Source organism: Neoarius graeffei, chromosome 6, assembly GCF_027579695.1.
Source record: "Neoarius graeffei isolate fNeoGra1 chromosome 6, fNeoGra1.pri, whole genome shotgun sequence".
Lineage (NCBI taxonomy): Eukaryota > Metazoa > Chordata > Actinopteri > Siluriformes > Ariidae > Neoarius > Neoarius graeffei.
This window is the reverse complement of record NC_083574.1, coordinates 16,045,862-16,117,950: the sequence shown is the minus strand read 5'-3', so window position 1 is coordinate 16,117,950 and position 72,089 is coordinate 16,045,862. Positions and strand designations below refer to the sequence as shown.

Genomic DNA, 72,089 nt, shown 5'->3' with positions numbered 1-72,089 from the left:
GTAAAAATGATGATTATTTTGTTGCACTGTTTGAGTTGTCCTCAGTGGAAAAACCCGATAAATATGAAATTATCCGTAGACTAAAATAAGTTATGTAGGTGTGCTCACGCTTCTAGTTCCCGCCAAAATCAAACAGCCAATCAGAATCGTGAGGGGCACAGATGGACGGATGTACACGGCTGGGATCCCTGTGTGTCCATGAAAAATCAACTCGATGGGTTACCATATTTTCTTAAGTATGGAGCTCCGCTAATAACAGGATCACTTTTACTTTTGGAGATATTTGAAAATGTCCAAGTTTTTACAGACAGATGGACAGACCAACATCCAGAAAAGTGACTGCTATGTCTCACAAAACTGTTACACAGGCAAGACAAAAACAGCTGTTCTTTTAAGTAATGGTGCAGATCGGTGGAGGGTGGTCCATGGGCATAGAGAGTTCTGCTAAACTGGGATATTTTGATGCAACCTCCCAAACCCCAACAAATTCACCCTCCATTCACCAACCTCCCACTCCCCCCACCCTCCTGCATATGGCGATGTGAACAACGTCTCCAATGTCCTATTGGCAGGCTACAGTTTGACACAAAGCATGCTTGCCTGGTCAAGTTATAATTATTACTTGTAGTTCCACATCAGCATTATGCCACCGCACAGGCCTGCCATCATGTATTTATTCTGAGTCAAAACATATGTCATATTTATAACATGGCTGTCAAACTGTGTGGCAGAGAATTGCTGACAGAAAATGAAAAGTCAGCACCTGGCCTGAAGGTCATTTTTCTCCAGACATTTCTGATATCAACAGGTCCCTGAGTAGCTGAGGAAGACATGATGGTGATTGTAGAAGAGCTTTAAAGCGAGACGGCCTTTCGATTTCATAAAATCGATGAAATTTAGTTCCCTCTGAAATTTGGTCATTATGATATATGTTTATTTCTGTAATATCTCACAAAATATCAGGCCATTCTGTTGCTGGGAAGTTATTTAATTTGAGGGGATTCCCAAGCAAATAATGTGCATGAAATCGCTCACTTCATGCAGTCAAGCAGACAGAGGAAGTCCGTGTGCGCATGCGCAGGTTTACCTTTGACCGTGCACTGACAGTTATATCATTCTGTCACTAAATGAACAGCTGATCACACCAAAATGTTCGCTGGCCACCTATGTTTATTAGTTTGGTCCTGCGTTTCCCTTCCTTCGCAACATAATGTCTTTTCTTCTCGCTTTCCGTTACTGTCGTCGGTCTTTCACATTTCATTTGCATACTCACGTCCTCTATTTTTCTCTCTTGTTTCAAATTTGTATCCCACAATGCCTTCCATGAAAGGGGAAAGCCCACCACGTGATGCATGACGTAGTATCTTGAATTGGGTCATGGTGAAGCAGGAAAAAATAGTGGAGAATTTAGGGCCACATGGTTCTAAATTCATTAATAGTTCTCATCTCATTCTCATTATCTCTAGCCACTTTATCCTTCTACAGGGTCGCAGGCAAGCTGGAGCCTATCCCAGCTGACTACGGGCGAAAGGCGGGGTACACCCTGGACAAGTTGCCAGGTCATCACAGGGCTGACACATAGACACAGACAACCATTCACACTCACATTCACACCTACGGTCAATTTAGAGTCACCAGTTAACCTAACCTGCATGTCTTTGGACTGTGGGGGAAACCGGAGCACCCGGAGGAAACCCACGTGGACACGGGGACAACATGCAAACTCCGCACAGAAAGGCCCTCGCCGGCCACGGGGCTCGAACCCGGACCTTCTTGCTGTGAGGCGACAGCGCTAACCACTACACCACCGTACCGGTACGCCCTATTAATAGTTCTATTAAAATAAATTAATTAATTAATTAATTTAAAAATTGGAGGTCTGTGATTCGAATTCAGTAGCTTTAGGTCCACTAAACAAAAATAATTGTGTGTCAGGGAAATTTTTTATTTTTTTTATGACCTACACTTAAAAAATCTGAAAGTCAGTCTACCTTTAAGTACACTCGAGCCACACTCAGAGGAAAAGAAAGAAAAACGATTAACACTTACCATCTAATTCTCGTTCACTTAAAGGGGGAGGCATATTGTCACATTAATAAAAATGTTTGGATTAATCAGAGAAAACAATTAACATGCAATTAGGTAAAGAATCACTTCACTGAAACATTGTTTGAGGGCACAAGCCGAACAAGATATTGCCTGCAAAGGAAAGAGCAACAGGAGAGACTGCACGATGGAGTGATTATGCAGGCCAAAGGCAATAGATATGATGGCTGAACACATGCTCCTTCACTGAAGAAGTGTGTGTTGCTGCCAAGGCCATTAGCTCTGTGAGATGCCCCAGTGCTCAAGCAACAGGACGCAAAGTGAACTTTATGTGGCTCTGAAAAGCAATAAGGACAAAGACTGGCAGGACATGTTGTACTCAACCAATGAACAAAGTAAAACAGTTATATTTGATAGTACATGCTTGTGCATTCCCCCCCCCCCCCCCCATTTTTCCTTAACCATGAACATATCGATTTTGACTTCTCAAAATTTAGCTACTCTTATACAGAGTCAGCTTAGTCCTGAGCCTGGATTACTGTCTGTCTGGAGTTTCACATGTTCTCCCTGTGTTCTTCTGGGGAGAACATGTAGGTGATTTGTTTACGCTAAACTCTAAACAAGGTTTCCAACCAGGGGTTTATTCTGGCATGGCAAAGGTTATGGGAGGTTGTGATGGAAACATCATTGTCGAAATTAAATTAAAACACTTCATTAGTGACTTTGTATGCAAAAACATGTCCAAATTAGAAATAATTGAAATATCTGTGGAATGTTGTGGTACCTTTTAAGTTATGGTTTGATAGGTAGCTAAGCAAAAACATTCAGATGGACACACACAAATAAAAAAAAAAATCACACATCTATGACAAGACATTTTGAAACAAAATTTGCAAACATAGTCATCAAACTAGCTGTATATGTTACAGGTGATTTTTGAAATCAGGTGAATCTGGATTCATCTAGGTGATTCTAGATTTACTCAAGTGAATTAGGTCAACATTCTTAAAAGGGATTTTTTTGGGGGGGCTTATTAAAAAAGGGGGCTTGGATTTTTTTAGGGGTTCATAAAAGACTGAGAACACTTCAACAATCACTCTATTCACGTTTCCCCCTCACCCCACCCCCTTTATATCTTCTATCCTCTTATACCTCTCTACCCAGAATTATACTTATATACCTGTCTTTCTGACTAATTTAATTTGCTCCCCCACCCCACTTTTTACTGTCCTTGCTGGGAATTGAGCTCACAACCTTCTGCTTTGAAGTCCACCACCTTAGGAGTCAGCTGCAACAAATAAATTAAACATTCCACTAGATTACCAACCCTAACCCTAAATCCTAATTCACCTAGGTAAATCTAGAATCAACTCAGTGAATCCAGATTCACTTGATTTCAAAATGGTATAAATAAGGGGAAAATGACACTGTTATAGATGATTTGCAACCACGTGATCAAAATGTGCTACGTCATGAGCATCCGCCATGAGCATCCGCCATGATGGTTGATATACAAAGCAACTAGGATGGCAGCGGCTTTAAACGTTTTTGTAAACAATGCTGAATTCTCTCAGTATTACTACAATTTGAATGGTCAAGTGAAGGTTTGATACAAAGAGAAGATAGATATGTGTGGTTTTGACCCATATTATTGAAAAAGAAAATCAGATTTTTCTGAGGATAAGATGCTTCTACCAACCATCGAGTACCCAGATGTCGCATTCTATCTGGTTTGGCAGACTTCCTGGGTTGACAAATCTCAAATGAAGGCTTATAAGTCCATGGAAGACTAAAACTTCTTTGTCTCTGGATGGGTAAATACCTTATTAATTAAACCAGTCAATGATGGCAAAGCAGTTGTACTTGCAAGGGTAAGTTAGGGCTTCTTTTGTATTTAGTTTACTTCTATGTGTAAACAACAGACGAAGTGTGAAATTTTGACAAGTGTATAAAATTATAACGACCGAGTGAACCACGACAAGAGAACACTCATTTTATAGCAAAATTCTAGCAACACGAAATAAAATTCTTCCATGATATTATTGCGAGAGCTTTTGAATCTCACCTGAGATAAAATGATTACTGCAAACACGAGCTGTTTTGGTTCCTCTGTTAGATCAGCCCTGCTGATGTTGTTCAGCCGTGCTCGTCTCCTCTCCATACTAAGCCTCAGAGTTTCCTCGCCCTCTTTCCAAATCATGGCTGGAATTCTAAAAAATCGGAACGTGCCACGGTCACAAGTACTGTTGTGACCACGACCACAAACATATGGCATAGCTAAAAGAATGCTTAAAGCAGTGGAAAAATAAAGAGAGTTGAGCACGCGTGATTATGTTTTGTATGGAATGTTGCTTGACTCCTCATTTGTATATCTACCAACATGGCCGACATCCGGGTTTCTATTTTGCTTTGACGTTACATGGAAGTCAAAGGATAGGAAAATAATTAAAGACAATGCAATGTGATGCAACTCAAGGCTGCTTCAGTTACTGTTACCACCCTGAAATATTTTTCTGATTATTTTCCTGTTTCAGGAAAAAGGAAATGTGGACATATTCAGCCAACCATAAGGAAGGTTTCCAGTTAAAAAAAAAAGCTAGAGACTGTGACTAAAGTCACAGTGATTTGCGCTAGCTCTTTCAAACCAGGATGTATGGTCACCGTACCCTATAAATCTGGAATGGTAAGAGATAGAGAATGATGCTTAGTGAGGAAAAAAGCCCATTTCTCATGAATCATTCCAGTTTGGTGATCCAGAGCAGCACCAAAAGTCATAGCAACTTAATTCAGCCCAGAGGTATTCTGCATGTGAAATGTGGTGATGATTGGTTGAAAACTGAGGGAGAAATAGCATCCTAAAAAATGTTAGGAGAAGAATAGCAATCATAATAAGAATAATAAACTAGAAAGATCCTGAGTAGTGAGAGTAACAATTTGTGCTACTGCTCCTAGCGCAAATTTAAAAAAAAAAAAAAAACAGGACAGGATGAGGATCCATGCGAGAGAGACAAAGAGAGCTAAGTGGGTCATCATCCCTTACATCCAGAGATATTACATAACCCCTGTATGAACAGCATTTGGAATGCACAGGCTATACTGAAATGCTAATATGCACCTCTTTATGCTGATTTGAGATGACTTTCATGATAAACTCGAGGTGTTTGAATGTCTGCATCAAATATTCACATGAACAACATCACTCAAACTACTCTGCATGTGTATTGATTTGTGTATTACTGCATTACTTAATTAATCAACAGCGCTGTCATCTGCATTTACACTTTCTCATGAAATCTAACCTCCATCAATTTTTGAATCACAGCCAAAGAAAGCTAATCAACACCAAGGTGTATTAAACATGTCTATCAGCTTCAGTACTCTGGTTAAGATAGAGACAGATGGATTTGATCTCAGCACAAGCTTTTAATAGGATTTGATCTGAACGTTCAGAGATGATGCCGGAAACTGTGCGCAGTCCTCACTCCCTTGCCTCTTAATGAGGGACAATGCAGCAGCTGTGGCAATTACAGCTCGTTTTACAACTCTTGTAGTGCAACTGAATTAATGAATGCAACAACGATGAAGAGGGTCATCATCGGATCAGAACTTAGAACATAAAACATGCACTTTTTCACAGCCGCACACATTTTTCAGTCTTGGCACACAGAATCTACGAGACGAGGGATGGGAAAAAAAAATGGTTGAGCACACAGCTGAGCTGACACAACAAATCTGTGTCTGAATTGTGCCAAATTGAATGTTTGACCATCTGCGATTCGGTGGCATAACACACCGGAATCTGATTAGCGTGTTAATGTATTCTGCTACTGAGGCCTGTGGCGGACTTGAACTGGATAGGATATTTTGAACTTGCTTATTTAGTTCTCAGATTGCTAAAGCCAGCCAATCTGTGAGACAGTCACAGTAAACATGGAGTATTTCAAATTTAAGAGACTGATTTAGCTGTCGGTGAGGACTTGCTATTAAAATGCTTCCAAGATGATGAACTAGGATTAATATATAATCAGGAAACTATGAATCTGATGAGGATGACAGATGGATTGCACCCATATGTATAAAGCAGCTCCGGCACTCTTTACATCCAGTCGTTGAGGATCAACGTTATATCCAGATATGAATACGACATGTCCACATATTAATGAAGCTGTAAAAGCACTTGTTTAAGCAGATATAAATCAAACCACCCCAGGAGGCCTGAGCCTCTGTGTAGACTGACAATCTAATTGCATCCATCTTTCAGAAATGCATCTCTTCCCAATGCATTTATACTTATTTCCTCTCACCTCCCAAAGATATGCTAGTAGATGGATATGTGACTCTAAATTGCTACTGTGTGAATGTGTTTGCATGGTGCCCTGTGATGGACTGGCATCCCATCTATGGTGTATAATCCCACTAGATGCTCCTGGAATCCAAGGATGAAGCAGTTTATGAAGCTAAGTAAAGCATAAATCTTATCATAATACAGACACAAGATGTATAAAACAACCAGGTATAAACAGTGTTTCCAATTACACCCTACACCTCCTGGGTCAAGGACAGCTTCTTCGCTCATGCTATAACAATCCTTCACTGATGCTGGCTTTCCCTATCTCACGCCACTGAACCTTTCAATGTAGCTACAATACAGTACATATGCACATATGGCACCGTCTTTCACTTTTTGTCTTTATATATTTTTGTACTATCCTTTCATTCTACGTATTACTTAATCCATCTTTACACTATTCTGTGATGTTATTCATTAATTCATACCATATCATATTGGGTACTTTGCATGATTTGTATTGTGTACAATCTGAAACCATACAAGACCCCCCCCCCCCAAAAAAAAGGAAAAAAAATTACACACACACACACACACACAAAACTCTCTGCTTATGTTGTCTTGTACAGTATGTTGTCATGTCATATGCACTTTATGTGAGCTGTAGCAGGATACAGAGTGAAACAGTAACAGAGAAACCAGGGATCTACAACCCCAATTCCAAAAAAGTTGGGACGCTGTGTAAATTGTCAATAAAAACAGAATCTGAAGATTTACAAATCATGGAAACCCAATATTTCGTTGAAAATAGTACAAAGACAACATATCACATGTTGAAACTGATAAATTTTATTGCTTCTTGAAAAATATGCATTTTTCAAGAAAAACTTGGCACAGGGGCAACAAAAGACTGAAAAAGTTGTGTAATGCTTAAAAAAAATACACCCAAATTTGGTTAATTGGCAACGGGTTAGTAACATGATTGGGTATAAATAGAGCATCCCAGAGAGGCAGGGTCTCTCAGAAGTAAAGATGGGGAGGGGTTCATCACACTGTGAAAGACTGTGTGGGCAAACAGTGCAGCAATTTAAGAATAACGTTCCTCAATGCAAAATTGTAAAGAATTTGGGGATCACATCATTTCTGGTACATAATATCATTAAAAGATTCAGAGAATCTAGAGAAATCTCTGTATGCAAGAGACAAGGCTGAAAATTGATATTGGATGCTTGTGATCTTCAGGCCCTCAGGTGACACTGCATTAAAAGCAGACATGTGTCTGTAGTGGAAATCACTGTATGGGCTCAGGAACACTTCAGAAAAACATCGTCTGTGAAAACCGTTCATTACTGCATCCACAAATGCAAGTTTAAGCCATGTATAAACAATATCCAGAAACACCACCATCTTTTCCGGGCGCAAGCTCTTTTACGATGGACTGAGGCAAAGTGAAAATTGTCCCGAGGTCTGAAGAATCAAATGAGAAATTCTTTTTAGAAATCATGGACACCATGCCCTCCAGGCTAAAGAGGAGAGGGACCATCCAGCTTGTTATCAGCGCACAGTTAGTGTTGCCACCTGTCCCGGTTTTTCCTGATTGTCCCGGATTTTCATGGTCTGTCCCGGAAAAAAAAAAAAATCCGGGACACTGAATGTCCCGGTTTTTTGTACATAATGGGCAAAATGTGTATTTCAACTTGCGAGCCAGCTGAGAACCAGCTTGCTTTTCCGAGCTCGCCGTGCTAAGCGGAGCCACGTCATTACGTCGCTGAATACGTCATTACGTCGCTGTATACGTCACTTACGTCGCTGTATACGTCAGTTACGGCGCTACGTTTGCATAAACCTTGGCGCGAATATCAAAGCAAAAACAACGCGGAAGAATCAGCAACAACAACAGCAATAATAATGATGATGGCTGACTTCGCGTTTGTACAGCTGCTGCTTCTCGTCGCTTAAAAATGGCGATCTTTCGCGGTCTTGTTATTGTTGTTGGTCTTAACAACTCCGCCCCCCGCTGACGTAAGCGGTTCTTTCCTCTGGCCCAGCAGAGAGTTGGTGCGAGCCTGGAACCGGTTTTTCTGGCCCCAGAGCCAGTTCTTTGTCAGTGGAAACAGAAAACCTGGTTCCAAACTAAGCACTGGCCCCGAACCAGCCCTGGAACTGCTTTGGTGGAAAAGGGGCAATGGAGGATGCTTGGACTGATAAAAGAAACAGACTCTCTGTTGCAATGGTGAAGGCTGAGCTTCAAGTCAGGCTAAACTTTCAGTTGTCCTGTACTGAGTTCAAGACATTCATTGAAAATCAGCCAGGACTCATAGCAGCAGCAAAGAAAAACACCAAATATAAATGGAAGATTAGGTAAGGTTTTGGTGAATTAAATGAAATACTGTAGTGTAGTACATACTCCTGTATGTGCCCAGTTATATCAGTTACATGTCCTCCTATGTATTTGTTTAGCCAAGAGCAGCAAGCAGCAGAGGCACCGGCAAGCACAAGCAAAGCACACACCACACTCTAAGCAACCAGGTAAGCTGTTTGACACTACACCTTACATTGTTACATTCAGGTATTCTTAGAGACAATGAAAAATTAATTATTTTTATTCCACATAAGCAAACAAACAGAACTTAATTATGTATTCCCCTTTTACCTGTGCCCACTACTGCCCCCAGGTGTCCACAACCAAAAACTGTTGGAAATAAACCAAAATAATGAAGACCTGCTTTATTATGTAAAGCAATTAACTAAACAAATAACTAGCAAAAGCGTCATTTTTACTAATTAGAGCAATACAATTTCAGTGTAGAAGGGCGATTTTTTTTTTTTTTTTGTCTTGGGTTAGATGTGCGAAGGGCGCCGTTGCTTACAAGCAAAAAGGTCGATTGGATGGTCGAAATGTCCAGGATTTTTGTCAGACACAGGTGGCAACCCTACGCACAGTTCAAAAGCTAGCAGCTGTGATGGTATGAGGGCGCATTAGTGCACATGACATAGGTAGCTTGTACATCTGGGAAGGTATCATTAATGCTGAATGATATATACACGTTTCAGAGCAATATGCTGCCATCCAGACAAAATCTTTTCAGGGAAGGCCTTTCTTCTTTCAGCCAGACAATGCCAAACCGCTTTCTGCACATATTAAAACTGCATGGCTCCATAGTAAAAGAGTCCAAGTGCTAAACTGACCTGCCTGCAGTCCAGACCTGTCTCCCATTTAAAACATTTGGTGCATTATGAAGCGCAAAATATGACAAAGGAGACTCCGAACTGTTGAGCAAATGAAATTGTATATCAGGCAAGAATGGGACAACATTTCTCTTTCAAAACTACAGCAATTGGTTTCCTCAGTTCCCAAACCTTTACAGTGTTGTTAAAAGTAGATGCAACACAGTGGTAAATATGCCCCTGTCCCAACTTTTTTTGAAATGTGTTGCTGACATCAAATTCAAAATGAGCATATGTTTTTCAAAAAACAATAAAGTTTCTTAGTTTCAACATCTGATATGTTGTCTTTGTACTATTTTCAGTGAAATATAGGATTTCCATGATTTGCAAATTATCACATTCTGTTTTTTATGTACAGTTTACAAAGCATCCCAACTTTTTTGGAATTAGGGTTGTATGTGGCATTCTAATACCGTTTAAGCAGTACAAATTTGGACGGACTATCCCAGCATGCATTTTCATATTCACTGTTTAAATCCCCAAGAGACCACTGCTTACACCCTCAATTGTTAGTTTTGACTAAAATAAGGAAACTGCATTAAGAGATACAGTAGTTTCACATTTTAGCCACATCCTGAAAGGGAAAAGCAAAATGTGGAAACAGTGGGGTAGCGGAGTGACACAGACATGGTGAGTAGTGACATCATGTGGTGAAAGCCATCACTGCCTCATTGCCCCTTTAATCCACCCACATAACATTTCACTCCCTTTGGCCATAAATTATTTATGGTCTGTAAAAGCCTTTAAACAATATTCACAGGGGGTTCTAAAGAGTAAAATACCCTTTAAAATCTTTCTAATGGGACAAGGCCATTTTCAGGCAGTGAACGGATTATAAATTGGATTTTTGCATCTGGTTGTCTGACACACAGAGTCTTCAAAGCTTAATATGACCTAAAGCAATACAAAAAATATGTCTGCAATAAATGAGGCATAACAGTATGCATTTCATATGAATATTGGTAAAATGAGCTAACAACAGCGCAATAAAATGACAATTTAAACTACATTTATATGAGTTGGACTAACCCCATTACAAGAAAGATTTGGATATTTTCCAAAATGCAATAAAAACAAAAATATGTGATTTGTTAATTCACGTGAACCTTTATTTAACTGACAACAGGACAAAGAAAATAATTTCAATAGTTTTACTGACCAACTTAATTGTATTTTGGAAACATAAACGAAGTTACAATTTGATGCCTGCAACACACTCAAAAAAAAGTTGGGACAGAGTCAAAATAAGACCGAAAAGTTCATAGGATATTCAAGTAGCACCGTTTTGTATGATTCCACAATAAGCAGGTTAATTGCTATCATGATTGGGTATAAAAGGAGCAGCACCAAAGGCTCAGTCTTTGCAAGCAAGGGTGAGTCGTGGCTCACTCCTTTGTGCAAAATTTTGTGTGAGAATTGTTAATTCAAAATTAATATTTCTCAGTGCAAGATTTTAGGCCTTTCAAAATCTACAGTACATAATACTGTGAAAAGATTCAGGGAATTTGGAGACATTTCAGTGTGTAAAGGGCCAAGGTCGGAAACCACTGCTGAAGGTGCATGACCTTCGAGACCTCAAGTGGCACTGCCTGACAAATTGTCATGCCAGTGTGCAAATATAGCCCCATGGGCTCAGGAGTACTTTGAAAAACCATTGTCACTTAACAGAGCTCACTGCTGCATCCAGAAATGCAACCTGAAACTGTATTACGCAAGGAGGAAGCAATTCATCAACTCTACACAGAAATGCCTCCGATTTCTCTGGGCCTGAACTCATCTCAGATGGACTGAGAGACAGTGGAAACATGTGCTGTGGTCAGATGAATCCAAATTTCAGCTTGTGTTTGGGAAAATCAGACACTGAGTTCTCCTTGCCAAAGGAGGACATGACCATCCAGTTTGTTATCAAAGAAAGTTGCAAAAGTCAGCATCTGTGATGGGCACTGATGCCCCCCATACCATAGTATGGGTGAGTTGCATGTATGTGAAGGTACCGTTGATATATTGGAGCATATATTGGGATTTTAGAGAGACATATTCATCAAGGCGACGTCTTGAATATGATATATTCAAGATCTTAGGGAGAAAAATAACAAAACCAAAAACCATATCCTAGCAGTTATGCTCAGCAGTTATGGGCCTATTTTCCCATCTCTTTGTGTCTAAATATACACTAGGGACAAAAACAATTGAAATCGGTCCAGTATTCAGTTAGAATGAATTTCCATGTTGTCAGACACTCCTTCATATTGTCAAAATAAGCTAAATATTCAGGCATCACTTTGGAAATAGACTTTTTCACAAATTTTGTGTGATTTATCCTTTTGTAAACACCAGAAAACAGCTCCCATGCAATAATCGACTACAAGCACTGAATGGGGTCTTCATCAGAGACCAGGAGAAGAGAAAAGTAAAAAATTGACTGAAGAAACTGACATTTTCTACAGTTTCTTTATAGTTATTGAGGTAAACAGACACAGGAATATCTCTGTAGGGATCCTTTTCATGTTTTCAGACATTTATAATAATATTATGAACCTGTCAGTGGTGAAAACGAGTGGTTTACTTTGATGCAGATGATTTCCCTGTAGAATTACATTGTTTTGCCATTTTTCAGTTGCCAGTTATAGTGTTCTAACTCAATACTGGACCAATTTCAATCATTTTTGTCCTTAGTAAATATTTGGACACAAAAACATGAGAAAATAGGGCCCAGGTTAAAAAAAAAATCCTGGAATTTTCCTTGAAATGTATCAGTCAAGGTTTAGACATCATCAAAGCAGCTCTGGAGACAGTTCTGGTTAAAGTGGTAAATGACCTACTACTGGCATCTGATCAGAGTTGTGTCTTTCCTTACTTGTGTTGTTTGACCTTAGTGCAGCTTTTGACATCATTGATAATACTATTCTTCTTCATAGACTAGAAAATGATGTTGGAGTTAAGGGAACAGCCCTCTCCTAGCTCAGATCTTATTTGACTGACTGTTGTCAGTTTGTAGATATAAATGGTGACCCCTCTATTAATAAGGTAAAATTCAGTGTTCCCCAAGCTTCTCTTTTAGGCCCACTACTTTTCTTTATATGTGCTATGTCTGGGTAAAATTATTCATTAACATATTATCTTCCACTGTTATTCTGATGACACAAAGTTGTATGTATGTTTCAGGACAGCCAGATGAGAGACACCAGCTTAATAAAATTGAGGAATGTGTAAAGGACAGACACTGGATGCTTATTAACTTCGTTCTACTTAATTCTGACAAGACAGAAGTACTTGTAATAGGAGCACATTCAGCTTGAAGTAATCTTTCTGATTACATAGTAATTCTGGACAGCCTTTCAGTTTCATCATGGGCAGCAGTAAAAGAACTTGGTTGTAATTATTGACTCCAGTCCTTCATTTGCAGCTCATGTAGATAATATTACAAGTATAGTCTTCTTTCATTTGTTATCTCTTGGTTGGATTATTGTAACACCTTACTGTCTGGATGTTCCAGTAGGTGCACAAACAAGCTCCAGTTAGTCCAGAATGCAGCAGTAAGAGTCCTGACTAGAACCAGAAGATACAACCACGTCACCCTTAACTTAACTACATTGCATTGGTTCCCACTGAAATTTAACACTGATCATAAAATACTACTGTTGACCGACAAAGCACTGGATGTCTCACACCACAGCACCTGAGGGAACTTCTGGTCTTTTATGAGCTACTATGCCTACTTAGATCAAAAGGTGCAGGCTATTTGTTAGTACCTTAAATAATGAAGGTACTACAGCAGGGGGCAGAGCCTTCTCTTACAAAGCCCCACAGTTATGGAACAGCCTTCCTATTAGTGCTCTGGACTTAGACACAGTCACAGTGTGAAAACATTTTTTCATCAAACTTTTTAATTAATAGCTTTTTATTAGGTAAAAGAGTAGATCTGGGGGATTCATGGGCATAGTGCTTTGGTAAATTGGGATGTTTTGATGCTTTGGATACTGTTGTAAAAAGCACCATACAAATAAAACTGAATTGAAGTGAATTTGAACTTACCTATTGAGGTTAGTTTCACAAATTTGTTAACAATAATTGCATGTACGGCATTTAAGGTAGCATGTTAAGGCAGCTAATATCAAGTTAGACTAGCATCAATTTCAGTAGCTAACATAAATTGGCTAAAGTATCAAGTCAAATTCTAGACAATGGTGAGTATTGGATCTTTACAGAAAATTTCACTTCTAAATAATACATTATCAACCTACATACCATTTCACATGAAAACATGACATAACGAAATCCGTCATGTACATTTTACTTTTTTAATAATTGAGTACATTTTAAAGTAGCAGCTTTTTCAGCTTTATTATTTATACTTTCACTTGAGTATAATTTTGCCATACTCCATACTTTTCCCAAACCTGATAATTTGCCAGACATATACAAATTATTTTATTGAAAAAGAACTTTTATCGTATATAAAGAGAGACAGGGAAAAAACGTTCACACATTTAGAAGAAAAATACTTTATTTCTTTATAAACCCACATGTATTATCTATGAAAGCATAAAATTCCATCCGAGGACTTTATTATTTTCATTTGTAATTCAAATCAGAGATGGCTGAAGGATTACCTCACATACAAATACATACACAGGTAATTGGAGGGGGGGGGGGAACAAAAAAAGGAACAGTATTTATTTCATCAGGCAGCCTTTCAGAGCGACCTGTTTTGTATTGGACATGGTTTTTAATGTCTGTGAAGGTCAGCGTGTGGGCTCTTAAATTTATTTATTTTTCCTTTTGATATATGTGAAATAAACGTATCAGTGCATGGTGACTAAGAAAACTGTCTTTTCTTTCTTTCTTTTTTTAAAACGAATCTCCGATGCACACATACAACCATGCCTGATTACCAGATGAATATATGTCCAATGTTCACTTCCCTTTAAAAGGGAGAAAAGTCAGTGATTGAGAGAGAATAGAAGAGTGGAATATCATAAAGTGCCCCAAAAGTACACCAAAATGGATACTTCTATCAGTATGTCTGTACTTCAATGGCCTGTGCGAATATTGAATTTCCATGGAGCGTTATGCATCAAATTGGAACATTTTCACATTCCATTCAGAAATGTGACATATTTCAGAACATTCCTTTGATTTTGCATTTGCTGTCACCTGGACATCCTATAGTGACTGAATAGCATGAATGAATCATGGTGTCCATTTAAGTTTCCACAGGTTTGCAAAAGGGTCGCGACAGATTCCATTAGTGATGTGTTCGCTTGTCTGGTCCAGTAGTGATGGTCATGTTTTCACATTATTTACTCTAAGAGTGATGGCCTTGATGTAGGACAAAATTTTGCACATATGCTCCAAACAGGCTCATTAATATCCAATGTTTGTTAAGAAGCTTGCATAAGGGACAGAAAACAGTTACTGGCTTCCACCCACCTCTCCTCCCAGGAGTGTATTGGCTCCAATTCCAGGCAAATTAATTTTCCCTCATGACTGAGTTTGCCTATGAGGACAAGAAGTAAAGGTGTTAGAGACAGCTGTCTCCTGAAAACAACATGAATCATTACACATTTTGTGGTTTGACAACTCTGAAATTTAAACAGTGGTAGTCACAAGTGCATGCCTTTATCAGGAAAACAATAAATGTGTCCAGAAAATCTACCTCATGATTTCTTATTTAGCATTTACATCACATCCTACATCCTTAGTCTTTCTAACATGCAGTTGGTCAGCGAGTCGAAAATATAATACATTATTTACAACATTTGACTGTCCTCTTTTATCCTTGTAGTTACCCAGAGTTTTTGCTGAAGCTTTTCATGAATATGCATGATTCAACAGATCCTTGAATGAGCAGCATATGGAAGGTAAATTCAGCATGTTAAAAACCTTGAGCCTCATTTATCAACTTGGAAATCATTCAGAGGAGCATGGACACAAGCAGTGTTCATGAAAATCCAGTTAGTTTGGAAAAATGTGTGTCCGACAATACCTGGGTTTGTACAAAGGTATGTATAAGGAGCCTCATCAGTATCACTTTATATCAATTTATTTCAATCACACACAAATTTAATAAAACACAGCAGTTTCATATTAATGAATTGAAAGAAAACAATCCAGAACAGGGCAGCATGGTGGTGCAGTGGTTAGCACGGTCATCTCACAGCAAGAAGGTTCTAGGTTCGGACCTGCTGACAGACTTGGCCCTTTCTGTACAGAGTCTATGTGTTTTCCCCATGTGTCTCTCCCTTTGTGGGTTTCCTCCAGGTGTTTTGGTTACCTCACAGTCTACGGACATGTGGATTAGGTCAAATGGCTACTCTAACTTTCCCACAGGCATGAATGTGAGTGTGAATAGTTATCTGTCTATGTGTTAGCCCTGTGATAGTTTGGCAATTTGCCCAGGGTTTATCCTGCTGCTGCTTGCCCAAAGATAGCTGGGATTAGCTCCAGCTTCCCCCGCCACTCTGACAGAAAAGTAGTATAGAGGATGGATGGATAGACTTGCAATTCAGTTATGACAAAAGAAATGCTCCTATATATGAAGAAAAGAAGTGAGTGTCGGTCTATTGTAGCCGACACACTGCAATGGCTGAGCTGCATTACTAGAAGATTTAGTGCACACCATGCTGAGGAGGTGCTCTCATTGATCATTTTATAGAATTTTGCATGATTTATCAACATATGGGTCATTCTAGAATTCGGGAACATTTCACGTCTCTAAGATAACCCTTTTGTTATTTACCACAAAAATCTTTATTGAATCAGTTTTGAACAATAATGCAAATTATGACAAACTTTCACCAGTAGTAATGCTTGATGTATGTTTTAGACCCAATTTATCCATAAAAGATTAACTAAATGACTCCCACGCCCCGCATTATTGGCCATCTTTGACTACTGATTCATAGATTCAACTTGGGCGGCACGGTGGTGTAGTGGTTAGCGCTGTCGCCTCACAGCAAGAAGGTCCTGGGTTCGAGCCCCGGGGCCGGCGAGGGCCTTTCTGTGTGGAGTTTGCATGTTCTCCCCGTGTCCGTGTGGGTTTCCTCTGGGTGCTCCGGTTTCCCCCACAGTCCAAAGACATGCAGGTTAGGTTAACTGGTGACTCTAAATTGACCGTAGGTGTGAATGTGAGTGTGAATGGTTGTCTGTGTCTATGTGTCAGCCCTGTGATGACCTGGCGACTTGTCCAGGGTGTACCCCGCCTTTCGCCCGTAGTCAGCTGGGATAGGCTCCAGCTTGCCTGCGACCCTGTAGAAGGATAAAGCGGCTAGAGATAATGAGATGAGATGAGATTCAACTTGAATAAACATGAAGTGATTCAGTCTAACAATCTGTTTTTTGGGGGGGTCTTATTCTATTAAATGTTCGAAAATCAATTGCACAGAAAGTCTATTTTCTGTATTATTTGAAATTTCAGTAATTTTATATATATATATATATATATATATATATATATATATATATATATATATTTATTATTTATTTTTTTTATCCATCCCAATGTTCTTGTCAACTCTGTTATAAAGCACATAAAATCCACAAAGACTTTTAATAAAACACATGACGCCTGCACCGAGAGATGTCACTTACTCTGGCAGGAAACTTCAGAAAGGCAGTGAGGTATGTTATGTTTTTTTCTCTCCTTAATTTGAGCAAAATGTTGAGGATACATCAACAGTAGGATAATTATTTGTCAAATCTGTTATTGTGATGTTGGAATGAATCTCTCACTCATTAAAAAAAAAGATTAAAATCCCTAAAGTTCTGTTTTTAGACATGTCATATGGTAAGTAGTTTGAGGTCAGCATGTGGAGTTAAGACACAAAATGGTGGAAAACATCAACATCGATTCTGTTAATGGATTGGCCAGTTTGACGATAAGAGTTGACGGTGACTAAAGGCCAATTTATGCTGACAACCCAGTCCTCGCAGATGGCGTCGCAGATGGCGTCTGCGAAGCCCCCCCCCCTTCGCAGACGCTCTGTGCGCAACTCCCAAAATTTGTGACCACTGCAGACAGCGTCGCAGACAAGAGGGCTCTGATTGATCCACTCTACATCCGCTGTACACCCACTTCCGCTTCCCTACTTTCCCGGTTTGGTTTGTTTTCACGACCGCCATTTTTAAAAACATGAGCGAAGATGGAGCAGCACGAAGAGCGGTTGATTGAGGAAGCGAGGAAGTACATACATCGATACGACTCCAGTTCTAGTCATTATAAGTAACCGGAGGATAAACACTCCACTAACCACACCCACCAACTACTCCTAGCGATTTCGCAACTTCGCGCCCCCTTGTGTTGTGGCGATGAATAACATCGCGCATGCCTATTACTCCCCGCTCAATGATAAATTACAACTGTCTGTGAAAAGCTATCTGCGAAAGCCTTGTCGCAAGAGCATGCAGAGCCCCTAACAGAGTCAACACTTGAAATGTACCTGCAATTACAGAATAGGTCATATGCACATGAATAGGATGAAAATCAGCATTACTGAAATTTCTAAATCTGCCAGAAATTTTTAGCTCAGTTACACACAACTTTTCCAGGCAGGGATAGCTGGGGAAGCAGCTACTAAACAAGCCTATGATAAATGGCATGCTTACGTTTCCCTAAACCACCTTCATTAGCATTAAGCCTTATTTTCAATCAGTGGTTACTACAGGGGAAGCCATTCATACATTTCAGAGAGCTGAGTTAACAATGCAAGAGCAGAGAAAGGGTTTTCATGCCGGTAGCTATCTGCAGGCAACAGCAGGCTAGCGCTAAGCGCTCTTCAGTTAGTTATTTTTAGCGCTGCTGCAGTGAGGAGGGATTCTGGGTGGGATGCTGTTGGTAGGGAGACAGTGAAGAGGTTGTGGCCCACTTTAGACGGCACACAAACAGTAATGATTACCCCTCCCCCCAATGTGTCCCATGATGGGATTTCACCTGAAAAAGTCTCCATATCTCATCAACTTGATACCTTTATCTGTACAGCTCTGCATATATGACCCCTCTCACCCTCTCTTGTTACATTCCCTCTTCCATATCATAATGCTCTTATCTCCAGCATCATCTATACTTGATTTTCTTTCTTTACTTCTTTTTTTTTGCTCTCCTCTGTCATGGAAAAATGACAAACACCAACACCAGTCTCGTCCTTTTGCAAAAGAAAGAAGGTTTATTGCAGAAACGGACAAGTAATGAGGGTTCGGCACACCCCTCACACCGTCCCTTTGTTCTCAAATCTATATATACTCTTTACTAGATAAAAAGGAGACATTACATCTACTGCATTACATCATTGCAGTTACATGCCCTGATCATGCGCCGGGAGCATGATCAGCTCTAAAGCTGATTGGATCTCGTCTAATCGCTGTCTTGTACGCATATCTGCTACATACGTCTGCTATGCACGTAAGGAGCATGATAAGATATAAACATGTTTCAGTGCAAAATGTTCTAAGTTGTTAGTCCTTGAAGAGGCAACACTCCATGAAAAGGAAAATTACAAAACAGTATCTCATCTCATCTCATTATCTCTAGCCGCTTTATCCTTCTACAGGGTCGCAGGCAAGCTGGAGCCTATCCCAGCTGACTACGGGCGAAAGGCGGGGTACACCCTGGACAAGTCGCCAGGTCATCACAGGGCTGACACATAGACACAGACAACCATTCACACTCACACCTACGGTCAATTTAGAGTCACCAGTTAACCTAACCTGCATGTCTTTGGACTGTGGGGGAAACCGGAGCACCCGGAGGAAACCCACGTGGACACGGGGAGAACATGCAAACTCCACACAGAAAGGCCCTCGCCGGCCCCGGGGCTCGAACCCAGGACCTTCTTGCTGTGAGGCGACAGCGCTAACCACTACACCACCGTGCCGCCCCTACAAAACAGTATGACAATAAAATTTACTCTACACCTCTTTCAGCTCTTTTGCAATTTCCTCTATTTCTCTCATCTCTTTTTCAATCTGAGATAGCAGTGAAAACCCCTTCCAGGTGTGCGGGAGAATACAGTGTTCCATTCATCCATTTTTCCCATTGCATTCAAGACATTTAAGTTATTAACTGATGACAGGAAAAACACACAGGAAAAAGGTGCATAAAAAGCAGTATTATTTCATGATGGAAGAAAGATGGCAATCTTATATTGCAAAATCAAATTCATAAATTTGACATATTTAAACCTCTGACCCTGACAACCCTGTGGACTGCAAAAGAAATTTGAAACTCTCTTCAACATAATAAAGAACGTAACATAATAAACTCTGTCCACATCATAAATTACTTCACGACTTATATCAGAATTCATTGATTTTCAGCAGCCAGGGACAGCTTTTGAAATTTCTCCTTCCCTCAGATCATGACCCTGACTGAACCTGACATCCATCCACCTGCCAGTCATGCTGGAATTAATTTCTGTCAGTATAAGGCATGGTTTCAGACTCGAACCACCTATTTCACTGTCTTAAATCCACTTCATGTCCTTCATAGATGCACTTCTGTGGAAGCAAATTCCCTGAGAGAGCTCTCCTGGGCTACGCACCAATGCTAAATGGACTTGGCTCCTTCAGAAAGCGGTAACATAGAAGGTCAAAAGACTCCGCTAACAGCCATTATCCTTTCTCAAACCCAAGAAGAGCAAAAGCGACCGAGCCTTGCAGTCATATTCAGAGCTCCATTCAAGCTCATGCAGTGCAGATGTGGAGGAGAATGGTCTCATAAATGCACCAGAGAGCTACAAGTAAAATAAAAACTAATGTCTCTAAGGTGGTCAGGGCACTGTAATTGGTTTCCCAGAAAGGAGGAGAGAAGCCAGCAGGAAGACGTGTGGCAACCCAAGTGGGAAACTTTATTCCTTGCCAGCCTTCCTAGTTCTCTTTATGTGTTTATGTGCTGTGAGAGATTTGCGATTTTTATCATGATTGCTTATTCCCACAAGCACTTAGATGTGTAGGCGGGGGCCAAGGCGGTAGCAGCAGCAACAGCAGCAGCAACTCAAATGGAGGGATTTTCATCATTTTCTTTGTGGAGCTGTAATCCTGTGATGTAAAGCTTATTCAGATACACATCCTACTTCATGCAGATACTTACTTGCATTGCTAACTCTTTAGAAAGAATATGCTTGTTATCCCCCAGCAGGCATATTCATAACAGGCAGGTATGCAAAGGTGTCTAACAAACCTCTTTTCATTTATTTGTCTTATTGTATCATTAACAATGAATAGTAATTATTACAAATATTGATTGAAGACTCATTGTCTTTCCAAAGGAGAAAAAAATATTCATGTGTCTTCTGAAGCACACTGAAGCACTGTCTCCATTTGGAGAGCAAATTAATATGAGAGAAAGTCTCCTTCTTTGCTATGCTGCTCATGTAAAACTCTTGGCTGGAAATGTCTCCAACAGAAGCATCCTGTTTTAAATTTTCAGCATTTGGGCCACATACAAATTTGAAATGTTATAACAGGTTATGTCTGTTGCCATTACAAATAGCCTCTGCCTTATGTAAATTTAAAATGCAGGACACACTTATCAGTTAGAAGTTCCCACCAAGAGAAAAACACTCACCCAGAAGGCTTCATGATTAATGAGATTGGCAGATGATCACCTCTTTTTTTCAAGCATCAGTTCTTTCAGCCAATACAATTTAACAGCACTTGAAGTTCCCAATTGTCTTGTTCGGCTCAGAAGCCAACTGTTCTTCGATTACCTCAACAAAACCTGTTGAGGGAACTGTTCTGCATGATAAACTTATCAATACAAATTTGCTCTCGCTGTCTTCAAAGAAAATCTGTGTTTTTCTTCACGCACTTCTTCAAGAACTTAACTTCAAAGAACGTCTTGCTGTGTTTAGTCATTTTTATGCATGCAAATAGCTTGCTTTTTTCTTCGACTGCCTCAGGGATAGTAGGGTGAGAAAAAATACATTCTTTTTTCCAGATACTGTAATCTAGCAGTTTATTCAGATGCTTTATTAGCCCACTCTTTTCATGACAGATTGCTAGCATAGTTAGCATGCCTCTGAGTGAGATTGTATTCTTTGTAAAACTGAAAGAAAGTGAATTGCAGTCCATTCCGTTCTTTGTTGAATGCTGCATTTAATGTTAGCTCCCTTATACATCAAATCTCTGGTGATTCAAATTGGTTCATGCATAATCTAGAAGCAAGAATCAATAAATATATGAAGTATAGATTAAAGAAGACATGGGGAATCATGTGGTCTACAACCTCCCTCATTCTTCTCATGTCACCCCTCTGCTTGCCGACCTGCACTGGCTACCTATCGCAGCTCACATCAAATTTAAAGGGGAACTGAAGTCATTTTTTAACTTGCTTTATTTCTTAATTAACGTGTTATTCAATTATGTTTTTGGTTTTATTAACCTTATATCATGACTCATATTGGCATATTATATTACACTTATCAGCCTTTTCAGTTTTTAGCCATGTTGAATATAGTTCGTAGGCCCATGGCAGGCATCGCTTATCCACGCGATCTTCACGAGACTTGTGTGAGACTTCAAATGTGAAGTGTCAGCGCCGCCATTTTGAAAACTGTTTACACAGCGGCCAGATCGCCATATCATTCCAATTTCAAGATTTGCCAGCTTCATTAGTGATGGAGTGTCAGTCCTGTGCGCTGTGGTGCGTGCACCTGAAGGCGTGCCTCAGGCTGCGCACGCGCCAAGTGGACTCCAGCACGAGCGCCATGAACAAGGCGCACCTGAGCTCAATTAAGGAACTATGCATTTGCCTATTTAAGGACTATGCTGATGCATTTGCATCGCAAAGTATTACGATACACATTTACACATTACCGAACCTTTCTACCTGTTGTCTTGATTTCCTGTTTCACAATCCTTGTGCCCATTTTTCGTTCTTGTCCTCACTTAGCCTTTGATGTACTGTTTGCGCTTCGACTGACCCTTTTGCCTGTATTCTTGTTTTTTTTAATCTAGCCTGCTGTTCTGGATTGTTTGCCTGTGTATATATTGTCTCACTGTATATATATTTTGCACTTTATTAAACTGTATACTTCTGCACATACATCTGCCTCCCTTGCATACATGACATGGAGATTATTCCATACGACTTCGAACCAACGTCGAGTAGAGAAGAGTTGGAAAGACGACAGGATAAGGACTAGTCCGTCGTGCTGGTATTTACGTCATTACTGTTGCACAATTAAAATGTGCCAGATTAGGTGGCTGGTAGGTTTTCAAAATAATAAATACATGCGTGCATTTTTGTGATAAATACATATTATACTGAGCGCATTTCCCACATAATCCTCACTAAGGTTTCGGACAGCACTACAAAATGGCGTGCCCACTATATAGTGTCCAATATAGCAAGTAGGGAGCAGTTTCGGACACAGGGAGAACTCCTGGCTTGATTACGTCAGCATTCGAAGGAGGGCTCACACGTCTTTTGACAATGTTGGCAGATGTTGGTCACTTTGATTTCTGCTGTACGTTTTACTTCTGTCCTACAATGTCTCGCACAGGTCTCAGCGAATCTCATTTAAGGCCACTGCTTTGATATATGGACTGATATATTACATAGCATATTTCAAACACTCATAACTTGCTACAGCAGTGACAAAATAGCTGTCAGAAATGCATTTCTACATTTTATAAAATGAGATAAATAGAATTTTGAGAATAAAAAAAATTGCCTTCAGTTCCCCTTTAAGACATTGGTGCTAGCTTATAAGGCTGTCAAGGGCTTAGAGCCAGCATACTTCCAGAGTCTGATCCGACCCTACATGCCAGCCAGATCCCTATGCTCTGCTACTACTGGTCGCCTGGCCCCTCCTCCTCTCCGCTCCTGCCCAGCCCGCTCAAGGCTACTGTCTGTTCTGGCTCCCTGTTGGTGGAATGACCTTCCCATTGAGGTCAGAACTGTTAACTCCCTGACCACCTTCAAGCACAGACTGAAGACTCACCTTTTCAGACTGCACCTCTCCCCTGCTTCCCTGCCCACTGTGTAACTGCGTTTCGGTCTTGACCAACCCAGGCTGTGTACGGTCTAGCTTGGGGTAAGATGTTTTGAGTTCTCTATTTAGTTGTACTTTTATATGGTTGGTTTGTTTCCTTGGCTGTTTGAGTATTAGTATTTCAACAGCATATTACACTAGGTATTGCTGTCACTTGTTCAGTTGGCACCAGAACTTTCTTGTCTAGAAGTTCAGCACTTCACATACCTGACTTTTGCACTCGTTGTACATTGCTCTGAATAAGAATGTCTGCTAAATGTCATGTAATGTAATGTTTTGATGATTTGACCTCAAGGTTTGGTTATAACTAATGGCACACCAATATTTAACCCATCCTTGATCTATGACTAAAGAAATGAAAATATAATCTGAAAACCTTGTGAGCTTCTTTTGCTCTGATGCTAAAGCTGAATCACAGAAACACATCTTACCTTGAACACGAGGAATTCCTCAGTAAGGCAGAGACACGCCAGCACCAGAAAAAAAAAAAAAAACAGAAGATGGGAAGGAGGAGGAGAAGATGGGGGTGGGATTTGACCCTGTGTTATTGCGATACCGAGTCTTCTTCTTTGACTGACTTGCCGTATTCTGGATTTAAGTCCACTACTGTGGTGCCTTTGAGTGCCCCATAGCCTCCCTCCTGGGCGCCATAACTCTCTGGCCTCTCATGACTGAGAAGGATGGATGGTTTACTTGCTGAAGCCGAAGAAGAGGAGGATCGTGGTGGTGGAGGGTTGGATGTTGCTCCTTGCTGGCCGCCGTTGGTCTGTGAGCAAACATTGCTGACGTGTTCTGCCTTTTGCTTGTAGTGCTGGCTGTGCAGCTTGTACTTCATTAGCAGGATGAAGATGAAAACGAGCACAGAGGCCACGATGATGCCTCCTATGACGATGATCATGGTGCCACCCAGGAACTGGTCATGGAGCGAGCGGCAATGGTGGTACTCACGCTCGGTGCTGAATGACACGCAGCCGACGAGGCGTGTAGCTGTGAGTGCAGTGACTCCATCATCGTAAACAGCCAAGACACAGAGATCATAGTCCCGCGCAGAGGCTAGGTCACTCAGCTGAAACAGTTTATACGAGGCTGGAATCATCCTAAAAGAAAGAAATTTGAAAGATTGGGGGGAGAGATTAGGATATGAGAACAAGACCAAAGCACAAAACCATGTGATTGATTATAGAAAGCTAAATGCAAAGCTGAGGTGTAATGGTGTGCAAAGAAAAAAAAATAGTTAAACAGAGCAATCAATTCAATTGAATTACATCTGCCACAATTTATTGGACTCTCTGCAGCACTGGCGGTATTGATCATGCTTCCTAAATGAACGCAGTGATGAGTTAGAGAAAAACATATCAAAGCATGGTATTGTTTTGACCAGTCGATGCCTAATTGGCCACATTGCAGTATGAAAGAGAAAATAAGAACACTGTTGTTTCCCTAATAGCACAGCTGGTACTTGAACATGAATAACTATAATAAGAGACATCAATGATGAGACTGTAAACAACTAAAGTTATATTTTTTCCTGTGCTTATACTGCTAAGTGACAAGTCACTGATTTTACTCATACTTTGTCTTGTTAATGCCCTATCCAGTTATTTCAAAAGAAGCTCCTACTGGGGTATCCTAGGAACTTGTATTATTTAGACATATCAGTGGTTTATGGCTTTTTTATTTGGAAATGCAGTAAACCACATAAAAGGTTTTGTCATCTGTTTTTGTTCAGTTGTGTAGGAAGTAAACACTGCTAGTAACTCAACATTTTGTAGTAGAGCAAAGTAACTGTTGGAGTCAAATGGAATAAAGATTATGCAAATAATGTTGATGGAATGAATGTTTATAGACAGGATGCAAGTACATATATTTAATGTGTTGTTTATTGGGGAAAATCCAAAAATCATTGGCATAGTTCATAATGGGGTTCAAATCATAGGCAGATGGCAGTAAACAAGAATAATCCAAAGTCACCAAGTCTAAAGTCCTTCCCACACCATGCCCTGGTCTTCCCAGGCAGTCTCCCATCCCAGGCCCATTTCTCTGTTTCCCTCAGCCTCTCACCTGTAGAGCTAGGGTTATAGTGAGGGGCTAGGGCTTTGGTAACTGCAAGAGCTTGACTCTCCACTCGCATCTATATTGCAGTACTGCCAGACAGCAGTAGGTACATTTTTATGATGGTTGGGTCATACCAAAGACCGCGAGTAGAACTCACAATCTCCCACTCGACAGGCAGACACACTAACCACTAGGCAAGCTTGTGGTGATGAAACTATGAGTAAGAGTCAAAGCCAAGAAGCTGTATAAGAATCAAAGGCCAGGAAACAGAAGGACCTAGACTTTGCAACAAGATAAAGGAACAGGGATAGAAACAGAAAACTGACTAAGGGCTGAATGGAGCAGTTAGGGAGCAGAACCATGACAGGACAGGCGTGATGGAGAGGGGGTAACAATCAAAGCAAAACTAATCCTAAGGGCAATTCAAAAAACAAACATCCATCCATCCTCTGTAGCCACTTATTCTGTTCTACAGGGTCGCAGGCAAGCTGGAGCCTATCCCAGCTGACTATGGGCAAGAGGCAAGTCACCAGGTCATCGCAGGGCTGACACACAGAGACAAACAGCCATTCACACCTATAGTCAATTTAGAGCAACCAATTAACCTAACCTGCATGTCTTTGGGGGAAACTGGAGCACCTGGAGGAAACCCATACAGACAACATGCAAACTCCACACAGAAAGGCCCTTGCTGGCCACTGGGCTCGAACCCAGGACCTTCTTGCGGTGAGGTGACAGTGCTAACCACTACACCACTGTGCCGCCCCACAAACAAACAAAAAAACTAAATTTAGTGATTGACAGAAATAGGGAATATGTGACATTTGAATAATTACCAATCTTTTATTTTTTTTCTTATTAGATAATTAAAGGTGCCCTTCCACCAAAAACGTTTAATACTGGCTATTTTTGAAATACCATAGTTCACTCCGAGTTGCATATGCATGCTGCATGTGAAAATGTAATTCTACTCCCATTCCCTGTATTAGCTTATGAAAGAAAATAGTCGGAAAAACGAGCGGATCAGAAAAAGCCATACGAAGTTACGTCACTTCGAAAATTAGTATTCATGGCCTCGCCCACCTTGGCTTGCGACCGCCCACGGGAAGAAAGCGCGAGGAGAGAGACGTAATTCACCCCGAGGCGCGGCGCAGTGCTCCGCATCAGTTTTGTTTCTAATGGTGGCTCCAGCCCGACTTTGCACGCTCGTAACTCGGGCAGGGGAGATCTCAGCCTCCCCAGACTTGGCAGCCAGCGGCCTCTGCCCTCTCCCGAATGAAAGAGTGCTCCCTGGGCGGGCTAGCTCCTCGCCTCGGGACGTAATTCGCCCCGAGGCGCGGTGCTCTGCATCAGTTTCGTTTCAACGGCGGCTCCAGCCCGACTTTGCACGCTCTTAACTCAGGCAGGGGAGGTCCCAGCCTCCCCAGACTTGGCAGCCAGCGACCTCTGCATCCTCCTGAAGGAACCAGTGCTGCCAGGGCAGGCTAGCTCCGCACCACAGGATGTAATTCGCCCCAAGGCGCGGCGGGGTGCTCCGCATCAGTTTCGTTTCAACGGCGACTCCAGCCTGAATTTGCACGCTCATAACTCGGGCAGGGGAGGTCCCAGCCTCCCCAGACTTGGCAGCCAGCAGCCTCTACCCTCTCCCGAATGAAAGAGTGCTCCCTGGGTGGGCTAGCTCCGCGCCTCGGGATGTAATTCACCTAACCCTAGGTCCCAGCCTCCCCAGACTTGGCAGCCAGCGACCCCTGCCCTCTCCCAAACGAACCAGCACTGCCAGGGCGAGTCAGCTCCCAGTCAGGGGACATTATTCCCCTCACACCCCCCGAGGCGAGCTCCGCTCCATGCCTCGTGCCTTGATGAGAGCCGCTGCCACAGGGAGTATTCAATTAAATAAATGAATGAATGAATGAATGAATGAATGTACAAACAAATGAATGAATGAATGAATGAATGACTCCCTCCCAGTCACACACGCACACACACACACAAGCAATCTGGTTGGGGAGAGAGCTCCCTTCTTCTGCTCTCCCTCTCCTTTTATAGGGCGTGGTCACTGGGGAAGACGCACAAACACACGTTAATTCCCATCAGGTGCAGTGATTCTGCCACTTACCTTCCCTGACTCCGCCCTCTATTCACAGACCGACGCTTGGCCACACCCCCGCTGCCACATCTACATTGTTATTGGTCAAAACATTGATGTCGAGACCATAATAGCCAATCGATACAGTTTTTACAAAGACACCCACATCCGCTTGTTCTGACCCACTGGAGGTAGCATCACAGTGCTGTTAGCCAATCAGAGGTAACACGTTTACATGTCATGAATATTAATGATTAAGAGCTGAAATCCTGTTCTCCTGCCACCCACTCCTCCACCAAACTAGAACAGCCTGAAACAGGAGAACCACAGTATTTTTTTCACCAAAACCGGCTCACAGGACATTTATTCATACTAGAGACCACTGCACAATTAATGAAAAAACAATGCAAGGGGACCTTTAAGATGGAGGGAAAAATGTTGAGATTTCTAGCTTAAAAATACACACCTGGATAAACCTTTCTTACATTGTAGGTTTACTTGGTGCACTAACATCTAGTATTGAATTGTACAATGAAACAAAGTTCAACTAAATGTTCAGGGAATTCAGCAGAAGTTTGCTTAAGCTAGCGTTTTGAAATTTGAAATAATCCAAACAAATACAACCTTCCTTTTCGTATTCCTTCCAAAATAATATGCATAAAACAAGGTAGTGGCAAGCTGGTGTAGTGGTTAGCATTGTCGCCTCAGAGCAAGAAGGTTCTGGGTTTGAGTCCAGTGGCTGACAGGGACCCTTCTGTGTCGACTTTGCATGTTGTCTGTGTGGTGAAAGGCGGGGTACACCCTGTGGACTTGATCAGGGTGTACCCCGCCTCTCTCCCATAGTCAGCTGGGATAGGCTCCAGCTTGCCCGCAATTCTGCACAGGATAAGTGATTACGGATAATGGATAGACATGTGCATCATGTCCTGAATGCTAGTACAAGATGGGATGTTTCCTGAATTGACAGAGGACATAATTGTCCTGGGTTGTGTTTCCTGAAAAGGAAGACAGTGACAGTGAAAACTAGAAGGGCACTCCAAGGGCACAGACCTCCACCAAGGACAATAATCAACTCTTCTATGATATGCAAATCTCCAACCAATTTATACGTCTGGATATATTTCCAGAACGATTAGAATTGTGTGTACACGTGCATCCTTGAGGATTATTAGTACCCGTGAAAGTGGATTGTGATAGTGAGGCATTGTATTTCTACATTGGTTATGTTTTGTCACTATTTAATGCTATCTACTGGATTTTATGGCATTTCAGTACAAACACCACTGTTAAACAGTAGAGCAAGCATCATCACAATGAACATCATGTATGAACAGTTTTGATCATATAAGGATCGAAACTGTTGAGTGTTGTTAAATAAATGTATGGCATTTACTTCACTGAAAACGATAATGTATTTGTACATGGTTATTGCATGAGCTAGGTGCTAGCAGTGAAGCACTGCAGCTAGAATCATTTCAAAAACTGCTGGCAGCGTGAAAAGATTCAGGGTTCCCTGTTCAATTCTGAGTTCAGGTTACTGTTTGTGCTGAGTTTTGGATGTCCTCCTTGTGCATTTGTAGGTTTCTTCCATCTCTTAAAAAAATCTTGGAGGTGGATTATTGTCTACTCTGAATTTTCTCTGAGGTGTGCAGAAGTGTGCATAGTACACTATGTTTAACTGACATCCCAACCAGGCTTGTAGTACTCAAGTCCAGGACTCTGACTTGAGTCTGACTCGTGCCCTACTTTTAAGGACTCATGACTTGACTTGGACTTGAGCACTGATGACTCAGACTTGGACTCATAAACTGGAGACGAGGACTCATATTTTATCTTTTTTTTGTAACATGCCATAATAATTTGGTGTAAGATATTTATATCTACATTAATTTTTATAATAATTTCATGCAAGAGAATGCACAATCACTTGTTCATACATCATGTTCAGGAACAAACTAATGTTAATGGCGATAAAATGCCTGGAGAGAATGCCCCTAGGATTGTCTACTTTGCTGATACAGATTCCTCGTGCAGTGGGAAAAAAAATGCACTGCTGTGTGTTCCATATGTAGAAGAACTATCGAGGAGATGACAGGGACAACCTCAAACTTCAATCATCATTTGGCAAGACTACACCCAGAGAAGTGACACGCTATATTTATTGCTCTGTTGATAGCGGGGCTTGCTGGCTGACTGATGAACTAGCTAGTGTTAACCCTCTCTCATGTTATTTGCCCTGTTGATAGTGGGCGGGGCTTGCTGAGCGATGAACAAGCTTTTTATCTGTAGCCTATTAACTAAAATGGGGCAGTCAAACAGTAATGTTAGTCCAACACAGTAGCAGAGACGGTTTCACATAAAGGCAGCAACAGCCACTGTCAAATGGTGCGGTTGGAGTCTTATTCTTGGACTCGACTTGGCTCAATAGTGGACTTCACTCAGACTTGACTCGAAATTTTCTCTAATGACTTGGACCTGAACACAGGGGACTCGAGACTGGACTCAGACTCAAGGTTTAGTGACTCGACTACAACACTGATCCCAACCATGGTGTATTTCTGCCTCACATCCAGTGTTCCTCAAACAGGTTCTTGATTAGCTGGGACCCTGACGAGTGCTTAGTGAAGACAAATGAATGAATGAATGAATGAATGAATGGTTGCCTGGCTTTTAATTGCTCATGAGAGTGAATGCAGTTCAAAATAAAATAGAACCATTTTTTTAAGGCAAATATATTTAACAGTTATTCTATGAAATTGAGTCATACAGTACATGAGCTGATAGCCAACAAAGTGCATAGCACTGAGTTGGCTATAAGCCATGTACGACAAGATTAAGTGGAATAATTGTTTTATTCTATCCACATTCACTGGATTTTGAGAAACAGAGCATTTGTATTTTTGTTTTTTTGCAAATTCAATAAATAAAATCTTGATACAATATCATCTCATCTCATCTCATTATCTCTAGCCGCTTTATCCTTCTACAGGGTCGCAGGCAAGCTGGAGCCTATCCCAGCTGACTACGGGCGAAAGGCGGGGTACACCCTGGACAAGTCGCCAGGTCATCACAGGGCTGACACATAGACACAGACAACCATTCACACTCACATTCACACCTACGGTCAATTTAGAGTCACCAGTTAACCTAACCTGCATGTCTTTGGACTGTGGGGGAAACCGGAGCACCCGGAGGAAACCCACGCGGACACGGGGAGAACATGCAAACTCCACACAGAAAGGCCCTCGCCGGCCCCGGGGCTCGAACCCAGCACCTTCTTGCTGTGAGGCGACAGCGCTAACCACTACACCACCGTGCCGCCCCTTGATACAATATGTCTGACAAAATAATTTCTGCTAAGGCAGATTTCTTAAAAAACTATCGATGGCTACACAAATTGACTTTAGTGTTGTTTCTTTTGTAGAAAGTGCCATCTTGCTGTCATGGTGAGGTACAGAATAGCTTTAGACATTTATTTAATTCTCCCTTGGCCATTTCAGTTATATAATTTTCAAATTTCTTTGAGCTTTTGAACCAGTCTAAAAAAATTCAACAAATTTTAATGCTTAAAGATGAATAATGTAAACAAACTGGCGAAATGACCTTAACAATTTGTGAAAAATGTTATAATAATAATTCTTGAAAAAAAAAGTTCTTACCAACAAATACTTTTATGCAATATTTTGTTGCTTTATTATTTTTTGGGGTTTTGTTTTCGAGTAGAGTTTTTTTCATTCTCAGTTGGTTCGGCAACATCCATCCATCCAGTATCTGTAGCCGCTTATCCTGTCCTAGAGGGTCACGGGCGAGCTGGAGCCTATCCCAGCTAACTATGGGTGAGAGGCGGGGTATACCCTGGACAAGTTGGGTTCGGCAACACACTCCGCCACTTTGTTTTTCTCTACTCACGGTATATGAGCTGATAGCCTAGTAGTAGAGTAGCCAATCAGAGTGCACGATTTCTCATATCCAGTGAATGTGAGTAGAATAAATTTGGATGTGTAGAGGATGGGTAAGTTTAATATCCAGCCATCACAGTGTGGCAGCGGGGGCGTGGTCAAGCATCGGTCTGTGACCGGAGGGCGGAGTCAGGGAAGGTAAGTGGCAGAATCACTGCACCTGATGTTGGTTAATCTGTGTTTGTGTGTCTTCCCCAGTGACTGTGCCCTATATAAGGAGAGAGAAAGAGCAGAGGAAGGGGGCTATCTCCCCAACCAGACGACTGATGTGTGTGTGCATGTCTGTGTGACTGGGAGTTTGGTGAAAAGCTGAAAATAAAGAGTTTTTGTGAAACTCAGTTCTGGCCTGTCATACTTCTGTGCTCCACCCACCCGCTCAACTTACTACAGTGGTGCCAAAACCCGGGACCCGGAACACAGAGGAGAACAGCCCCATGGAGTCCTCCCCCTTCGCGGACCTGATCCACGCCCTCGCCACGGCCCAACAGAGCCAGCACCAGGCGCTAGTCGCCCTCCGAAAGGAGCAAGAGCAACGGTTCGAGGCCCTGGTGCCGGCGCAACAGGAAGATCATCAGGTGTTCCGGCACCTCCTCGCGTCGGTGGGGTCCACCGCCTCCACTGCTGCGGGTCCTAACGAAGATGGGCCCGCACGATGACCCCAAGGCCTTCCTAGTGCTCTTCGAGCAAGCAGCAGAGGCCTGGGGTTGGCCAGTGGAACAGCGCACGGTGCGCTAACGGGCGAGCTACGAAGCGCAGCTGGCCGCGCTACAGCTCCCCGCCGACAGCTGGCTGGTCTACACAGACTTGCGCCAGGCCATCCTCCAGCATGTGGGGCGCACCCCTGAACAAAAATGCCAGCACTTCCGTGCTCTACGCCTAGAGGAGGTCGGCTGGCCATTCGCATTTGGCCAGCAACTCCGGGACACCTGCCGGCGGTGGCTGAGGGCTGACAACCGCGACGCCGAGGGAATTGTCGATCGGGTGGTACTGGAACAGTTCATCGCACGACTCCCCGACAGAACCGTGGAGTGGGTCCAGTGCCATCGCCCGGCGTCGCTGGATCAGGCCATCGAGTTGGCAGAGGATCATTTGGTGGCTGTTCCCAATGCAGGATCGCAGATCTCCTCTTCTCTCTCTCTCTCCTTCTCGCTCTCTCTCCTTCTCTCTCTCTAGCTCTCTCTACCCCCCTCCTGTGTCTCATCCTCGCCCCGTTCCCCCACCACGGAGGCGGGGGCCGACTCCACCCCAGCCGGCCTGCCACACCCGCAGTGCCCTCCCGTTTCCCGCTTCCATGTCTGTCTCTCCCCCCCTCAGGTGAGTGAGCCCCAGAGTGCCGGTGCAGAGAGAGAGCCCGGGCCGGTTTGCTGGCACTGCGGGGAACCAGGGCACCTCCAGCATCAGTGCTCGTCAATGGAGGTGGGCATGGTGGTCCGGATCCCCGATGCACCAGGAACCACCCTCGATCGGGCTGGAGCGTATCGCATACCGGTGAGAGTCCAAGGGGATACGTATCAGGCTTTGGTGGACTCTGGCTGTAATCAGACCTCAATCCACCAAAGCCTGGTGAAAGATGAGGCATTGGGGAGAGCACAATTGGTGAAGGTGTTGTGTGTGCATGGGGATGTTCACAACTACCCTTTAGTGTTGGTCCACATTCTATTTCGAGGGGAGAAATTTAGTGTAAAGGTGGCGGTTAACCCTTGCCTTACCTACTCGATAATTTTGGGGACTGATTGGCCAGGATTTCGGGAGTTAATGGCACATTTAGTGAAGAGTGGGTCCTGCCATAATTCAGCAGGGGGAGGTACCGGTGTGGTATTGGCGGGAGCAGCTGTCACAGAGCCGTCTACGTCATCTCCACGTCAGAGTGAGGAGCTGCCGGCTCCTCCTCCCTCTCTTGGGGAATCCCTCACAGATTTTCCATTAGAGCAGTCACAAGACGAGACTCTGCGGCATGCGTTTGACCAAGTGAGAGTAATCGATGATCAAACGCTCCAGCCAAATGCCATCCCGTCTTTCCCCTATTTCTCCATTATAAAAGATAGGTTATACTGAGTGACACAGGACACTCAGACTAAGCGGCTCACTTTAATCCCATGGCTGGACACTTACGGTAGGGCAGGATAAGACACTAGCCCGAATAATGGCCCGATTCCAGGCGGCTCACTTTAATCCCATGGCTGGACACTTATGGTAGGGCAGGATAAGACACTAGCCCAAATAATGGCCCGATTCTATTGGCCAGGGATTTGCGGCGATGTCCGTAGGTGGTGTACGGCATGCCGCGAATGCCAGTTAATAAATCCAGCGGCCATTCCAAAAGTGCCTTTGTGCCCTCTGCCATTAATTGAGACCCCATTCGAAAGAATTGGGATGGATCTCGTCGGGCCATTAGATCGGTCAACACGAGGATATCACTTTATTTTAGTTCTGGTGGACTATGCAACGCGATACCCGGAAGCAGTGCCTCTTCGCAATATCTCAGCACGTAGTATTGCGGAAGCACTCTTCCATGTCATCTCCCGAGTCGGAATCCCCAAAGAGATTCTGACTGATCAAGGCACTTCGTTTATGTCACGCACACTGTGTGAACTGTATGGGTTACTGGGAATTAAGCCAATCCGCACCAGCGTTTATCACCCACAAACGGACGGTTTAGTTGAACGGTTCAACCGCACCCTTAAGAATATAATTAAAAAATTTGTAAGCGAGGACGCACGCAATTGGGATAAATGGCTCAAACCCCTGTTATTCGCAGTGCGAGAGGTCCCACAAGCCTCCACGGGGTTCTCCCCATTTGAATTATTATATGAGCGTAAGCCGCGCAGCATCCTAGATGTACTGCAGGAAAATTGGGAGGAGGGACCTTCACCGAGCAAAAATGAAATTTAATACGTTATTGACCTGCATGCAAAACTCCACACACTCACTCACCTAACCCAGGAGAATTTGCGGCAGGCCCAAGAACGGCAAATCCGCCTGTATGACAGGGGTACGTGCCTCAGAGAGTTCGCACCGGGAGATAAAGTACTCGTACTGTTGCCCACGTCGACCTCCAAATTGATTGCCAGGTGGCAAGGACCCTTCGAGGTCACACGGCAAGTCGGGGATGTTGACTATGAGTTGAGGCAGATGGACAGGGGCGGGGCGCTACAGATTTACCACCTCAATCTGATCAAACTCTGGAATGAGGAGGTCCCCATGGCATTGGTGTCGGTGGTTCCAGAGAAGGCGGAGCTGGGGCCGGAGGTCCCAAAGGGAACATTGGCATCGCGTACCTCTCCAGTCCCCTGTGGAGACCACCTCTCCCCGACCCAACTCACGGAGGTTGCCCAGTTGCAGACCGAATTTTCAGATGTGTTCTCGCCCCTGCCCGGTCGCACCCGCCTGATAGAACACCACATTGAGACGCCCCCGGGGGTGGTAGTGCACAGCCACCCTTACAGGCTGCCCGAACACAAGAAAAAGGTGGTTCAGGAAGAACTCAAGGCCATGCTCGAAATGGGCATCATCAAGGAGTCCCACAGTGACTGGAGCAGCCCGGTGGTCTTGGTTCCCAAGGCTGACGGGTCGGTCCGGTTCTGTGTGGACTATAGAAAAGTCAATGCAGTGTCTAAATTCGATGCGTACCCAATGCCTCGTATTGACGAGCTGCTTGATCGACTAGGCACGGCTCGCTTTTATTCGACACTGGATTTGACAAAGGGTTATTGGCAGATCCCCTTGACTCCACTATCCTGAGAAAAAATGGCCTTTTCCACACCGTTTGGCTTACACCAATTTGTCACACTTCCTTTTGGGTTGTTTGGGGCACCCGCTATGTTCCAGCGGCTTATGGACAGGGTCCTCCGCCCCCATGCCATCTATGCGGCCGCATACTTGGACGATATCATAATTTATAGTAACGATTGGCCGCGGCACCTGCAACACCTGAGGGCCGTCCTTGGGTCACTGAGGCAAGTGGGTCTCACAGCCAACCCGAAGAAGTGTGCGATTGGGCAGGTATGGTATCTGGGCTTCCACTTGGGCAATAGGCAGGTGTGTCCCCAAATTAATAAGACAGCAGCGATTGCGGCCTGCCTGAGGCCCAAGACCAAAAAGGGGGTGAGACAGTTCCTGGGGCTGGCTGGCTACTATCATAGGTTTATACCTAATTATTCGGACGTCACCAACCCGCTGACTGATCTCACTAAAAAGGGAGCACCAGATCTGGTTCAGTGGACGGAGCAATGCCAGAGGGCTTTCTCTGAGGTGAAGGCTGCACTGTGTGGGGGGCCACTGTTACACTGTTACACCGCCCCGTGCTGTACATAAGCAGGAAGCTGTCGGTGCGTGAGGGGTGCTACAGCACCATCGAGAAGGAGTGCCTGGCAATCAAGTGGGTGGTCCTCGCCCTCCGCTACTACCTCCTGGGGCGCCATTTCACCCTCTGTTCGGACCACACGCCCCTCCAGTGGCTCCACCGCATGAAGGATGCCAATGCGCAGATCACCCATTGGTATCTGGCACTCTAGCCCCTTTAATTTCAAGGTGGTACACAGGCCGGGGGCGCAGATGATCGTGGTGGACCTCCTCTCCCATCAAGGGGGGGGGGAGTCGGCTGCAGGCCAGACGGCTGCCCGGCCTGAGTCGGGCAGTGGGGGTATGTGGCAGTGGGGGTGTGGTCAAGCATTGGTCTGTGACCAGAGGGCGGAGTCAGAGAAGGTAAGTGGCAGAATCACTGCACCTGATGTTGGTTAATCTGTGTTTGTGTGTCTTCCCCAGTGACCACGCCCTATATAAGGAGAGAGAGAGCAGAGGAAGGGGGATCTCTCCCCAACCAGATGACTGATGTGTGTGTGTGTGTGCGTGTCTATGTGACTGGAAGTTTGTTAAAAAGCTGAAAAGCTGCAAATAAAGAGTTTTTGTGAAACTCAGTTCTGGCCTGCCGTACTTCTGTGCTCCACCCACCCGCTCAACTTACTACACACAGGTAAACAACTGACCCTACAACGTGTGCTCAAATTAATTTTGACCTCCACATTATAGCACAATTCAGTGTACTGTGTCTGCATGTAAATATAATGTGAGCTCTGGAGCATGTTACTCTCAGGCTGTCTGAGTCATGCATTATTCAGAGAGAGGGACAGTTTCTGTCAAGCCTTTACCACCAGTGCTTTATTTCTATTTATCAGAGTCACAGCCGCACGACCTGGTGTACTGGTCTGATACGATGAAGGCCAGCTTGTCCCCCCCCCGTGTGTAGGCTTGACTTGACAGGGAAGGTAATCACACACACAGAAGGTACTTCTGTTTAATGGCTGGAGCAAGCAAGATCGCATATCACATATTTCAGTCACATTTGACATGCATCATCATTTAAAGTGCCCACTAGAGCAGTTTATGTAACAGAGACACATACCCTTAAGAGTCACATACAGTCAATAAAAAGGAAGTGGAATTGGCAAAGGGAAATGTCATCACTTTAGTCAAAGACTTCATATGTGACATTTAATTTTTTCTGCAACATTAACTACTGTGGCGGCACGGTGGTGTAGTGGTTAGCGCTGTCGCCTCACAGCAAGAAGGTCCTGGGGTCGAGCCCCGGGGCCGGCGAGGGCCTTTCTGTATGGAGTTTGCATGTTCTCCCCGTGTCCGCGTGGGTTTCCTCCGGGTGCTCCGGTTTCCCCCACAGTCCAAAGACATGCAGGTTAGGTTAACGGGTGACTCTAAATTGACCGTAGGTGTGAATGTGAGTGTGAATGGTTGTCTGTGTCTATGTGTTAGCCCTGTGATGACCTGGCGACTTGTCCAGGGTGTACCCCGCCTTTCGCCCGTAGTCAGCTGGGATAGGCTCCAGCTTGCCTGCGACCCTGTAGAAGGATAAAGCGGCTAGAGATAATGAGATGAGATGAGATTAACTACTGTGTATATATATATATATATATATATATATATATATATAGTCAGAGCAATTAATTGGTTCCTTGGCAAAGCAGAAAATGCACTTGAAACATATTCTGTTGAAACAAATTATATTTAAATTTGTTTGTGTACAATAAAGTAATTGTGGAAATATTGCTGATGGTGTTTTACTCATCGATGTATGCTGGTACCAGTTATCACTCAAAATCCACCACAAGTCCATGAAGACAGTCTTCATGTTTTTCCCCCAGTAAAAACAGGAGATGAGTCAATTAACATATGAATCCGGAATGATTGGCAGTGGCGCTTTGAACTCTCTAGTATTAACTGACACCCCCTGAAAGCCACACCCACCTTCCTTCATCTCATATTGGTAATGTTTCAGCCAGTGCATTCATCTTGACTTGATTTTCCCAGTTGAAAGACGGACTGACTAGGCGCCCTTGCTTTCTGTCAAGTTAAACAAAGAATATTTTGAGTTCATCAGTGTGAAATAAAATTGAGCATTGTATGTTCAACTTCGGGGTGGCATGGTGGTGTAGTGGTTAGCACTGTCACTTCACAGTAAGAAGGTCCTGGGTTCGAGCCAAGAGGCCGACAAGGGCCTTTCTGTGTGGAGTTTGCATGCTCTCCCTGTGTCTGTGTGGGTTTACCCCACAGTCCAAAGGCATACAGGTTAGGCTGATTGGTGGCTCTAAATTGACCGTGAGTGTGAATGGTTTTGTGTCTGTGTGTCAGCCCTGCGATGACCTGGTGACTTGTCCAGGGTGTACCCCGCCTCTCACCCATAGTCAGCAGGGATAGGCTCCAGCTTGTCTGCAACCCTGTAGAACAGGAAAAGCAGCTACAGATAATTGATGGATGGATAGTTAACATCAGTATGATGCACTAAAATTATTTTTTGCACATCTGGGCGTAGGCCAGAGTGAACTGATGCTATCCATTCGTCGTCCGTCAGTCATCTCTACACACTTTACAAAAATTGGTTCTCCTCCTACAGAATTGATCAGATTTCAATCAAACTCACATCCAATGTTCTCCAGGTGGGTGTGCATAAAAATTGTCAGGATGGTGGCACCACCTGTCATATTTACAATTTTATGGGCATCTGAAATTTTTTGTGACTCATCACATGAAACGCTACTCTTTGTAAACTGCTGGGATGTTTTCACTTAAACTCACCCAGAAGACTCTAAAGACATATTCCAACAAGAGTTGTTCACCAGGTGGCACCACCTACCATGGATGAGGCTACAGGGGGGTCATGTGCAATTTCACGAAAATTGCTACTCCTCCTACAGGAGTGATCAGATTTTGATCAAACTCATGTGGAACTTTCCCCAGGTTGCTAAATATAAAAGTTGTCAAGACGGTGGTGCCACCCATCATATTTATAATTTTATGGGTGTTTGAAAATTTTGGGTGACTTGTCACACCAAACACTACTGTTCATAAACTGCGAGGATGTTTTCACTGAAACTCACCCAGAAGACTCTAAAGACATATTCCAACAAGAGTTGTTCACCAGGTGGTGCCACCTACCATGGATGTGGCTACACAGGGGTCATATGCAATTTCACAAAAATCGCTACTCCTCCCACAAAATTGATTGGATTTCAAACTCACACACAATAACAGTGGGTATGAGCTACAGCTTCATTAAGGCTATTTTTAAAATGGTACTTTATCATTTCAGTTTTTAAAGAGAAAAACAGACCAAAAATATTGGGATTTAAAAAAAAAAATAGGCCTACAACAAAGTGTTGAATCCAACACTTGCTAATTAGACAATGGTTTAAATGGTTTGTTTGAACAGTGTAGGTGCAATAGGCTTATCGAATCAGTCTCATGTAAAAAGGGATCAGTCTCATAAATTAATTAATCATTAATTCAAGTGTCTAATAGTTTATAGCTAAACTATTATAATCAATGGAATAACTTAGTGGTGATGTTGCTATAGTTTTAGGGAGTATTGTAGCTTTAATGTAATATGTTTACTCTAGATCTATAACATTCATATAACAACCAAATGAGCGAAGGCAATTAGAATACTTGTTTGGCAGAGGTTGGCACTCCATGAATGTTGTAGCAATAGACAGGACACAGTTTACTCCAAAGGTACCATTTATTGAAATAGCTGACATGAATTAGTAAACTAATACTGATCAGATATAGCAACAATAGCAGCCAAGGAATAATTCAATATAAATGGTGATACAACGTATACAAGTAATAATCAGTAGTGTATAAAGCAATAGTCAGTAGTAAGTAGAATAATAACCAGCAGTAAACAGAGTAAGAAATCAGCAGTGAATATGATGATAACTAAGGCACTAATGGTGATTAGAAGTAATGGGCTATATGCATGTGTTCAGTGTAGGGGCGAGTGAATGTTAAAATGTGAGAGGGAAATCATGTGTTTGTGTGTCTGTGTGTGTGAGTATGTGTGTGTGAGAGTGTAGGCGTGTGTGTGCGTCTGCACGGCTGCACACTAACGAGATGAGGAGGAGCTAGGGAGAGAGTGCGTGCAGGCACATGACAAGGAGGAGGAGAGTGAGGGAACGAGGCGGTGCGTGCGGGAGAGTAACAAAGGGATCTGTAGCTTAAGACTAGTCCCAGCTAGGTCTTAAACCCAAACTTCTACTCAACCCTTAGCTACTCCTGAAATCTCAATGTTGAGGGGTGTAGTGCGATGGAGGGAGTTAAAAAAAGAGAAAGAGAGAGAGAGAGAGAATGCATGCACGATCTAACTAATACCAATAGTAAACAAAGCAAATCAAATAACACGCGGTCTAAGACCGACTTTCATGTGAATCAAAATGTGTACATTTAAACCATGAATAAATTCAAATAAACAACACTCTTAGCATTAACTAGCCACAGCTAAGACTAACAATTGCCCAGATGCCAGCCTTACTTGAGATCGCTCTTGCTTGGCGACTGAAAGTGCGCCATCTGTTATCTGAAGACAGCGCGGAGCGCAGGTCCAGGAAGAAAACAGTCCTGTTCCTTTTGCTTTTACAGCTTGTCAGCTGAAGATCTTCGGTGTCCCGTCGGTCGTCCGATGATCTGGAAGGAATCTTGCTTGTAGTTCGTCAACATTGCGAAAGGGAAAAGGGATCCGGTCGCCTTTTTTCTTTAGAATACTGCGTGGGCTGCAGTAACTAACCGGTTCAGTTATTATTGCAACTGTGTGAAGATCAAATACATTGAACTTTGGCTAAAGGTCCGGTATCAACAGCTCATTCTTTGTCCTTTGTTCTTCTGTAGCACAGATGCAACGACGTCTCTTTCATGCGTGGGGATAACGCCAGAGAGACCGAATTTCGATTCCGCCACAGGTTTTAAAGCACAGTTGTCACTGTATTTGGTATCCGGTATCATCTCTGTATCCAGTACCATTACAAGGAGTCAGAAGAATGGGCGGAGATAGAACATGGCATTGAGTACAGGGATTGGTGTGTTCAATGCTGTAACAGTGAAAGGGGAGAAGATGGGCCATAAAGTGAAGCAGGGAATTGTGGGTACTATGGCAGCCTCCCCTACAACAGTCAGTACACATGCATTCAGACTCTTTCAGCAGCAGATCAATAATGAAAATTTTATCCATTTGGAAGCATTTCATGGTTTCCACGAGGGACATTATAGAAGCACTTTGTAAAAGGACTACATCAAAAATGTACCGTGTTTATGATTTTTACTGTTTACTGCACTATTAATTCCACACATTCCCCAGCCACTTGGCAGGATTACACATTATGATTCTTTGGGGTTTGCAAGTGTGCATATTGGACTAAACAGAGTTTAAATCTAGCCCAGGTTCTTCAAACTGTCTTGTTCTCCCAAGGTCACACTCTAATGAGGTGACACACTAAACCTTCAGTGTGATGGCTGTAGCAGCTTTTGCATAGCATTTGATGGACATATAAGTTATTCTTCCCTCCTTTTCAGATACCAAGGTGTTCAGCCTGCCACTGATCTGTCACCAAATGTGTCAAGAGGGGGTTTAAGGCGGGGGGGTCAGGTAGAGCCTACTTTTGGTATATGTCAGAAATGTGATGCTCTATCAACATGTGCTAGAAGTAGTGCCATTTAATTACCTGTTCACAGCACATAAGGGAAGAAGATGGAGAAAAATTAATGGTGGGAGGCTTTTAAATGTTGACAGTTGACAACTGATTGTTGCATTTCCTGACAAGCCCACCTAATCATCGTGACCTCAAACTTCCCTTCTGCCAACTTTGTCATTTCTCACCTTCATACTTCAGCCAGCGCTGTTCCTCTTCAACCCAGACAGCTCTAATCCTCCATCGACACACAACTCTATCATGTGGCTCATGTATCCACAGGGTCCCTGACATTTACCTCTGCCTTCAAACGCTTCCTGGAACCATCACTCAGAATCTGTCTTCCAGTCTTCGGTACGGAAGAAAGATTTTATGGATTAGCGGCATCTAGATTATACTTTGCCACCTGTCCTTACTTTATCCTCTATAACCTCACCAATCTTCTCCTCCCTTGCTTCTATCTGACTCGCCAGCTTTTCAAGTTCTGGATTCCAACATCCCAGTCTTTATCTGCATTCTTGCTTCAACTTTCCATTCTTTGAACAGGTCACATTTTATGAACCCAACTGTATTCCTCTCCAGTTACTTTCCTAAATTCCTTATCTCAACCACCATATCAAGTTCAGTTATTCTCTCAGCATGTACCAAGATGGAGCCTGGTACATATACACTCACCAGCCACTTTAATAGGAGCTTGTTCTTGATTCTAAGATTCATATTCTTAGTTGGCAGGAGTGGAACCCCATGTGGTCTTCTGCTGTTGCATGCTGAGATGCTTTTCTGCTCACCACGGTTGTAAAGAGTTGCTATGAGTTACTATTGCTGGGTTTCATGTGATGTCACATCCACCTCATTAGTTATTCAAAACTTTAGCGGGTGGTCTACCAAAGCTCAGTTGACAAAGCTTTTGTATGGAGAAGGTGCATTGCTTGCATGAAAAATGCCTTACGCTTGTGTTGTTTTAGGTTGTTTGAATCGATCAAATGGTGAAACTGATAAGTTTTTTCAGGGTTCCCCATGAACTATAAAAAAGGGTGAACAAATGCAGGATTTCACAAAAAGACATCGAGAAAGGTGGCTTTTGAACCTCTCACTGAAATCGAAGGGTGCCAAGTCGAAGCATGCTCGAGTTTGCAGTGGTCACTTCGTGAAAGGTTTGTATATCCCTCTCAGCTATGTCCTTAGTGTTTTCCAAGTACTTTTCTTGCTATGTGTCATTATTTTACGGTACTTTTGTTTTTTAGTCATGAAGCACTAAAGTCCCCAGCTGTTTCTTTGTTTACTCCTCACTCCTCACAAAGTCCATATGCATGAAGGTCGCAACAAAATTCTTACCCAGCCATACAGTTACAATGCGCTGTGATCACTTCTCCATCTTGTTTAACTAAGATCCAGGTCTTTAAAGGGGTTTCCGATGATCTTTGTGAATGATTTACCTGAGAGATAAGAGCCAAGACAAGTGAGAATCAAGCGAACTGTTATTTGTTTACACTTCAACTTGCAGCGCTTTGTTATAAAGACGCGAATGAAAAGCTTAAAAAAAACCACACTTACACGGGCAAAAACAATACAGGATTCATTCGGCAGAGACTTGATACAGAGGTCCTTTACCCAGCCTCATACAAAAAAGTTGTAAGCCTCCATACTCTTCCACACTTTCATCTGTTTTGAGGTGTAGAAGGACGTCTACAACACCAGACAGTTCGAGATGTTGGGGAGCTTGACTGAAGGGTAGTTTTTGAGATCGTATGACAAATCCTTCTTTCCCAGACTGTAGGGGTCGATTCCATTGCACATAGCAATCTTCTGAATATATCTAAAGCGAGCAGTGGCTTCTAGATTACAAGCATACACTGATAAGTTATAGCTAGTTGTTTGCACTACGGCAGCCATTTAGACCACCAGCTATTTCACTTCCAGTAAATCTGCTAGGAAAAGTCACGTGACTGAAACCCAGCAATATCCTTCCTGGCAGCTTGAACCAATATGGACATTTTTCTCTGATCTCTCTGATCAACAAGGCGTTTGTTTCCACCCACAGGACTGTCACTCATTCAACTCAATATATTTTTTTTCCCCACACCATTCTGTATAAACTTTAGAGACTGTTGTATGTGAAAACCTCAGGAGATCAGCAGTTTCTGAAATACATAAACCAGTCCATCTGGCACCAACACCCATGCCACGGTGAAAGTCACACTTTGATATCACTGTTTTTCCCATTCTGATGTTTGAAGTGAACATGAACTGAAGCTCGCGATTGGTATCTGCATGATTTGATGCATTGTGCTGCTGTCAAGGGATTGGCTGATTAGATAACAGCATAAAACAGCAGGTGTGTGGGTGTTCCTAATAAAGTGGCAGGTGAGTATATATTTAATTGATTCTGAAAGACATTTTTATTTCTTTTTTTGTTATCATCAAAAACCAAATGGTTCCCTTTCTTCTTCTTCTTCTTCTTCTTCTTCTTCTTCTTCTTCTTCTTCTAATTAACAAAATTTTGCTTTTGATGTGTATTTTCCATGCTCTTAATCTGTCCATGGAGACATGGCAAATATTACTTATTCTTTTACAGACCCTTTCCATGAGGAATCACTGGAGACACTGGTAAAAGGACCAGCGTTGAATATCTGAAAAGGGGGAAAAAAAATCAGTGTCGCCACTTTTCATGGCAACTCAAGTATTTTGAATTCAAAACACCTGGAAATGACCTTAAGGCTATGAGAGACAGATGAAGCTATTAGTTTCTTTCTTAATAACTGAGAAAACAAAGCACACAAGTTTCTGAAGGCAGTGTAAATCATGGCTGGTTGTAACTGGTGAGGATAAACAGTTAATTTACAGCTTGTGTTTTTCTTCCTTCCACAGCGTGTGGTTTAAGAATAAGGAGCTGTGCAGACCAAAACAGAGAAGTCATCCTTTTTCACTTTGCAGATTTTATCAGTAGTTGCTTTTAATGTGCTCTTTCATCTGTATGTAAATGATAAGACTCCTCAAGCTTCATGATTGTCCTCATACAAACCCACATCTCATAGTTCCACTGGGAACACTCCTTTCATTCTTATATAGAAGCATATCTGCTGGATGACTCCTTTGCAAATGCTCTTTCATCATATAGTTGTGTCGCCGTGCAGTCGGCCTTCATTTAAGGTCATTTGCATCGATTCTGATGGTTCTGTCTCAACTAAATAGAGGAAAAAGCAGCAGAAAGCCAACAACAGGCCTATTCTGCTGCAAGCTCAATGGAGAATCAATTTATTAATCTAATAGAAGAATATCAACTTTAGAAAGCTATTTCTGAAGAAAAGTCATTACAGTTTGATGAGCTATTATGGTATACTGGAAAGGAACAATAAGCTAAATGCACCATCCAAATGAAAATTTACCAATATGGTGAACCATTAGATCACATTTATTGGTGTAATGCATGTCCTGCTGTATACAGTGTTTTTAGTATATATTCTCTGTTTATCAACCCAGTAACCATTAACTTTATAATCACAAACTCATCTCATCTCATCTCATCTCATCTCATTATTTCTAGCCGCTTTATCCTGTTCTACAGGGTTGCAGGCAAGCTGGAGCCTATCCCAGCTGACTACGGGCGAAAGGCGGGGTACACCCTGGACAAGTCGCCAGGTCATCACAGGGCTGACACATAGACACAGACAACCATTCACACTCACATTCACACCTACGGTCAATTTAGAGCCACCAGTTAACCTAACCTGCATGTCTTTGGACTGTGGGGGAAACCGGAGCACCCGGAGGAAACCCACACGGACATGGGGAGAACATGCAAACTCCACACAGAAAGGCCCTCGCTGGCCACGGGGCTCGAACCCGGACCTTCTTGCTGTGAGGCGACAACGCTAACCACTACACCACCGTGCCGCCCATAATCACAAACTCTATATGATAATTACCGTAAAATACCAAATAATAGCCGAGTTCCAATTAACCGCCGAGTTCCCTTTAACGGCCGGGTGTACACGTGTGTTGTGACAAACAAAGGCCGGTTCCGAATACTCGCCGGGGTCTAAAAAAAAAAAAAAAGCGTCCGAACGTTCTATCTAGAATCTTGAGGCCCAGCACTTTTCTGGTTTTCTGGTGTTTAAACGATTTTGCATTGCATAGTTTTCTACCGAAACAATATGAATGAATGAATGAATGAATGAATGAATGAATGAAATTATTTCTATAATACTGTTTACAACATTTTGTTATGTGATAATAAACATGCCATTTCAATGTTATAATCTTGGTCTACCGTAATATTTCTTGAGGAATGCAACTCCGTAACTTTTGACAGATGTCTTAGCCACCCCTTTGGGTATACCCAACGAAAGCCAGCGTGTGTGGTGACATTGAGGACTGCGGGTTTCCAAGGTTGGACTGCTGCTTCTGTTAAACGACCTAAATTGCCGAATGCATGCGTCAAAGCACACACTGAGTTTTATTAAAGACCTTATACCATTTCACTTGCCCTTACCCATTCGGATCTGGAAGATGCTTTACAAAAAAGGTGAGAGCGTTCTAACATGCATTTCAGTCTGCTCGCGGCCAATCTAATCCAAGGGGCCTTTTCAACAAGTAATCTGTCGTGCAAGTTGGGCAGAAGCACGCGTCAGGCAGGCAACATGTAGGCCTACAAGTCAGTAACCTATTCAACTAACTTTCATCTGAACTTTAAGTTTTCTACGGGGTCGAGCCACCGTACCAACTCACTCGGGGAATAGGCTCATATCGGCCAAATAGGGAGACGTCTTGGAGAGAAACGTGATGCAAGATGACAGTATGTAGCCACTGCAGGTCACTTATTTTTCAGCATAAGAAAAAACCCTTTGGTTTGACACTTCGCACCCTAATTATGTTGCTTCAACGTCGCGCCCTCCATGCAATTTCAGATTGACAGACATCGCGAAGCGCAAAGGGTGGAGGCTGCATGGGTGAGGGTGATAGCAAGTGACCATAACTTTGCAGAGTAATTAAATCACAGTGCTGCGCACAGACAATGGTGTGGTTTCTTGATTATTTTGTAAAGCATGCGCTTAACTAGTCATTAACAGGAAAAGGTGTGTGATTTATCCTTTATCCACCCCGACTGTGCCATGCGAAGATGCATTCTGCGTCTTCAAAATTCCCCGAAGTCGGCACCGTGCTATCTGTAATCTAACTCTAAACAAACTGTAAGTTATACTGGTTAAAAGTAGGCCTATCTGAGAATGATTTTTTTCCCCGTTTTGAGGTAGATTTTGGGGAAGGTGTTTGTGAAGAAGGAATTAATCGCCTGTTCCAAATAGCCGCCTAGTCTCTAATACGCGCCGGGTCTCTTACGTGATTGAGACAAATAATCGCCCGGGCTATTATTTGATATTTTACGGTATATTTTACTTGTGAAGAAAGATATGTCTTGTCGACCTTTACTTACCTGCGAAAAGTTATATTTAAAACTGACTTAAGATATATAACCAGATCCTAAGACTCACTGTTACATTATACAATACCTTATTTCCGATGGTGTAAAATTATTACTGTCAGTGAAGGCATTAGCACTAGCCAAACTACAAACATGGATACTCAGGACTACAATGCCCAAAGAGCACAGCGCCCTCTGTCACTGGGTTATTGAACTCAGCTGTCGCTCATTCACTACTCTTCAACCACACTACTTAAAGGAGATACGCCGAACCTTTATTTTTAAATACATTTCTGAGTGGATAGTATCTCCATCCTTGACTCTTGTATGCTGCATAAATGGGAATAAAAAATATATATTTTTGAGAGTTAAAATCGACTGCAAAGTTGGCATTTGAGCTGCCCCGCTGAGCCAGCCAGCCCTGAATGCGTGACGTCACAGCGGTAACCGTTTTAAGGTTGAGGCCTTTGACAGCTATAGACCAAAGTCATATAAATAAAAATTTATGGTGAAAGTAAGAAATGCTGTTACTGACTTGCTCAACTAAGACTGATTTGACTTCATTGATTGTGGGTTGACTCTCATTAAAACAGGATAGGTGTTATAACTTATGCAACATACATGTACGTGCATGCATTTTCACTGATAAACCATAAAAGGCTAATTAAATAATCAGATGAACTGAGACAATCACATTCTGAAGCAAATTAAATAATCTTATACCGGTAACTTAAACACACAATACAAGTTACATGTATGAATCTAAATGCAGGTAAATGCAGGTCGGGTTTGTTTGTTTGTTCGTTAAAGGTATTACGGGAAAACGGCTAGATCAATCTTCATGAAACTTTCATGGCATGATCGATTTCTGTTTGTGCAGCAAAAATAAACAAATTATTTCGTCTGAAATGTCAGTTAGTCCAGATTAATTTCTTATAAACCTGTTGTACAAAAGCAACATCACACTCACAATCGTGCTGTTAGACAGAATATCAGTGTGACTGTGATTACCTGCAGCCGAATCACAGCTGTGCTAATATTTAGTATAACTGCACACATGCTTGTGCGATATTGCTTCAATGTAGTGCTATATACAGTATATCCTTTGGATAATATACTGTAAATATTTAGGCACTGCCTAAGAGTGGACCTCCTGATGAGTGTATAAGCAAAATATTTGCAAGGGCACAAAATCAACCTGAATAGAATAATAATATTTTAGCATATGATACATCAAATTGTGTAGTGTTGTGTATTTCACATCAGTAAATTGCTGCATTGTCTTGTGACAGTTATACCAATAATGAGATACGCTTCACAGTTATGAATACATATTTATTCCTTTCTTTGACACTGCATGCCATGCACCAGAAACAACACCATGCCATTTATTACCTCGCCCACTACGGAGTAAGTGGGACGAGGTATTGTTTTTGGTTGGGTTTCTTTGTTTTTTTTTTGTTAACGATATTACTGGAAAACGGCTGGACCAATCTTCATGAAACTTTCAAAATAGATGAGCACTGGTCTCAAATAGAACCTCCAACATTTTGAGGGTCATCCGGTCAAGGTCATCAAAGAGGCCAAAATCGTTTTTGTTGTCTCTACTGCCTTATATCGAGGCTGTAGCCACTATGTCATTGTGCTGTAAGAATGCGCATGCGCATACACGTATTCTGAATAAAATGGCCGGTGAGTGTATACAATTCGGTTCACTATTCGAAATAAATGGACTAGACTAAAAAAATCGCTTTCAGACATGTTTATGCTTACAGTGGTGCTTGAAAGTTTGTGAACCCTTTAGAATTTTCTATATTTCTGCATAAATATGACCTAAAACATCATCAGATTTTCACACAAGTCCTAAAAGTAGATAAAGAGAACCCAGTTAAACAAATGAGACAAAAATATTATACTTGGTCATTTATTTATTGAGGCGAATGATCCAATATTACATATCTGTGAGTGGCAAAAGTATGTGAACCTCTAGGATTAGCAATTAATTTGAAAGTGAAATTAGAGTCAGGTGTTTTCAATCAATGGGATGACAATCAGGTGTGAGCGGGCACCCTGTTTTATTTAAAGAACAGGGATCTATCAAAGTCTGATCTTAACAACACATGTATGTGGAAGTGTATCATGGCATGAACAAAGGAGATTTCTGAGGACCCCAGGAAAAGCATTGTCGATGCTCATCAGGCTGGAAAAGGTTACAAAACCATCTCGAAAGAGTTTGGACTCGACCAATCCACAGTCAGACAGATTGTGTACAACTGGAGGAAATTCAAGAACATTGTTACCCTCCCCAGGAGTGGTCGACCAACAAAGATCACTCCAAGAGTAAGGCATGTAATAGTCGGCAAGGTCACAAAGGACCCCAGGGTAACGTCTAAGCAACTGAAGGCCTCTCTCATATTGGCTAATGTTAATGTTCATGAGTCCACCATCAGGAGAACACTGAACAACAATGGTTTGCATGGCAGGGTTGCAAGGAGAAAGCCACTGCTCTCCAAAAAGAACATTGCTGCTCATCTGCAGTTTGCTAAAGATCATGTGGACAAGCCAGAAGGCTATTGGAAAAATGTTTTGTGGATGGATGAGACCAAAATAGAACTTTTTGGTTTAAATGAGAAGTGTTATGTTTGGAGAAAGGAAAACACTGCATTCCAGCATAAGAACCTTATCCCATCTGTGAAACATGGTGGTGGTAGTATCACGGTTTGGGCCTGTTTTGCTGCATCCGGGCCAGGACGGCCTGCCATCATTGATGGAACAATGAATTCTGAATTATACCAGTGAATTCTAAAAGAAAATGTCAGGACATCTGTCCATGAACTGACTCTCAAGAGAAGGTGCGTCATGCAGCAAGACAATGACCCTAAGCACACAAGTTGTTCTGCCAAAGAATGGTTAAAGAAGAATAAAGTTAATGTTTTGGAATGGCCAAGTAAAAGTCCTGACCTTAATCCAATCAAAATGTTGTGGAAGGACCTGAAACGTGCAGTTCATGTGAGGAAACCCACCAACATCCCAGAGTTGAAGCTGTTCTTTACAGAGGATTGGGTTAACATTTCTCCAAGCCAGTGTGCAGGACTGATCAACAGTTACTGGAAATGTTTAGTTGCAGTTATTGCTGCACAAGGGGGTCACACCAGATACTGAAAGCAAAGGTTCACATACTTTTGCCACTCATAGATATGTAATATTGGATCATTTTCCTCAATAAATAAATGACCAAGTATAATATTTTTGTCTCATTTGTTTAACTGGGTTCTCTTTATCTACTTTTAGGACTTGTGTGAAAATCTGATGATGTTTCAGGTCATATTTATGCAGAAATATACGCAATTCTAAAGGGTTCACAAACTTTCAAGCACCACTGTATTACAGTGCGTTCCACTGAGCTGTAGCGCCAGGCCATTTCCGGGAAATAAGAGTTTCGGTCATGGTGACAGCGTGTGTATGTCAGCCTCGGTTTAGAGGTTTCAGTTTCGAAAACTGTAAGAGGTAAGAGTAGAATAATATAAAGTGTATATATGCTATATTTACTGTATGGACATGGTATCAGAAAAAAAATTATTTATAAGCAGTAGCCACATGTACCCATAGGGTACCTATTTTTTCACAATATCTTCCTTCACATTCGTCATAAGTGCTACCGAGCGAGGTTTGTTTTGCCTGGCGACACTTATTATCGGGTCTTGTTGATCAGAACAAGTTGCAATGCAGAACAAGTTTCAATTCTGCTAGTACACACTAGAAAACTTTCTTTTATCATTGTGGCAGCGGGGGCGTGGTCAAGCATCGGTCTGTGACAGGAGGGCGGAGTCAGGGAAGGTAAGTGGCAGAATCACTACACCTGTCGTTAATTAATGTGTTTGTGTGTCTTCCCAGTGACCGCGCCCTATTTAAGGTGAGAGAGCGAGAGCAGAGGGAGCTCTCTCCCCAACCAGACAACTGGTGTGTGTGTGTGTGTGTGTGTGTGTGTGTGTGTGTGAGAGAGTGAGTGAGAGTGTATATAGAAGCTGAAAAGCTAAATAAAAAGTTCTGGCCTGCCGTCCTTCTGTGCTCCACCCACCTACACAAACTGTCACAATCATATATGCATATTTAGAGCTGTACACAATAGATGTTGAAAAATCCTAAACAAACAAAATTGCTCTACTTGTGTATGGCTATATATACACACACACTTAAGCTCTGTCCACACGGCAATGGATTCAGGTGAATCCGATAAAATTTTTATCGTTTCGGCCTGGCGTCCACACGGCACCGGCGTTTTGGGTGCCCCAAAACGATATTTTTTGAGAACGGTTTCCAGAGTGGAAAAATCTGGCAACGGCGCCGTTGCGAAGTCGTCTGGATGAGTAGAACGGATTTGTTTACGATGACGTCACAACCACATGACTAGAACAAGCAGCACTCACTCATTCATGCCGGGTAGAAGAAGGGGTTTATGCGCATGCGTCCTACTTCTTCTATTGTTCTGGTGTCTCCGATGGGACCGTCTTACAGCGCATGTAGAGGTGTGGCATGTGTATTGCATCATTTTCAGCAAGCATTGCGTTGCCATATGTACCTGATATTTTACTGATCCGTTGCCCATGTGGACGCGATATTTTTTTTACCCGCTAAAAAAAAAAATCTCGTTGCCGTTGTCGTGTGGATGTAGCCTTACACAGACATATGTACGACGGCATATTAGGGCCATTGTTGGTTTTAAAAAAGAGCTAGGGGAGGGTGGTAATAGTCCAGGGGGGAGGGGCAGTTTACTTGTTTAAAGTCATAAGTTTGCGAGAAAAAAAACCTCAGATATTCTCTGAAATTGTAAGTTAATAAAAAAGTGCTAGACAAAAGTTGCAAACTAATGAGAAGAGTGGTCACCAATTTATGAGATTTTTTTTTTTTGCTCAATAAAGCACATTGATTAGAAAGATTCCATTTCCTGTAACTCTCAGCTCAGCCATTTCAAAGTAACAGAGATTTGTGCAAGTGAGAAGAATCCACATCCTGAAAGTAACAGGAGACTGCTCTTGTACAATAATTATAGATTTATAAACAGCTGAGCCAAAAAAAAAGAAAAAAAAGGACACGGATAACCAATGCTGTGCAGTTTATAGATGCATCTCCTATTGAGGTTTTTTACCTGACGTCACAGGGTCACGTGATGCCCCAGTGTCTGCCATTTTGAAGGTCAAGCTAGCTAATGTCAACAACAGTAGCTAGTATGTTACTGTAGCAATGTTTACGTTCAGTCATTTGGATGACTGTTAAAACCTTTCAGTCTCAAGTTTTTCCTTTACTGTATTTACTAGTTTACTGTAATTATGATCTGGCAGCTATTTACACCGGATCCAGTGTAAATAGCTGCCGGAGCCGACGTCCGAGCTTGTCAGAGCTAGCGCGCTCGGGCAGGCTGGGAGCTAACGTGCTAGCTCGGGCAGGCTGGGAGCTAGTGCGCTCGGGCAGGCTGGGACGTCGGCTCCAGCAGCTATTTACACTGGATCCGGTGTAAATAGCTGCCGGATCATAATTACAGTAAACTAGTAAATACAGTAAAGGAAAAACTTGAGACTGAAAGGTTTTAACAGTCATCCAAATGACTGAACGTAAACATTGCTACAGTAACATACTAGCTACTGTTGTTGACATTAGCTAGTGCTAACAGCTAGCTGCTAGTACACTGCTATAACACAGACACCGACCCTAATAATACAGTTCTTGGTCATTGCCTGGTAACAGCAAATTTATAACGGGCCATGTCTCAACAGACTAAGAAGTTATTTCAATGACATTTAATAACATTTTGTTTATCCTGAGGACCGAAAGTAAATGAAAATGTGAACAAACCTTAGCTGTAATAAGATGGCGACCACCGGCTCCAGGGACGACCCGCTGATGTAGGCATGTTACCCAGCCTGACACAAAATATTTGTAGGCATCCAAACTCTTGTATGCTTTCAGATCAATACCTGTATATGGCGATGGGTTTTTAATGACATAGGTATACAGATCATGTGGGCCGAAGTCAGGTAAAGACGAGGGCTTCGTGTACTTCCGTACGTCAGTGAACAATCCTGGTGGAAGCAGGTAAACGTCGTTCTCTAAGTCTGCTAACCTCAATTTTTGCAAATACCTCTCCCTCTGCTCGCCCTGTGAATGCCCTACGTCGCTGGATAGTGAAGGTGCTTTCTGCATCTCGTTCCTTTTTCTTTTATGTTTTTCGTTTGTCGCCTTCCTCGCATTCAAACTGATTCGAGCCGTGACGTCCAAAATGGCAGCATCACATGACTTGGTCACGTGGGTGAAAAACCTCAATTGCATCCAGGAACAATCACATGCGTTTTGGCTGCAGTGTATTCTGGCAAGTTTTGTTGAAAATTCTTTAGCACTTTATTCTTTTATATTGTGCAATCGAGAAGGAAAGACTGAATTTCTTATAACTCTCAGATCAGCCATGGTGTCTGTGGTATGATGCTGATCCAATCCTGCAAAGTGAAGTGATGTGGTTTCTTGACCAAAAAAAAAAAAAAATCAAACCCTCCCCCCATTTTTCCAAGGTTTTTTTTTTTGCACATCTGTGATGTTTTTACTCACAAATTTATGACTTTACAAATCTTTGAGAATATCTGATTTTTTTTTCTCATAAATTATGACTTTAATTTTGGAAATCTTCCCTTTATAATATTACCCCTTCCCCATCTCCATAATGTTTGTTTGTTTATTTGTTCACTCATTTACTCATTTATTTATTTATTTATTTATTTATTTTAAACATACAGTGGCCCTAATACAACACTGTAGAGAAATGTCCCCAGATATGTTTTTACAAAACCTCCCTTACTATTGTTGCATTTAGGTGGCCTCTCCAAAAGTAGGGTGAGTTGCTGGCAGAGATGAATGAAAATTACACTGGATAAACTAAATCATCTGTGCCAGTCATCCCTCTCAGCAAAGCAGTTCCTCTGATCCTTAAAAACACTTTCTCTGCACAAAACTGTGTGCACCAAATCTTGAGGCTACTATCACACTGTCTTGTATCTTGCCACATAAGCAGTATGTGTGTCAAACGCCAAGAAATGAGGTGTATTTTGTCCAAAATTAAAGTCCTGTGATGTACACGGCGTATGTGTGGCCCCATGCTGCATTTGTTGTCATTCATCACAGTCAAGAAAGCATCATGCCAGTGAAGAAGTCTGGACCCAAGAAGGGCAAGGGAAGAGAGAAGACATCAGCCAGCCAGCCAGACACTCAGCCAGCCCCGGAGCCATCTTCATCAGACACGTCAATTAATGCGTTCGAGCAAAATTCCCACTGTGTCACTGCTGCATAGCTTTCGTTTTTACGGCATACACATGACATGCATGATGTATCAAAGCTGCTATGTATGTGCTATGGATTTTTAAGTGCAGATTTAAAAATACGCTGCACCCTGAGCGTACAAGGAGATCATGTTACGCACCCTAGAGTATTAGCTAAGTAAGCTAGTGATGCTGTGATGTTCCTTTCTTACTGTCATGTATCCTGATACACTGTACATATGCAAGGCTGAAACGCCAATGTGTGAACCAAGCATCAAGCAACACATCATCTTAGACTGACGGACAAGGTGTGGGATGGGAGCTCCTCATAATCAGTTTACCTGCAATTACACTTTTTGGCCACTAGTGGTTTCTTCATAATGCATGATGGCATATATTCTCTCACAAAAGTACCTTGATAAACCATATTCTATGTGTAGAAATGTGCCTGTGTGTGATTTTTGCATGCCACAGAAATGAATTCTGTTAATTCCATTGTTGCAGGACATCCAGGATGTTGTTTACGATCATTTTAAAGCATAACAATTTATTAATTCATGCCATTTATCTTCTGATTAAAATTAATTCGGTTTTAGATGTTTATTTCCTCCAACTCATGCCAACCAGCTAAACTGCAAGGAAATGTATATCTTTCATCTGACATTTGTTTCCAAAATAACAAACCAGCCATAGGAATATTCTATTCCTCTGTTAGACACTTAACCAAAACCTCAGTCTTAGATGAGCATCAGTAAAACCGGAAAGATCTGTGGATTCTTTGAACTGTGACAGATGCAGTAAATATTGCACAGTAGTCCCCTGTAGAGACTCTGTTCCAAAAAAAAAAAAAAATTACCATCTGATGTTGTAAATAATAAATCAGAAAGGCAAGTTACACTCACCTATAAATGAGGATCTCGTCTGTGGAGCTGTTGTACTGGATCTGGTACATGCGAACCCCTGGGATATGGCTTTGTGAAGGCCAGCGGATGATGACTGATGTGGCCGTTATTTCTGTCACACTGACCCGTTGTTCCACTCGTGTCTGCCCCCCACTGCTGTTTGACTTGATGGAGGTGGGCATGTCTGAGGGTCCTGGTTCAGGTTCAAGTTTAGGGTCGTAATGTGGCGAAGGGTTCACCACAAGTTCCACAGGGGCCGTAGCCTCTCCAGCCGCATTGGATGCTATACAGGTAAACACGCCTGAATCTTTCACTGTAGCTGCAAGGATATCCAGAGAGCCATTCTCATAGGCAGTTGTTCTCGATGTGTTCGCAATCAACTTGCCGTCTGGACTCACCCAATGTGTCGTTGGTTCAGGATCTCCCACAGACCTGCACCTCAAGCTCACCTCTTGACCCTCCATTACAAACATCTTCGAAGTGTGACGTGTGATCATGGGTGGCTCACACACAAACTCCTCTTCACGGATGGTCCAGAAGTACTTCCCAGCTAGATCTTTGGGAGAGGCGCAAGTCTCAAGGTCGTCCTCTCGTGTCAGTCGCCTCAACCACACCAACTCACAGTTGCAGTGAAGTGGGTTTCCACCGAAGCTTAACACCAGTGCTGTTAGTGGTGAGCCTTTCGTTTTTGCATAAACCGGTATGCGCAGAAAGAGTGGGTCTGGAGGAATCTTCTTCAGCTTGTTGGAGGTCATATCCAATCTTGCTAGCTTGTGCAGGTTGGAAAAAATTCCCTCGGGTACAAACTCAATGAGGTTGTGATCCAAGCTTAGTGTATTGACACTGACAAGGAGACCTATAGTGTCCCATGGGACGTTTACCAGATTGTTATAGGACAGATCCAGGTCCTCAAGAGTTTCTAGGAAGTCTTGGAAGGCTCCATGGGAAATGTGTTGTAGCTGGTTATTGGCAAGGATTAGGTGGCGCAGGTTGATTAGGCCTTGCAGATGTGTGTCGTCCAGTGCCGTGAGCCGGTTGGCATCAAGGTGCAGCGCATGGAGCTCCTGCAGGTCAGTAAAAGCATAGGGTAGGATGAGGCTGATGGTGTTGCGAGACAGAGTCAGATGGATGAGGCTACTCATGTTAGCGAAGTCGCGGTGTCGGAGCGTGGTAATGAAGTTGTCCATGAGCCGAAGCTCAGCTGTCTGCCGGTCAATGTTGGGTGGCACGAAGAGCAGGCCTGTCTTGGCACACAGGACCGTATAGGAGGGTAGGAGATTCTGACAGCTGCAACGCTTTGGGCACAGCATCGCGGCAATAGGCAGCGCCAACAGAGACAGGCACAAGACCACTCGCTCCATGGCTGCACTCCTGTAAAATCAGAAGAGGTCCAACACAGAGGAAAAGGTTTTTAGCATGCATGTGGAGTACACACTCTAGATTTCTCTTGCTGCCTCTCTCTCATACACAGACATACCCCCTAAAGAAGAGTAGAGACCCAAATTCTGAGCCAAAATACGATTTTATTCCAATAGGACAATGTAGACACTCAACAGATAGTCAAAAATACATCTATTAACTGACAACAATATATTAAATGACTGTCAACCAGCCTAATTAATCATTTTTAGCAATTTGTCAATTTATGGTTGTTGATGGAGATTATTATTTAGTCATCTAGAGATATGAGCCCTATGACAATTTGAAAATCGATTTAGGTGACTGTTGATTATTATTATTCTTATTATTGGATATTCATACATGTTATAACATAATGTTGAGAATCAGTTGATATAATGCCTCATGACAGTTGAGATGGTTTGTCTACATTGGACTATCCAAATAATGTTTCTGAAATTTGTGCCTCCCCTACCACAACACATACTGTACATACACACAAACCAACAAATAATGGATCAATAATAATACTACTTTTAAAAATGTGCAGGGATGCTCCATCTAAAATGCTATACATACAAACCCAAATCAGAACAAGTTTGGACAGTATGGGGAAAAAAAAGTGATTTCTAAATGTACTTGATTAAATTACTTGTATTTCATTGCAGACAGTATGAACCCAAGCTATTTCATGTTTTATTTGGTCAACTTAATTTCATTTGTTAATATACATCCATTACTACATTTCAGGCCTGCAACATTCCAAAATAAGTTGGGATGGGGCAATCTATGGCTAGGAATGAGGTAAAACAATTAAATAATGATGTGATTTGAAACCTGAGATGTCAACAGTTGATTGTAATCATGATTTGAGACAAACTCAGTATCCAGGAAAGGCCTAATCTTTGAGGAGCAAAGATGGGCCAAGGATCTCCAGTTTGTCAACAAATGCATAAGAAAATTATTGAAAAGCTTAAAAACAACATTCCTCAAAAAAAGATATGAAGGGATTTGGATATTTCACCCTCTATGGTGTATAATCATTGAACGATTTGAGGAATCTGGAGGAATTTCAGTGCATTATAGGTAAGGGCGCAAGCCTAAGCTGAAGATCCATGATCTTTGATCCCTCAGACGGCACTGCATCAAAAACCGTCATTCATCTACAGGTGATATAACCACATGGAATTGGGATTACTTTGGCAAACCTTTGTCAAGCACTAAAATATTGATTTGCATCCACAAGTGGCAATTACAACTTTACTGTGCAAAAAGGAAGCCTTATATTAACTGTGTCCAAAAGTGCTGTCAGCTTCTCTGGGCTTGGAGGCATCTGGGATGGACCATCACACAGTGGAAACATGTACTGTGGTCAGATGAATCAGTATTCCAGGGTTTTTTTGGTAATAAATGGACACCATGTGTGCCAGACTAAAGATGAAAAGGACCATCAAGACTGTTACCAGGAACGAGTCCAAAAGCCAGGGTCAGTCATGGTATGGGGTTGTGTCAGTGCCCTTAGTAAAGGTAACTTACACTTCTGTGATGGCAGCATCAATGCAGACCCCGTTTACACGTAGCCGGGTATCTATAAAAACGGATATTTATTTATGCGGTTGCACCCATCATTTACACGTAAATGGAGGTTTCAGTCACTGAAAATGGCTGCTTTCGAAAACTCCAGGCAAAGTGGAGATTTGTGAGAACTCCGTTTTCATGCCTGCGTGTAAATAGTGGAAAACGGAGTTTTCTCCGTGTTATGGGGAAAATAGAGTTTTACCATTGTGATCTGATGATCCCTCCTCCTTGGCTTTCAGATCTCTGGTTGGCTTTCTATTTGTTTGACATGTTTTTGACAGCCTTCCCTGGCTGTTTTTGAGCATTGTGTAAACGGAATTATTTTCTAGTACGGGGAGGAGAAGATACCCGTTTTCATAAATACCTGGCTACGTGTAAACGAAGTAGCAGAAAAGTACATATGGTGCCTTCAAGATTACCTCTTTTCCAGGGATATTTCAACAAGAGAGTGCAAAACCATATTACAAAGGCATGGCTGTGGAAGGAGAGGGTGCCTGTCTATTTTGTCCCCAATAGAGAATATGTGGTGAATTTTAACATGAAAAATATGACAATTACAACCCCATACTGTTGCACACCTTAAGACCTGTTTGCAGGAAGAATGGGACAAAACAACACCTGAAATGCTTCCTCACTTGGTGTCTTCAGTCCCTAAACATTTTTTATGTGTTGTTAGAAGGAATGGCAACATGATAAAGCAGTAAATGTTTTACTGTCCTAGCTTTTTTTTAAAATGTGTTACAAGAATCAAAATTGAAAAGTATTTTGAGAGAAAAAAAATCATGAGATAAAAAAATCAAATAATGTGCTGTTGTATTGTTTTGACTGGAATATAGATCAAAGATTATTTACAAATTGTTTTCAGTTTGGGTGGTACGGTGGTGTAGTGGTTAGCACTGGCGCCTCACAGCAAGAAGGTTCTGGGTTCGAGCCCAGTGGCTGAAAGGGGTCTTTCTGTGTGGAGTTTGTATGTTCTCCCCGTGTCTGCATGAGTTTCCTCCGGGTGCTCTGGTTTCCCCCACAGTCCAAAGATATGCAGGTTAGGTTAATTGGTGGCTCTAAATTGACCGTAGGTGTGAATGGTTGTTTGTCTCTATGTGCCAGCCCTGTGATGACCTGGCAACTTGTCCAGGGTGTACCCCATCTCTCGCCCATAGTCAGCTGGGATAGGCTCCAGCTTGCCCGCGACCCTGCACAGGATAAGCGGTTACGGATAATGGATGTTTTCAGTTTTATCCTTTTCTCATCCCAACTTTTTCTGTAATTAAATTTGTGATCACAATGCATTCATTTTAGTGTTTTATTTTCCCCAGCCCCCACATAAAACTACTAAAATGGCTTTTTAATTCTGTACTATTTTTGCAAGTATTTTAAGGCACAGAAACGATCTAATTACTTAATCTCACAGATACTCAGACCATTGGATTACAAAATTACAAACCCGCCACAAGCAAAATCAGATGAGTCCAGGATTTAAAGATAATGCATTCAATCCCCAGTGCTGATACCCAGGACAAGAATAATTAATGTATGTCATGCTTGGAATCACTTAATGCATTCTAGTGTTACAAAAAAACCACACTGCCACTCCTTCATCTAATGTATGCAGACAGGAACTGCAGAGCAGAAAGACTAGAAAAGAGGTGTGTGTGCGTGTGTGTGTATGTGTGTTATCGGGAGGTTATGCTAGAGCTGCCAGCATGCTAAACTTAATTGCCCTCTACCACATCATAGTTTGAATCTATGACACCCACTCCTGTCTGCCTCAAAGTTATATATGCTACAGTGAGGCAGTTGCACCAGCTGTGTGAATGAGTAATTATTTTGTGTTAACACTCATCGCCAATGCTAATGAAAATCTGATTTGTGGCCCTTTGTTTGCGTATATACTTCTACATTAATAACTTTTGCATAAAAGCACATAAATGTAATTATTTTCACTGCCAGCACACACGGCTTGAACGAATATCAAGAAGTCGTGCATGGAGAGATGAAAGGGACATGCCATCTGCAGAGGAGGAGGAGGAAACACACCGGAGATATTTTACACCTCTCGGTCAGCAGGGGGAAACATCGAGCTGTGGGCTTTGTGTGTAGTTGAAATGTAACTTGAAATGTAAAGTTGAAATGTAAGGGATAGGAATAGCAGTTGGAACGTGAGTGGTTGAGTGAAAGGAAGTGGTGATGCATCCAGGTGAGCTTAAGCCCCCACTCTCCCTTACAGACAAAGTTATGGCCACCTCTGAGAAACAACCATTATTCACAAGACTAAATAAAGAAAGGCCTGTATTTTCTCTCTCTCTCTCTCTCTCTCTCTCTCTCTACTCCAAGGAGCATTGCATCAGTCTTGTACAAGCTTCATATTTGTTGAACGTTGTCTAAAATGTTATGGAGCAAAAAGATGTGCCTCATATATCAATGCGCAAGAGACACTCAGTGTTCTTCATTTTTCCAGTAAGAGTGGCATAACTTCACTTCTCCACTTCCTCTGCCAGTTCCCTGCACCTGCCAACTTTCATCCCAGTATGCACTGGTGACTCAACCACAGTATGTCAGGATAAGATGGATAAATGAACACACATTATGTGTAGTCACCTGATTTGCTCACAATTAGTATTAGGGATTGGTGTGTGTAAAGCTGATGAAACCCCAACGCTGTTGAATTCTCAAATCTTATTTATTAACAGCAGCTTGACAGCCATTTGGATTGTAAGTGAAATCACAGGTTTATATTGATACTCTCTTTCTAGTATGGTAATCTAAAATGTACAGAAGTCTAGTATGTATAGAAATATAATAACTCATTCCTAGGGACTTGTGTGGTGGACACAGTACATAAACTAAAGCTGGTAATAAACAGATTAAAAATATTTTGTCATTTAACATGAAAAGAATAATTAACAATTATTCCATGAAATTGAGTCACGCCAAGTTGTCTATAAGCCATGTATGATGAGATTGAGCAGACTAACTGTTTTATTCTATCCACATTCACTGGATTTTGAGAAACACAGCATTTTAATTTTTTTGCAAATTCGATAAATAAAAACTTTATACAAAACGTCCGACAAAGTCATTTCTGCTGAGAATGTAAACAAACCAGCAAAATGATAGTAGCAATTTGTGAAAAATGCTACAATAATAATGCTTAAAAAATTAAAAGTGATGCATTCTTACCATCAAATATTTTTATTGCCTTTTTTGGGGGGGGTTGTTTTCAAGTAGAGTTTTTATTTCGTTCTTGGTTGGTTCAGCAACACGCTCCGCCATTTTGTTTTTCTCAACTCATGGTATATGAGCTGATAGCCTAGTAGTAGAATAGCCAATCAGAGCGCACGACTGCTCATATCCAGTGAATGTGGATATACTAATAAGGGATATGATCAAGCTGTAACTATAAACTGTTAAAAGCATGATGTCATTCATTAATAAATTAAAAAGTGCAATTGGCACACTGCAAAAAAAATCAAACAGCTTATCAAGTAAAATTAGTGTGAATGTATTGGCACCCCTTGTAAAGATTAGCAAAAAGGGTTAGAAAAAAATCCACCTTTTGTTCAAGCTGTTCATCTCACACTGAAAAAAAAGAGAGAAATCCAACCTTTAATTGAAATACATTTATTCAGGGAAAAGCAAATCCCTCATCAAGGAATAATTATTTTCAACAAAAACACGTGCCATTATTATTGGCACTCCTGGGAATTATAGTGAACACAATGTACCTGAAGCATGTTTCCTGTTTAAATAGTACATTTTTGAGTTGATTGGTGTGTGTAGGAACTTTCAAGCTGTAATTCATGACTTCCTGATTAACTGGGGTACAAATATGAGGTGGCACAGAGGCCAGATTCCTTTCGTCATCAATCAATATGGGAAAGATTAGAGAACACACAAACCAAATGAGGGAGAAGTGTGTTCACCTTCATAAGTCAGGGAATGTTATTAAAAAAAAAAGCTACTTGCCTGAAAATGTCCCCACGTACAGTGAGGAGGAGGGTAAGAGAGGCAGAAAAAAAATCCCCAAGGGTCACTGTTGGTGAATTGTAAGAAAAAGTTAAGTCTTGGTAGTGGTTATCACTGTCACCTCACAGCAAGAAGGTTCTGGGTTCGAGCCTAGTGGCCAAAGGAGGCCTTTCTGTGTGGAGTTTGCATGTTCTCCCTGTGTCTGTGTGGGTTTCCTCCAGGTGTTCCGGTTTCCCCCACAGTCCAAAGACATGCAGGTTAGGCTAATTACTGGCTCCAAATTGACTGTAGGTGTAAATGTGAGTGTAAATGGTTGGTTGTTTCTATGTGTCAGCCCTGTAATGATCTGGTGACTTGTCCAGGGTGTACTCCATCTCTCGCCCATAGTCAGCTGGGATAGGCTCCAGCTTGCACAGGATAAGCAGTTATGGATAATGGATGGATGGATGGATGGAATAAAATCTTGGGGTTTCCAAGTCTTCAAAACAACCATCAGACACCATCTCCATGCCAACAGATTATTTGGAAAGTATGCCAGAAAAAAGCCTTTTCAGTCACTTAACCAAAAACATAAGCACCTGGAGTTTGCCAAACGCTTCTACAACTTTGACTGGAATGTTTCTTCTATGGTCTGATGGAACAAAGATAGAGCTTTTTGTCAAACACTCAAGGTGTCTTTGGCGTAACAAGAAGGATAGCTATAATAAAAAGAACCCAATCCCAACTGTAAAATATAGTGGAAGTTCTGTGATGTTTTGGGGCTGCTTTTCTTCCAAAGACCCTGAAAACCTTGGTAGGGTACATGGCATCATGGACTCCATGAAATACCAGGACATTTGAAATCAAAATCTGGCTGCCTTTGCCAGGAAACTAAAACTGGGTCGTAAGTGGATCTTCCAGCAGGACAGTGATCTGAAGCACATGTCCAAATCAATAGAAAAATGGTTCACTGAGCACATAATCAAGCGTCTTCCATTGCCATCTCAGTCCCCTGACCTGAACCTTATTGAAAACCTGTGGGCTGAGCTGAAGAAGAGAGAGCACAAGAGAGGGTCTTGGACCCTGGATGATCTGGAGAGATTGTGTAAAGAGGAATGGTCTCAGATGCCCTGCTCTGTATTCTCCACCTTTATAAAATGTTCTAGGAGAGACTCTGTGCTGTTTTACTGGCAAAGGGAAGTACAAAGTATTACATGCAGGGGTGCTGATAATAGTGGCACAAGTGTTTTTGTTGCAAATGGTTATTTCTTGATGAGGGATTTGTTTTTCTCTGAATAAACATATTTCAATAAAAGGTAGGATTTCTCTTTTTTTCAGTGTGAGATGAAACAACTTCACCAAAAGGTGGATTATTTATTTATTTATTTATTCATTCATTTTTTCATTTTTTTAACCTTTACAAGGGGTGCCAATAATCGTGGCGGGTACTGTGGGTTTAAAATATCATATTTGCTTTGTCAGCTTATAATAGGAAATACTCGATCAATCTGACTGTATTCAGGATATATTCACTTGCTTGTATGATTCTTTCCATGTGAGAAACAAAATGTGAAAAGATGTAGCTGAGCTGGAAAGAGGGACAGAGTAAAATTATCTCATCTTACAGAAAAGCAAGGGGTCACGTTTAGTACATTTAGCTCGATACTCTTTCATTGTAGATATCCGTGGAATTTACTTCAGTGACTCTTCTGCCATTATACACTCTTCTGTTTTCTATTTTTGTTCTTTGTCTGTCCCTCCTTTTACACAATCACCCCCATCCATAATGACTACATGCATTAATGTTTCATACGAGTGCAGGTGCAGGTGACTCGAAGTCACTATGTTTGAAACCAAAAGGCTGAGCATGTACAAAGCATCTCCAGCCATCTAAATACTTAATCTAGCCATATACGTAAACATCAACCACATGCAGGCTATACTGGAGATATGGAGTCTTGAGGGTGGCCTATAGAATGGAAGATGTGCACATGTGAAACTAGGACGTTGCACAGTTTTCCAGATGAAATGTTAACGGAGTGGCACCAAGGCTATGTTTTGATGTTATGGCTTTCTGGCAGATGATCCAGAGGGACATAGACTAGAATAGCACAATCTGATTATGGATACTTGTGGATATTCTGGATAATTGAATGAATAAAATAAAAATACATATCAAATACTTCAGCTAACAGTTTTTTTTTAAAGAAAGCGGTATACTATCAGTATTTATCTGACCACATTAAGCCACAAATTCTTTCAAATCCTTTGAAACCAAGCTTATTATTCAGTTATTCATTTTAATGCATATTATGCAGGGACTGCTATGAATTAATCAATAACTACAGTGAAACTAATAGGAAAGGTGTGTCGTTATGAGAATGAGGACCACCACGTGGAAGATTAAGAGGTCAGAAGCAAGTTGCAATTTCAGACAAAACTACATGTGTCCTATTTTTCATGAATTTGAAAGTAGCTTCAGACACCACATCAACGCTGCATGGTTTTAGCTCAGCTATGGGTTGAAGAAAGGAAGCATACATGATAAAAATGTGATGATGAGATATTTTAATTAAAGACACCTCAGAGAAATACTGTTATATTGGGCCATTGGAGAAATTAGATCAAATCAGTTTCTGCAATAATTGTACGTTGTGAATTGATGGACACTGATTGTGTATTCAAAGCTTGTCAGAATTATGGTAATTACGAGTTTTTGACTTGACAGTTGGAATGCTACATCATAAACAAGCACAGTTTAAAAAAATATATTATACAGTGTATATATATATATATATATATATATATATATATATATATAATATCTCAGCTTCTGCAAACGTTAAATGTAGTTACTGTAGGAGTACAAGGCAGAAATTTAAGTAAGGAATAAAACACGATGTGGTGTGCTGTTGGAGGAAAATAATCAACAATGTGTTATGTGATTAAAAAGGGCCATTGCCATCCTGAAACTGATTATTTTCCTCTAACATTATGTCCTGAACTGTTTTATTCCTCCTATAGAATAGAAATTTACCAATGACAGCATTTTATTAATAATAATAATAATAATAATAATAATAATAATAATGAGATCGTCAATGACGGCATAGCTCAATCCGGCCCTGTCTAGTCCAGAAGGAACAATCTAAACTGGGCCACCTTGCACAATAAATGTTGCAAGCTATATACAGAAGCTATCTACACCCTAGGAATACCTACCTATTTTCCAGAAAGAATCCAAAATGGCAAGGAATTGACCGAGAAGAAGCGATTTTTGTTGAACTGCTCATTAAGGCGTAATTAGTCCATAACTTCATTAATATTTGTCATTAAGCAAATCTGGGTAGAAGTTTTATGCACCCTAGGTACCCCTACCTTCATGCCAGAAAGAATCAAAATTGGTGAAGAATTGAGGGAGAAGAAGCAATTTGTGTGGAAACTGCTTGTTAGGGTTTAATTACTCCATGTCTTCATTATTAATTGCAATTATGCAAATGTGGTTAGAAGCTATATGCACCCCAGGCAGACCTACCTTCCTGCCAAAAAGAATTGAGTGAAGAATTGAGAGAGAAGAAGCGATTTTCATGAAATGTGGACGATGACAGATGACAGACCACACATGATGGCATATGCTCATAGCCTGTTGGCCGGATGAGCAAATAACAACACCACATCATACTTTTATACACTTATAGTTATGACAGGGTGGCACGGTGGTTAGCACTGTCACCTTACACCAAGAAGGTTCTGGGTTCGAGCCCAGTGGCTGACGGGGGCCATTCTGTGTGGAGTTTGCTTGTTCTACCCGTGTCTGCATGGGTTTCTTCCAGGTGCTCCGGTTTCCCCCACAGTCCAAAGACATGCAGGTTAGGCTAATTGGTGGCTTAAATTGACCGTAAGTGTGAATGTGAGTATGAATAGTTGTTTGTCTCTATGTGTCAGCCCTGTGATGATCTGGCGACTTGTCCAGGGTGTACCCCGCCTCTCGCCCATAGTCAGCTGGGATAGGCTCCAGCTTGCCTGCGACCCTGTACAGGATAAGCGGTTATGGATAATAGATGGATGGATAATTATGACACTTAAAGTTACAGCTTTCAACAGTTAAGATTGCTTAAGGATGTAAATGTCTTTCTAAGAAGAAGATGCTGAGGTTCTACATTGAATCTAGGGCTCCCACGGAAGAGACAAACCAAAGAAGCCTTAAGAGTCTTCGAGTTAATCTTTTTTTGCAAAGAGTGTAGTGGCCGATACACCAGTAAGCCAACAGGTCTATGGACACCTCACCATCACACCCATATATGGTTCATTCACAAACTTTCGGAAGCATACAGTTGTCTAGAATGTCTTTGTATTCTGTAGCATAAGATTTCCTTTCATTGGAACTGAGGGGCCTGAACAAGTTCCAGCATGACAGTGCCCTTGTGCACAAAGGGAGGTTCATTAAGACATAGTTTGCCAAGGTTGGTGTAGAAAAACTTGAGTGGCCTACACAGAGCCCTGATCTCAATCCCATTGAACACCTTTGGGATGAAAAAATGGAATACTGACTGCACCCCTGGCCATGCTCCAAAATCTAGTGGAAATCCTTTCCAGAAGAGTGGAGGTTATAATAACCAAGAAAAAGGGGGGGGGTGTTACTAAATCTGGATTGGGATGTTCAATGGGTGTGATGGTTTAGGTGTCCACATACTTTTGGCCATGTAGTGGATACCTATTTCGGTGAGATAGAAATGACTGTCAGAGTCTGAGGAGATACACTGCTTCGAGTAGAATCACCCAGCTGTCACCTTTTTAATACAGTGTTTCGAATAGGATGTGAACACATAAGTTTCATTCATTTGTTTCCTAGTCATAGTCCCTCTCACTTCTTCTTAGACGCTATCAGTTAGTGTTGTAGTACTTGAGATGGGGTTTGGTCTCAAGATCAGTTTCAAGACCACATTTTGAAGATCTTGGTCTCATCTCAGAATCGACCACATTTTTATTTGGTCTTGTCATTGGTCAAGACATTGAGGACTCAGGATTTTATTTCAAGACCGGTCAAGACCACAACTGGGGGAATTTCACTAAATTGTCTGTGCATTGTCTGATTTATTTGTTGACATGGTTACTATGATTGGATGTAAAATTTCCTGCTTCAAATGTGACCAATAACATGACTCATTGCTAATTTGAAATGTTTCTTCCTGTTAATGGCGGTCATTCCTTCCCACCCCTTTCACACACACTGGTCTGGTCCTGGTCTTGACTCAGTCTCATCCTGCCTTGGTCTTGGTCTTGACTTGATTTCAACCCCTCAAAGGCTTGGTCTTGATACACTTTGGTCTTGGTTATGACATCGTCTCAGTTTAGGTGGTCTTGACTACAACACTACTATCAATACTGAAAATGTTGGCAAGTCTATGTTGTGGGTGATACAAGACTCATCTCATCTCATCTCATTATCTCAAGCCGCTTTATCCCTCTACAGGGTCGCAGGCAAGCTGGAGCCTATCCCAGCTGACTACGGGCGAAAGGCGGGGTACACCCTGGACAAGTCGCCAGGTCATCACAGGGCTGACACATAGACACAGACAACCATTCACACTCACGGTCAATTTAGAGTCACCAGTTAACCTAACCTGCATGTCTTTGGACTGTGGGGGAAACCGGAGCACCCGGAGGAAACCCACGCGGACACGGGGAGAACATGCGAACTCCACACAGAAAGGCCCTCGCCGGCCCCGGGGCTCGAACCCAGGACCTTCTTGCTGTGAGGCGACAGCGCTAACCACTACACCACCGTGCCGCCTGATACGAGACTATATCAAATTATATTTAATAATGGAAAAAAAACATATAAGTAAAGTGATTAAACCAAGACAAATGGAAAACCATATATACTTCAGAGCAGAGGTTCACTCTTTGAGTGCTGCACTTTTGACTTTGGCCGCACGGTGGTGTAGTGGTTAGCGCTGTCGCCTCACAGCAAGAAGGTCCTGGGTTCAAGCCCTGGGGCTGGCGAGGGCCTTTCTGTGTGGAGTTTGCATGTTCTCCCTGTGTCCACGTGGGTTTCCTCTGGGTGCTCCGGTTTCCCCCACAGTCCAAAGACATGCAGGTTAGGTTAACTGGTGACTCTAAATTGACCGTAGGTGTGAATGTGAGTGTGAATGGTTGTCTGTGTCTATATGTCAGCCCTGTGATGACATGGCGACTTGTCCAGGGTGTACCCCGCTTTTCGCCCGTAGTCAGCTGGGATAGGCTCCAGCTTGCCTGCGACCCTGTAGAAGGATAAAGCGGCTAGAGATAATGAGATGAGACTTTTGACTTTTATGGACCTTGAATGAGAAGCAGAGACAGTAAACTAATTTGGCACATTCTAAATAAGAATTCTAAACAACCTAAATAAGAGCTAGAATACAGTTTGCCCTATTTTTAGTATTCTGCCTGTCAGCTATAAGCCTGTTAACACCAGTGGGGTACTGTCATTTATAAAAAGCTATCTTAATCAACTCCGTAGTAAACATGGCCCAATTGCTCTTCTTGGAAACCTTAAAGATCAGGAAAGAATATTATTTCTTGTGTGCATGCATGCGTTTGTATTTCTAATACATTGCATAATACAATAGAAATAATTTCCTTGATCTGATTAGCTTCTAATCTCAGTCTGAGCTTGAAAACAAACAAACAAACAAACAAACAAAAACACTGTATTACGATATCTACTTTGCTGTTTTGCTTTTCTCCATCACCCTGACTGAGGCAGCGTGAACAGAGGGAGTTGAGATTGAGAAGTGGTATTTGCAAATGGCATGTTCTGCACTTCCTCTGCATAGCCGAGTGCTACATCAGAAACTGTAAAGATTACACCCAAGTATAAGGTGTGAATTTCCCTGTGCTAGTTATGCTGAAGTCGAGCAAACGTGTCCAAACCACAGACAGCACTTCACCCATGACCCAAATATGGTATTTCAACTGGCGTGAGTGCCAAAGTGGCACCATTTATGCACATAATCACTAGAGAAAAAAACCACAAATCTCACAAGCTAACCAGAAATGGTGCATATTGACATCTGATGAGTATCAGTTAATGGTGAACAAGTGGAAGGAGTGGCAGGGCAGAATATAGTTTTGACCGCTTGAGTGCTGAATAATTGAAGGTTGTTCAGGTTTTAAAAGAAAGGATGGGTCGGATAGGTGCTTGTCGAGCAATTACTCTTTATTGTGCATTAGCCAGAGGCAGGCTGCACCTGCATACATTACTGGACTGATGAGAGGTGAGAGCAAGAGAGCCTGCATGGCATACTGTAGCTGGGTTAGAATAGCGATCTGTGTTTATACCACTGAATGGGAGCAGATCCCATCAACTGAATACAAGCCCACATACTGGAAACAAGCACTCGATAAACAGTCATCTCGCTGTGACCACAGGGATATTATTAACACTTTTAAGAGAGAAAAAAATGTCCATTTGTAATTGTCCACTACCATTATGTGTTTAACTAGTAATTAACTGGTATCCTTTAAAAAATAAAGCCGGATGCCCCTTGCATGTCTCTTAGTTGGTTACACATTGATTATACACTTTTGTACCATAATTGTTCTGCCTATGAATATTATAATCCAGCTCAATTACCATAATAAAGCTAGTTTGTGGTGCAGAGGGTGATTTGGGCGTACATGGGGGGCCTGCATGTTTGTTATTTCTGGATAAGAATTTCTAAAACATATACTGTGCTCTGAAAAGTCTACTGCTCCTGCAGTTCACATTTGCATATTTACGCTTCTATGAATATTCACAGAGCACCTTCTGTGAATAACAATCATTTTTAACCTGAATTTCTCAGCTCCCTTTTACAAACACCAACATTACACACCAACACCCAATTTTTGTCTTCCACACAAATCTAACACCCAAATGCTCTCTCTTTTTTTGTTACATGTACAAAATTTGTTCACATATGCATAAAAACCAGGAATGCCAGATAGCATCTTTGTCCTAAAACACTAGTTCTCCAATCATGCAAGCTCTCATTCCTCTGCATTTCAGGTAAAACAGGGTGCAGGCAGAGTACAAGTGTGACAGGAGAGCTGTGGTCCTCCTATACACACTCTTTGCAGATGCACTTGACAGATCCATCAGCACTCCACTTGCAGTCACCGTGACTGTGGCTTCCAGGGACTGTGCATCATCCCAATTATATTAAACAACCAAACCTTTTCTATCTGGCCCTCTTCAGCCCACATTGAGCCACACTGAGCTCACTTGGAGTGGAACTGTAAAGTGCACGAGATGACAGTAATGATGTTGAGGCATCAGCGCAGGCAGCAACAGTAATGCTAATCTGTTCAGTGCAACTAAAGAGTAAATGGTGTTAGTGCTAGTAATTACGCCATGAGCCGCCCCACTGCTGTCTTTAATAGGGCTGACCTTTCACGGGGTAAGCTTCTGCGAGAGTTCAGCATACAATCTTATAAACACAATCATACCTGTACACAGATCGAATACCCATACTACCATTGCTAAAATATGCCAGTTTCATTGATGCACACAGTGATAATATATTACAGAAATGACAAAAAGTCATTGGTGATACATAATACAATAATTATATAATGGTAGCTTGATGTACAACCCCAATTCCAAAAAAGTTGGGACGCTTGTGTAAACTGTAAATAAAAACAGAATGTGATAATTTGCAAATCATGGAAGCCCTATATTTCACTGAAAATGGTACAAAGACAACATATCAAATGTTGAAACTGAAAAATTTCATTGTTTTGTGAAAAATATATGCTCATTTTGAATTTGATGTAAGCAACATGTTTCAAAAATGTTGGGACAGGGGCATGTTTACCACAGTGTTGCATCACCTCTACTTTTAACAACACTCTGTAAATGCTTGGGAACTGAGGAGACCAAATGCTGCAGTTTTGAAAGAGAAATCCCATTCTTGCCTGATATACAATTTCAGTTGCTCAACAGTTCAGGGTCTCCTTTGCAGTATTTTGCGCTTCATAATGCACCAAATGTTTAAAATGGGACACAGGTCTGGACTGCAGGCAGGTCAGTTTAGCACTATGGAACAATGCAGTTTTCATATGTGCAGAAAGCGGTTTGGCATTTTCTTCCTGAAAGAAGGAAGGCTTTCCTTGAAAAAATATTTTGTCTGGATGGCAGCAGATTGCTCTGAAACATGTATATATCATTCAACATTAATGATGCCTTTCCAGATGTACAAGTTACCCATGTCATGTGCACTAATACGTCCTCATACCATCACAGATGCTGGCTTTTGCACTGTACACCAGGGCCGTGCAAAGACCTTTGGAGGGGCAGGGGCTCAACATTCAAAAAAGGGCACTTGGAACAAATTTTTCACACAAGTTAACTTTATTCAAAACTAAACTTCAATTGCAACTGAACATTCTGTGTGTGTGTGTGTGTGTGTGTGTGTGTGTGTGTGTGTGTGTGTGTGTGAGATCCATCTAAATGCTGCAGTATTCTTCAAAGCAGCAGTCTTCGGTTTGCCATGTTCTTGAAAATGTCTATGACAACACTGTATTCAATATGGATATCTTTCTCAATTGCCAGCAGAAGAAGGTCTGACAGCTTAGAATATGTTGTGGACGTCGTCATTCAGCCTTAAGTTTTCGAAGCTGCTAGAATATGTTATTAATGCCATCGTTCAAACTAAAGTTTCCGAATCTGCCACGTTAATGAAATGGATGGAGCAAACGGTTTAAATATAGCCTAGGCGGCTTCATAAAATGATAAGCAACCCTACGCATTTACTGTTGTGTTCTAAGCTGCACAATATTGCATGTTCAGATAAGAAATGAAAGGAGACTTTCAGTGTGACCTTACCATGCCGTTCCTCGCACTGTCTCCTACTGTCAACTGCCTGCATGCGCTTTCTGCACGGAGGCTCACTGAATG

General features: G+C 42.0%; 1 protein-coding gene across 1 annotated transcript; it reads right to left on the bottom strand.

Moving 5' to 3' along the window:
- Positions 1-24,069: 24,069 nt before the first annotated feature.
- si:cabz01090165.1 (uncharacterized protein LOC100333421 homolog) lies at positions 24,070-56,610 on the bottom strand. Its single transcript, XM_060922855.1, has 2 exons — positions 55,250-56,610; positions 24,070-24,653 (listed from the first exon to the last, which is right to left on the bottom strand). Exons 1-2 carry the CDS (start codon positions 56,608-56,610, stop codon positions 24,101-24,103), a joined length of 1,914 nt encoding a protein of 637 aa, XP_060778838.1. The 3' UTR covers positions 24,070-24,100.
- Between the last annotated feature and the right edge of the window lie 15,479 nt (positions 56,611-72,089).

Excerpts from the sequence above, each read along its gene's own strand:
- si:cabz01090165.1 (XM_060922855.1), bottom strand. The coding sequence starts at position 56,610 with ATGGAGCGAGTGGTCTTGTGCCTGTCTCTGTTGGCGCTGCCTATTGCC. Across the intron at positions 24,654-55,249 it reads GACGAGATCCTCATTTATAG|GATGATTCCAGCCTCGTATA; the intron begins GTGAGTGTAACT and ends TCTTTCTTTTAG.